Source organism: Meles meles, chromosome 2 (genome assembly GCF_922984935.1).
Source record: "Meles meles chromosome 2, mMelMel3.1 paternal haplotype, whole genome shotgun sequence".
Taxonomy (NCBI): Eukaryota; Metazoa; Chordata; class Mammalia; order Carnivora; family Mustelidae; genus Meles; species Meles meles.
Window position 1 is genome coordinate 60,472,458 of NC_060067.1, and position 72,089 is coordinate 60,544,546.

Sequence of the window (72,089 nt, forward strand, 5' to 3'; positions counted from 1 at the left end):
TCAAGCTATATTAAAAAAGAAATTCCAACAGCTCCCCACGGTCTTACTCTTCTCTGGTAATGTAGTCCATGGAGCTGAGGCATGAAATAGTTAAGCAGGAAATATCCTGACCTGCTCCACTTAGGGTGAGTGTTTATTAATATTACACAGGAAATAACAAGTCACCCTGCTTCTAGCCAATGGAGCAAATCCATTTGTACATTGGAACTCCCCCTCTTCCACCTAACCTTTTTGTAAAAGTTGTCAAATATAGAAATAGCCTTTTATTGCTAGAGCAAAGAAGCTTAGAGAAAAGCACAAGCTGAAGCTGAAAATGATGACCTTGACTCAGGAAAGGAAGTGGCATTCACAAGGGAGGAGAGTTGTGGGGCCCTAAGAGGATTATTATAGCCTGCAAGAAGACAAGTACCCAGAGCAGACCAGAACAGGGGATCTTTCCTTACTCTTTGCAGCTCAGGACTTCTACTCAAGGAAAAATTAGAAGCTGTTTTTGTGTGACTATAAGCTTAGGTTATCACTCAAGAAAATACAGTTATTTTTCTTTTCAGAGTATGAGATCAGTGTTTTTGAATGAACCCTGTTGTTGTAAGGTGCTGAGTTAATCACCCACACTTGCCCATACACAGGTATTACTCTGTAGAGATGCCTGAACTCTGTGAGCTGAACTGTCTATTGCAGTTAGGGTTCTGGTGCCCAGAGTGACCCAAATAGGGTGGAAAGTGGGTTTCAGAATGCTTCTTTAGCCAGTTCATTCATTTCTGGTTAGTAATAGCAGAGAACTCATTCCCCGGTACACTCCCTGCTTCCTCCATTGTAAAGTGAGAAACTTGGATAGATGACTTTTTAAGGTACCCCTGTTTCTAGGAGCCTCTGGTTGTATCACAGTGCATAAATCCCCAACCCCCACCTGTAGTGAATCTGAGTAACAAGACTGTCCTGAGGGAAGGGAACGCTAACAGTTTCCTAGTGGCCTCACACAGCCCAGCCTCGGAGAGAAGGAGTAAGGAACAAAAGATAGCAGGAGCAAAATCTCTGATGATATATTAGGTGAGGGTTACTGACCATGGCCCACACTTTCAGCAGGGTTAGAACCTGGACCATGGCCCACACTTTCAGCAGGGTTAGAACCTGCTAGATGTATTTTACCAGCCACTACACATAAATGTGAGAAGGAGCCTCCTTTTGGGAACTTTTCCAAAGTCTAATAAAGCCGCACTTTGCTCCCTCTGACCTTGGCCCAGGAACAGGTAAGTCCCACAATTTCTACCACCTTATAAACACTGAGATGGGCTATAAGAAAGGACTATAGAGGCTCTATTTTGAGGCTTAGATCAGCAAGTAGGCAGAAAAATGTCAAAACCACTAATTTAATTTTTTGGTGGCTTTAATGGGAGTACATAGGAAAAAAAATTCTGCCTCACTCTGCAAATAGTACTTCAGTTCCTTCATCTACAGTACCCCAAAGGTAAGAAATGGCCGGATGAATATGCAGTGCTACGTGGAAATGAGGAAAAGAAAGTATAGGTGAACTTGGGTTAGGAACATCTTGGCCTTTCTTTTTCTCTCTCTTTCCCCCCCTTGTCTCCCCTTGCCTTCCCTTGCCTCCCCTCCCCTCTCCTCTTCTTTCCTTCCTTCCCATTCCCTCCTTCCCTTCCTTTCCCTCCCCTCTTCCCTCTCCCTCATCTCCCCTCACCTCTCCTTCCCTCCCCAACCCTTCCCTTCCCTCTCCACCTCTCTCCTTCCCCTCCCTTCCACTCCCCTTCTCTTCTCTTCCTTTCCTTTCTTTGTCAAACATAACTTGAGTATTTACTATATGCCATGGCACTACATCAGGAATTAGAAATAGAGATATTAAAAATATATCTTGATATTGATTTATTAAAATAATTGTGCTAAGCAGTGTACAGTGTTTAGTTTAGCAAACAATGTACAACATGGTAGATAAATGGGGAAAGTAACACAGAAATAGACAAAGCCACAATTCACTTTGTTAGGACAATGGTCAATAATTGACCAATGTGTTGACAACTGAATGGGTGAAGGCGACTTGGAGATTTCCAGGTGGAGGTATAGGGAAAGGCATTCTGGGTGTGCAATGGTATGAAAACAAAAACAGGGTAGTGGGGAGCAGTGTAGCATTTGGTGTCATTGGATCACAGGGCCTGGAGGAGGGATGTGGAGAGTGCTGGAAGATGAGGCTGGTCAGGTCAGTTGCTGTCAGATCCTGTAAGGTCTTGCCAATGAAGTTCTTCAAAATTATTTCTGGCTTAGGAGGCCATGGAGATAACTTCAGTAGGGTGGGTGGGACAGGGGCCCTAGTTGGCTCTGCATTTTATAGAGATCATTCCAGTGACAGTGGTGGGTAGAAGCTAAGAGGCCAGTTGGAGAGCTGCTGAAATGGGCTGAGGTGGGAGTGGAGCCGGCTTTCCATGCCCACAGGCAGAGAGGTGGGGGCTGACTAAGTGTTGGGAAAAGCCGCATGGAATTACCCTGGTGTTGGGACATCTCTAACAGTGAGAGACTTTTCAAGCTACTCCTCATAGAGGAGAAGCAAAGTGATAGCTTCTTATACATCTTAGACAAATCTCAACATAGTAGATGCCCTGAAGGTTCTGGAAAGTTTTAAATTCCTTAGATGCCCTGAAGGTTCTGGAAAGTTTTAAATTCCTTTGTATAGCAACCTGATGAATAACAAGGATCTCTTTGCTGGTGTGAATGAAGTTGTTGTAGCAACAATAGCAGACAGCATGAAACCAAACTGATGTTTTCTCCACGGTGTAGGGGGCTGGTGGTGAGAAGAGGAAGGAGAGAAAGTCTCCATGTCTGAGCTGACCTCTGTAGCCAGCTGTGCTCAGGCCTCGGTGTCCCCATGGGTGTTGGGATCAGTGCAGTAGGCGGTAGTCCAGGCTAACCTACTGAAGTGGCTGTGGGCTCTGGGTGTTAACTCCTTCTCTCCAGGACTGCTGTCTAGCAAGAGAGGCTTGTAACAGGTGATCTCATAGACTTTCTCTGGATTTCCTACTATCTGGCACCTTGGGTCTAGTTGGGTCTATTAAAGGTTTGTTGAATAAACACATAAATGAATGGAAGGATTGCGTTGAAAGTGTAAAATGCCTGCATCACAGAGCCCTGGGGCTGTCTCCCTGGTGGCAGTGTCTTAGAGTCTGATTTCAGGGTGAGGTTCCTCTCTTGGGGTGATAGAGAGGGAAGGGGTGGGTGCATTCTGTCCTGAACTGTGGAAAACGACCACACTGAAATCTGAGCCTCTCTGCCGGGTACAGATTTGTTCCCAGGGGTTGGCCTGCACAGTTGGCCATGGACACCTGGGATGCTGTGCAGGTTGTATATTTTCCTGCAACATTTGGTAGAACGTTTCAGGCTGGGCTGTGGGGAGGAGAGGAGGATTATCCAAACCAGATGTTTGAAGGCCATCTCTCTGACACAAGTGAGTAATTAGTTTTAAGTGATTATCCATGTGACCAGTCTGGGGGCACTCACCCCTTGGGGCTGGGGAAGCGGCTTTGGCTGGCCACCCTCTGATTGGAAAAGAAGCGAGAGTTGAGGAGGGCTGTCTGCAGGTGTGTACCTGTATGGGGAGATTATTTCAGGAAAAAGCTGCACGAATCAGGTATAAATGGCAGGGCAGGGAGGGCACATCCGTCCAGAGTGTAGAGCCAGTATGGCTGGCTGAGCAGTCACAAGATACTTCTGTGTGTGCGGAACAGCACAGGGTTATGGGAAAGCCACTCGCATGGGCCCAGGAGTATCCTGTAGGAACTGACCACTGAGAGTCATCCCGATGCTGAATGTGCCAGCTAAGGGTGGGGCTTCATGGCTGTGATGACCAGCTGCCCTGCCATCCTCCCTGCCCTGTGTGGCTTCCACAACCTTGGTTCTATGTAAGCCTCAAGCTGTGTGCAAGACTCCAGGCGGAGGAGGGGACACCCTGTATGGACTGACATGAGCCTCCTGTGGGAAGAGGGGTTCAGCATAACCACTGTATTGAATCCCAGAAAAAAGAGACACGTTTCTTGTGGGTATGTGTGCATGACCCTCATGAGATTTGTACCTGCAACAAAAATGAATACGAGGAAGTGACAGAATTGCTGCCACTGTAAGTTCCCATTGGGGTGCCATGTGGACACGGAAGCGGGAGGGATAGTGCCACCCCCCACCCCCACCATGGTGGGGAGGCAGGAGCAGTTTCACAGACAACACAAGATCAAGATCCAAAGAGCTTGAGTTCTGCTTTTAACAACAGACCAATAAAATCTGCTCTTTCACATTGATTTTACACTCCAAAAGGTTTCAGAGAGGAGGGCTCAAACCTGCAGTGGCTCCTTTGGCTTTCACGGAGGGACCCAGGGGGCATTTGGCCATTCGTCTCCACTCCCTGTGTCCTCTCTGGCCCACACTTCTACAGATTCCTGTTCTCCTCGTGATCCTGGGAGGAAGCATAAGATGTTTTTCTTGAGACAGACAGCTCACTGAAGGGGAGAGCTGTCCTCCTTGGGCCTATGGGGGTTTGGTTGCTGTCCCTCCATCTGCACCCGAAATGCAGGGTGCAGGGAGTGGGTGGGCAGAGGAGGAGCTGGACCTTTCTTCCTCCACCCCACAGGAGCAAGACTGCTGTTTGCCAACACTGTCCCCTTTGTCTCTTCACCAAGACCAAAGGCATTCTGTAAGGAACACTGTGCTTAATTCTTAACACAACTTAGCCTTTTCATCCTTCCAACAACCTCATGCTGAAGACACAGTTACTATTCAAATCTAACAAGTAAGGAAACTGACGCACAGAAGGTTTTTTTTTTTTTTAAAGATATTAGTTATTTATTTATTTGACAGAGAGAGAGATCACAAGTAGGCAGAGAGAGAGGAGGAAGCAGGCTCCCTGCGGAGCAGAGAACCCGATGCTGGGCTCGATCCTAGGACCCTGAGATCATGACCTGAGCCGAAGGCAGCGGCTTAATCCACTGAGCCACCCAGGCGCCCCTAGGCACAGAAGGTTTAATGGTACACTTTTATAGCTCTTATTTGACACCAGGCCATTTTAGGCACGTTAGGTGGGTCATATATTTAATCCTAGTGAGAACTCTGGGAAGTTAAGAATTACCCAATGCTTGGAAACAAGACAAAAGTTGGATTTCATATCTCTTGAGATCATATTGAACATTGTCTAGCAAGCCCACTGTATCAGGCAGAATATCGGCTCCCTGAAGGTGTCCACATTCTAATCCCTGCCTGGATCCTGTGAATTTATGATGTCATGTGGTAAAAAGGACTTTGCAGATGTAATTAAGGTTATAGAGTTTCAGATAGGGATATTCTACTGGATTGTCTGGGAAGGCATGACCTAATCACTGGAGCCTTTAATAAAAGCAGAGACTGCTCTCCAGCTGTTGTCAGTTTGAGAGATACAGCAGAAAAGGAATTGGAGACATCTGAGGGACTTGACCTGTGTTGCTAGAGAGGGCCACATGGAAAGCAGCAGAAGGACCATAGCCCCTGGCTGACAGCTAGCAAGGAAGTGGGCCTCCGTCCTACTTTCTACCTAATGGAGCTTGGAAGTGGAATCTCCCCACAGCTCCCCAGTAGGAGCCCAGCTGCCTGGCGCCTTGAGTTTGGCCTTGGAAACCTGGAACAGAGAAACCAGTTGAGCTCAGCCAGACTTACAGACTTATAGAACCATGAGATAATAAGTGTGTTATTTTATTTTTTAATCTTTTAATTTTTATTTTCACATTTTTTTATTTTTTAAGATTTTATTTATTTATCTGAGAGAGACAGAGAGCAAACAAGCAGGGGGAGGGGCAAAGGGAGAAGCAGACTCCCCACTGAGCAGAGAGCCTGATGCGGGCCTTGATCCCAGGACTCTGGGATCACAACCCCAACCGAAGGCAGATGCTTAACCCACTGAGTCACCAGGAGCCCTTGTATTGTTTGAGGTCACTAAGTTTGTGGTAATTAGTTTCAGCACCCATAGGAAGCTAACAATGCCACCCAAGATTTTTTGAGGGTGCTGCTATCCACTATAACATTAAGCTATGATGGAAATGCTCTATTCTACCCTTTCCCACACAGCAGTCCCTAGCTATATCTGGCTATTGGGCACTTAAAATGTGGCTACTGAGATACTGAATTTTAAATTTTATTTATTTTTAATTAAGTTTGAATTTAAGTAGCCATATGAGCTTAGTGGCTACCATATTTGATGGTGTGGCTCTAGGTCATCTCACTTACGTTTCTTGTTACTTAGGGTCCACACTCTTCAAATCAGCTGTCAATGTGTAGGTTTTGTTTGGTAGAGATGTATAATAGACAAGATAACTCCAAAGATTATGGATTTATTGCCTATAGGATATTAGCCAGCTTTACAGCTAATCTAATGGTCTTATTCTGATATAATTTCTTCAGTGTCTATAAAATCTCAATCCCTCAAATGTTCTTTGAATCATTTTTACAACCTGTTGGTGCCCAACTTTATAATGAGTTAGAAAAAGCTTTGAAGCTGTGCACCCTATGTTTGTGTTACTTTTTTTTATCTTCTTGAAAATGATGCTGTTATTAGATACTGTATTATCCTCATTTTACAGTGGTGAAATTGAGACACAAAGGTGTAGGTAATTTGCTCAAGGTGTCCTAGCTAATGAGAATTACAGCCAGAATAATGCCAGAGGACACACTCTTAATTAGTACAAGAAACCATCTTGGTTTATTTGAACATTGATCCGAAAACACTACATCAGAGCCTCTTGAAACTTGCTTAGGGGAGCCCTGAGAACAATGAATATTGATAAGGCAGAGAGGTGCCCAGCTGTGTGGGGTAGCAGGAAGCCCCAGGGGCTGGCAGACATGCATATGAAAACCATGCCAAGGAAGGACTGAGGCTACTTCCTGGTGGCCATTTTTCTTGATTCCTAGGGTTGTTATTTTTGCTTGTGTTTTTTGAGGAAACTGTATAGAGAAGATGCCAGAACTCTCTCAGAAAGTGACTTAGCTAGTTTCCCATTTCAGATATGTCTAGTAAGGTAGTCCACTTGCAGAGTCACACCCATCAACTGTTGTGAAAAAATTCCCTCCCCCACTGTGATAACGTCATAGTAAATATGAGTTTTACTTCTCTGGGAGGTGGTGGATCTCTGTAAGGGCTACAAGATCTGTTGCTGTAGGCCTGTGGCAGGAGGTTCCACCTATAGCAAAGGGGAAATTCTCCTCTCCCCACACTTGACCTGGTGTTGGGTTTCCCCAAAACTACCAAAACTGCTTTCAATCCAGGATTTCTGGGTGGCATTTGAGATGTCTGTCTCTTCCACTTGGAGTTCCCAATTAATTATTCCTTTGAATAATGAAACTGACTTCACCTCAAGAAAAGAATGGATTTGTGAAGAATATGGACTTATGCCCATTTTTGTAAAGATTTAAAAAATGGAAAATCTTTTATCATAAACAAATGGTAACAATGATTCTAGCTACTACTTTGGAGCTTATACTATGCGAGAAGCATGTAATTGTCATTTTATATACATTATCTCATTTATTCCAACCCAATACCCAAGAAATTAACTCATTTTTGCCCCATTCAATAGATGATGGAACAGACTGGTAGAGGCTAGCATGATGACAGAGGCAGGATGAGCCTCTGTATCTGGATGACCCAAAACCTGTGTTATTCTGAGTATTAGAAAACACAAGATAAAGCTTAATATCTTCCATTCTTGTGTCTCTAATATCTAACACCTAGTCTGAATTTATTGGTGCTTCATAAATATTTGCTGGACAAGTGAGTGCTTGGTGATTAAAAAAGAAAAAGCTATACAACAATTCTTTCTTTTGTTATTCCACAAATATCTATTGGGTACCTGCTGTGTGCTAGATGTTGGCTATGTGCTATGGTGTAAGGAACAAGGGATACAAAATGAAAAAAAGATACCTTCATGGGAATGCAAAATGGTACCACCATTTCAGAGGACCATTTAGTTCAAAACTAAACATACTCTTACTGTATAATGCAGTAATCATGCTCTTTATTATTTACCCAAAAGTGTTGAAAACTTATGTCCACACAAAAACCTGCACACAGTATTTAGAGCAGCTTGATTTCTGGTCGTCCAAACCTGGAAGAACCAAGATATCCTTCAGTAGGTGAATGGATAAATAAACTTGAGTACATCCAGACAGTGGTGTATTATTTAACATGAAAAAGATATAAGCTACCCAGCCATCAAAAGACATGGAGGAAACCTAAATGGATATTACTAAGTGAAAGAAGCCAGTCTGTATGACTCCAGTTACCTGACTTTTTGGAAAAGACAAAACTATGGAATTAATAAGAGAAAATTAACAGTTGTCAGGGGTTGGGGGAGGGAAGTATGGACAGATGGAGCACGAAGCTTTTTAGGGCAGAGGAATTTCTCTGCATGATAGTGGTTTAATGGTGGATACATGTCATTGTACAAACCTATAGAATGTATATCAAACACCAAGAGTGAACCCTAAGGTAAACTGTGAACTTTGGGTGATTACAATTGTTAGTGTAGATTTATCAGTGGTAACACAGGTACTGTTCTGGTGGGGATGTTAGTAATGGAAAATGCATGTGTAGGGTCAGAAGGGCATACGGGAAATCTCTGTACCTTTCTTTCAATTTAGTTGTAAATCAAAAACTGCTCTAAAAAAATGAAATATTAAGAAAAAAAACAGGCACCTGAAGAGTTCATGGTCTGACGGTCGGGCTAGGGTTTGAGAGCTTATCATTTCTACTTGTCAATGATGAGAGATCTTCTCAATGATACTAACTGTGATACCATTGCCTGTGGAATGCTGAACAGGACAATTTTCAGTGGATTAATGCAATGAAGTGCTCTTTGTCCACTAAATTTTATTTAATGGTTTATAATACCTTGAGTATGTTCTTGGCTTGTGACTTTTGGGGATTGCAGACTTTTTTTTTTTTTTTTAATACTGTCTGCCTCTAGTGGAGTTTTAAAGGTTTTTTGTTCAAGAGGAAAGTTTTCAGAACTACCTAAAGAGATGTGGCATTTTATCTGCAGGTCAGAAGCCATATCATGGAATCCAAGGAATTCTAGGAAGTTGGTGTGTCCTTTATCACAAGAGCAGGCTGAAGCACAACCAAAGACAGTGGGCAACACATTGGTTTGGCTATCAGAGGAACTTGGGATAGAAACTTGGCTCTGCCACTGATTAAATAGTGAGCTTTGAGAAGTTACTTGCTTTTTTCGAGTGTCAACTTTCTTATCTGTGAAATGCACTCCTTTCAGGGTTACTGCAATGACAATATAGGGAAAAAAACATGGCACAGCTTTGGCTCTGTGGAAGCATTCCATCAGTGGTAACAATGGTGATTGTTACTTCTATTACCACTTCACTCTTCATCCCCAATCTCAGAGTTGACACTGTGATGTTAATGTGCCCATGAGTAGTTAGGGATCTTGTCAAAATGCACTGTCTGATTCAGTAGGTCTGGAGCAGGGACCATCGGACTGCATTTCTAGCCAGTTCCCAGGGGGATGCCAGAAATATCCAGGCTCCAGTGAATCTTCAGGAATTAAAGTGATAAAGTGTCACCTTACCTGTGGTGCAAGTTTCTCCATTTTCTTTTCCTTTGCTGGAGGAGATAAAATTATGATTCTTGGGATGGAAACCAGAATTAAAATATCGTGATTTCATTGTTTTCTCTAAGTTAAAAATAACACCAGACATTGATGGGCCAATATTCTGTCAGTTTTGCCAGGCTAAATCTTTGGCATTTCGCTGCTAGAAAGAAACCTTTTGAGGTTGTGTGTTGTGTGGAGTATCAAAACATCAGTTTCTCCTTATGCCTCTTGTGGGCCAACTCCCAACAACCTCTTACTGTCTTGAGGCTGGTGGTTTCTGACAGATGCCTATCAGACCAACTCATTTTGGTCTGGTGGGCTACCTGGATGATATCCAGTATCTTCCTTTCTTTCTTTTTTAAAAAATATTTTATTTATTGATGTGATAGAGAGAGATAGAGAGCACAAGACGGGGGAATGGCAGAGGGAGAGTGTGAAGCAGGCTTCCTGCTCAGTGGGGACCCTGGGATCATGACCTGAGTCCAAAGCAGAAGCTTAACTGAGTGACACAGTTGCCCTGATACCCATTTTCAATCTAAATATGCCATTTTATTTTTGGAAAAAGTGCTTTTCAGAGGATAATGAAAATTATAATGGGAAATCATGACTGACAAGGGAAAAAACATTTTGAGTAATTTTTGTCATAATTGAAGTAACTTTGAAAACTTGGACATTGTAGAATTGCCACACATCCTCTCCACCAAAAGCAGGTGAAGAAAAGAGTATTTTCTACAAAGCAAAAGTCTGAGCTACTCTCCCCTTCCTAGCTCATAGTGATGACGGTGAGCTTCATGGCAGTCAAGCTTACTGCCCCCCAGAAACATGTTTTATTCACCTCCTGGTGAGCAATTAGAAGTTTTATGGCTTAAGCTGGGAGCAGGGTAGAGTCGGGCCTGGGGAGTTGGCCATGGTTATTTAATCATAACTTTGGTTTTGGTTTTTACATTGATGAAAAATATGCACTACCTCCTCTGTTCCAGAACAAATTGATCAATAACTTAGGTTCCAAATAGACACTGCAGATTTTTTGTTCTCTCCTGTTTCATATTGGGGAAAGCTACCAAATGGTTTTTCCTTTTAGAATATTGGGTTACTTTATCATTACAACTTGACTGAGGGGCTGGTTCTCTTATAGTGGTCAAGGACCTTTCATGATGCTGGAGTGTGTGTGTTTATTTGTTAGGTGTGCACCTGTGACAGCCCCATGGTACTCTACTGGGTTCCTAGGGTTGACACCACATTTCAGTGATGTCACTTTTTATGTGGAGACTCATCTTTTAGAACAAAGTATCATGCATAGAGTTGCTTGTCTCCACAGCAAGATGAGTGGTGTGATCCAGGTCTTTGGAACCAAATGGAACTGAGTTTGAATCCAAGGTGTACTGCTGCTGTGTTGCACATGAGCGGGCTCGGGTGAAGCAAGGGAGGCTCCTAGGATGTAGATTTAAGGTGTTACTCACACTCCAGTGGCAGCCCTGCATTTGCATATGCTTGAGAGTAAGAGCTTCCTTAAGTGTTGTACTTAGGTGCCTCTCTTTCCTTACCCTTGTGTGGCCCTGGTGTATGACCATGGATGAGTACTCACTTTTTTGAGATGCTCCCTCATCTATAAAATGATGGTAATAAGAAACTATCTCATGGGATTGCCATCCTAAATAAAAGCATGTTGATTAACTTCTTGACATGGTGCCTGGAACTAAGAAAGACCAATAAATGGTAGTTATGTTTAGTTTTGATTCACCCATTAATTGAGTATCTTGACTACACCCCCTTTTAGGATAGCTGGCCTTAATCCCCTTGTCCTTTGGAGGCAAACAAAAATCCAGGACTATTTAGAAAAGTCTTCACTTAGGACATTGTTTCTTTTGAGTTTTTCTTTAGGAAATAACCTGTTTTAAATCTCTTTTTACATAATTCAGTTCTCACAGATGAAGTATAAAGTGTTGCACCAGCAAAACGAGGAACTGAAATTTGAATGTATCTAGTTACATGCAGGGCAGAGCTGGGGGCTCCCCTGAGAGCAAGCACTTCATTCTGGGGAGACGGAATGTCTCACCCACAGAGTGAAGTACCCAGTGATTTGGGCTGAATGCCTAAAGTGGCTGCGTGCCGCCTGGTCCAGGGTGGGGCCATGAGGCTCCCATCTTGGTGCTCCGTCACTGGGATCACTCACTTAGCACACACTCAGAGCAGCTTAGATTTCGACTTGCAAGAGCCTGTCCTTGCCCTGCTCTGTCTTCTCCCTGCTTGGTTTTTCTGTTGGGAGGCTGACTAAAGGATTCATTGTCAGGATGGAGGGGAATCTGTTAGAATACTGGTGTGGTAAGATGAGAAGCTCTGAGGGACTTGATTCTCCCAATGGATATTCTTGCCATGTTGCTTTGAAGAAAAAACCAAGAACCTTGAGCGTTTTAAAAATTCCCATGTTTTTACACAGTTAACCGGATAAAGTCCAGGTACGAAAGAATTCTACTAGATTCCCCCTCCCTTCTTTTGAATAATGCTTCCAACTTGGTTAAGGGATAATGACAATAATTGAGTTATATTCTTGACTTCTGGTTCCATTTGAATGAAATTAAAAAAAATTAATTCTAGTATAATTAATATGCAGTGTTATATTAGTTTCAAGTGTACAATATAGTGATTCAACAATTCTCTATATTACTCATTGCTCATTATGATAGCTATATTCTTAATCCCCTTCACCTATTTCACCCATCCTCCCCACCTCTCCTCTGGTAACCATCAATTTGTTCTCTGTTTTTAAGAGTCTGATTTTCAGTTTCTTTGTTTTGTTTTGTTTCTTAAATTCCACATACAAGTGAAATCATATGGTATTTGTTTTCTCTGACTGGCTTATTTTGCTTAGCATAATACACTCTAGCTCCATCCATGTTGTTGCAAATGGCAAGATTCTTCTCTTTTATGGCTGGGTAATGACCCATTGCGTATATATGCTACATCTTCTTTATCTTTTTGCATATTGATGAACACTTAGATTGATTCCATAATTTGGTTATTGTAAATAATCAACAAACATAGGGGTGCACATATCCTTTCAAATTAGTGTTTTCATATTTTCTGGGTAAAAACCCAACAGTGCGTTACTGGATCATAGGATAGTTCTGTTTTAAATTTTTCGAGGAAACTCTATATTGTCTTTTTGCAGTGGCCGCACCACTTTGCACTCCCTACCAACAGTGCACAAAGGTTCCTTTTTCTCCACATCCTCACTAGCACTTGTTGTTCCCTGCATTTTTGATTTTAGCTGACAGGTGTGAGGTGATATCTCATTGTGGTTTTTGATTTGCATTTCCCTGATGATTAGTTATGTTGAGCATCTTTTCATGTGTCTATTGGTCATCTGGATGTCTTTTTTTTTTAAAGTTTGTATTTATTTATTTGAGAGAGTGTGAGGAAGTGAGTGTAGAGGTGGGAGAGGGGCAGAGGGAAAGGGAGAAGCAGTCTCTCTGCTGAGCACAGAGACTGACACAGCGTTGATTCCAGTGCCCTGAGATCATGACCTGAGCTGGAGTCAGATGCTTAACCAAATGAGCCACCCAGGTGCCCCTGGATGTCTTTTTCCGTGAATGTCTGTTCATGTCTTCTGCCCGTTGTTTAATTGGATTATTTGATTTTCTAGTGTTGAGTTGTATAAATTCTTTATATATTTTGGATACTAATCTTTTATTGGGTATATCATTTGCAAATACCTTCTCCAGTTCACTAGGTTATATTTTAGCTTTGTTGGTTGTTTCCTTTGCTATGAAGAAGCTTTTAATTTTGATTTAATTCCAATGGTTTATTTTTGCTTTTGTTTCCCTTGCCTCAGGAGACATATCTAGAAAAAAGGCACAATGGCCAATGTCAGAGAAATACCTGCTTGTGGTCTCTTCTAGGATTTTTACGGTTTTAGATATCACATTTAGGTTCTTAATCCATTTTGAGCTTATTTTTGTGTATGGTGTAAGAAAGCAGTCCAGTTTCATTCTTTTGCATGTTGCTGTCCAGTTTTCCCAACACCATTTGTTTGAGACAGTCTTTTTTCCCATTCTTTTTTTAATCCCCAGGGGAGGAAGCTTCTTTGACTTGGAGAAACTTAGAAACTGGCTTAATAGATGAGGCCTATGTGAGTTGAATAGGATCCAAAGAAATGGACAATGAATGTACAAAGACTTGGGTGGTTGTGGGGCATAAGCTAACACTCCTATAGAAAAAAGTCCATCTGACCTAGAGGATTTAGGTGGCTGGCTTAACTTGGATCTTTAAATGGTTTGGGCTAGGATTGCAGGAGGGTAGGTGACTTCACAGACAGGGAAAGCTGTAGTAGAAAAGAGCCCTTGGCAAGGATGACTGTGAGGAATGCAGTGGTCATTTATTACTGTTAAGATAAAAAATAAATGCTATGTAATTTCAAAATACATAAATTAGATTGATCTATTTTGAATGTTACTAAATTAAAAGAATATGCTAGATTTATCTATATTAAATGCTTATTTTATTCTAGACTAAATATAAACTTATTCTCCCACTGTTGAAAGAGCTTTCGGCCAATCATACAGGTGGAATTTCCAGCTAGGTATGAGAATAATATAGTGCAAAGAGCAATGGACCTTCAGCTGGCATTGAAGAAAAGCTGGAGGACACCTGGAGTATGCAATTTACACACGTCATTTAATTGATTACTTATCTGTCAAATATTTGATTGCACCTGGCACAGGGGACACAAAAAGGAAAAAGATGGAGGCCTTTCTCTGAGACTTATTCTTAGTCAAGTAGGGTAGAGAGACTCAACAGACCAATGTAATTTTAAGTGTGTGATGGGAAAACTCACATTTCCCCCTATGTTTCTCCTTTCTGCTGATACTGCCACGATATCATCAATACTTTTGATGCCAGATGTGGGTTTTTTTTCCCACCAAACTGGGTGTCCTACAATTTCACTTCATTCAGACACTGTCTGCCTGGAGAGCATCAGATCCCATAGGATAAAAATGTTAGACCCCGTAAGACCTCTCCCACTTCAGACACCAGTCCCAAGTCTAGCTCGTCACCTGTGCTTCTGACTCAACAGGCATAAATCAGAGATTCTCACTACCCCCTCCTTGGGTTCAGTTAATTTGTTAGAGAGGCTCATGGAACTCAGGAAAAACAGTTTACCTACTGTTTCTGCTTATTATTAAAGGTTATGATAAAGGATACAGGTGACCATTCAAATGGAAGAGGTAAGTAAGGACAAGGCAAGTGGGAAGGGCACAAAGCTCCCATGACTTCTCCAAGCATGCTGCTCACCCTGCACCTTCACATGTTCTCCAACCTGGAAGCTCTTCCAGTCCCATGCTTTTGGGATTATTATGGAGGCTTCATCACATAGGTATGATCGATTATTAACTTCCATTTCCAGCCCTTCTCCTCTTGCTGGCTTCTAATCATGGCTTGGTCTTGTTGATGACCAGCCCCCATCCAGGAGTCCACCAAGAGTCACCTCATTCAAACAAAAGATACTTTTATCACTCAAGAAATTCCAAGGGATTTAGGAATTATGAAGGTTTTAGGAATTCTGTGTCAGGAATGGGGAACAGAGACCAATACATACATTTTCTGTGATCTCACAAAGTGGACTGTCAGCAATATTAGGAGTTATTATGGGAATATAACCTCCTCTAATGCTCCCATCAGTTCCGTGCAGGAAAATGTTACTATCCTCATTTTACAGATGAGGAAGTCTAGGCTCAGAGAGAGCTGGGAACCATTCAAGGCCACATTGGCAGTCAGTCGCAACTGAGAACTAACACTGAACCCAGCAGGGGCTCATTTAAACCCCTGGGAAAGGCATAAATTCAGGCATAGCTGGGTAATTAGCAAGCCAAGATAGCTCAAGCACTTAATTTCATGTCAGTGGGTCTGAGTTCACTCTGTGTAGCCAGAAAAGGTGAGATGTGATAGTACATAAGGCTCCTTCCATTTCTGACATGGGGATGACTTGCATGTACTCTTCAGGTTTTACCTCCATTTAGCATGGGAGGGAAACATATGGATCAACCCTCATACTATATAGACACTTTCTCTCTGCTCAACCCCCTGGTAGGTGTGTCTCATAAATTGCCTTGTAGAACGGGCAAAGCCAGTTGCCTTTGGTGAGGGGTCCAGTTTAGGCTCATTCACTTTCTTGCCTTGCTCTACTGGTATGTAAATTGGAAATAATTCTGGAATGATTCTGGAAGTTTAAAATCTTTATGAATTAAAGCTTTATAACCTTATGTTTCTCTTTTCTACATTCTGTCCTTTTTTGGGCTAAGGGTTTGCCGTTTCTTGGGAGCTTTTGTTTTAGAATGTGGTATCTTTGAGCCTTGAGAAATGGGGCTTTTTTTTTTTTATGAAACAGCAGAATATTCCACAGGGGGCCTCAGGCCAGTGGATTAGACTTTTCCCTTAGGACTCAGGTTGTAATTGGGGGTAGAAAGTAACAAGGTATAACAAGGTGTCAGAAAATATTTCACAAAGAAGTACAACAAACTCAACCCACTGAATTACAGAAAGTTTAAACAGACTTTTTTTTTTTTTAAGATTTTATTTATTTATTTGACAGAGAGCGATCACAAGTAGGGAGAGAGGCAGGCAGAGAGAGAAGTAAGCATGCTCCCTGCTGAGCAGAGAGCCTGATGCGGGCCTCGATCCCAGGACTCGGATCATGACCTGAGCCAAAGGCAGAGGCTTTAACCCACTGAGCCACCCAGGCGCCCCTGAATTACAGAAAGTTTAAATCAGATCCTTGAAATGACATGGATTCTGTGTTCTAGCTGAAAACTAAACTTGTGCAAATCTTTGCATGAAGGCGGTCCCAACTGGCAGGAATGCGAAACAACTGAATCCGCCGTCCTAACCAAGAAATACAAGAGGCTGCTTATTGGGGCCATTTGAAAAGAGACTATATAATCATTTTCTGATCTCTCTGATACATATTTCTATAAATAACACTAGGGAGAAGTGAAAACTGTTTTATGGTTCATAAGGAATCAACTCCACGAAACATGAGATTCAGATGGGGCTGGTGTACACATGCCTGAATCCCTGTAGAATCTTTAAAAATAAGCATACACTTCCCTGGATTATCGGAGGCCTCTGATCTGCTCTGTGTTCAATGCCCATTCCTTTCTTCATCCACTCACAGAAGACAAAGACGGCCAAAGAAAATCGAGCCAATTCCGCATTCACTACCCTTATTCCTTCTCTCTGATTAAACATATTTTGCTAAGTACGCCCTCTCCTTTTTCGGTTTGGCCAGGATGGACCCGAAATGAAAAGGCCAACTCATTTGAAAGGGAAAGTAGGGCCGTAAATGGTAGTGTGGTGTTGTGGAAAGGATGGGAGTGGCTTTGCATTTGTGCCTGCCCTAAAATCTTGTTTCCTTTGTCTTCTCGTCATGGCGTCTGCATACTACAGATTATGTCTGTGCCCCCATTTCCACATCTGCTCATTGGGAAGGATAAAAACTAATTGGTAGGGCTGAAATGAGAATTAGAGTGTTGTGCACCAAATAATCATGAGTTATTATTATTTTTTTTTTTGGTTGCCCCATTCTGAAATTTCTGAGGTGGCAGGAGCGGGCAATAGGCAGAAATGCTGGAAATGGGCTTATAGTAGGACTAAACTTCTTGTGACTGGAGATGACCTGGGGTTGTGAGTGGAAGAGACGTATATACCCTCTGGGCTGGAGTATTCAATTGCTAGAATATGTTCTAGCATATTCTATGCTAGAATATGTTCTCTTACTCTGAGATAGGAGCTTCTCCATTAGCCTGGCCTCCAGGGTGGCTCTGTTGAGCAAAACCATCTGCTGATTCTTGAGAAATATACAGTATGATCAAAAAGTTTATCTCTGCTGCTCTAAATCACTAATAGTTTGATGTTGGCGGTTATAGCAGCAGAACCTAGCTTATTTTGACTGATACGGTGCCTTTTCAGATGATGGATTTTCTCTTTTGTGAAATTCACATATTTTCGCATTAAGACCATAGTCATCATTTTTCAAGTTTCTTCTTCAAAATTCTACAATTACTATTTGGACCACCAGCATCTGATTTGGCAGTGACATGCCCAGGAAAGATCTTCTTAATGGCAACATCTCTTATTATTTGATTTCAACCATATTGATGGTTGTAATTGATGGCAGTACCATCTCCAGAGAGGCAGTCAATGTTCTCTGAAAAGACACCATATTCTGACTACTTTTTACTGACTCCTAGCTTTGTGTCTCTGGTCTGAATCTCTTCTCTGAACTGCAGATTTGGTTTCCAACTGCTGTTTGATGACCCTGCTTGGATATTAGCCAAATCACACCTAGGTTGCTAAAACACTATTGATCATTTCCCAATTTGTATCCCACATACTTTGCACTTGCTCTCTGCTAGAATTCCGATGAAATATCAATTCCTAACATAAGCCTACAGGACCATGTTGACCTTCTTCATTCCTTCCTCCTCCATGTGTCCACCTTGTGTCCTTGGACCCCATCACACTGACTTTGCTCCTAGTCCTTAGATACAGCTCTTTCTCTCCAGCCTCTGGCTCCCTGTACTTGCTGATGTCTCTGCTTGGATTCTCTGCAACAATCTTCTTCTTATTCCTGAGTTTCCTTTAAGTAGGTCTCCTTGACTGCCTCAACTAAACCCTTGTTGATACTAAGCTAGGAAATGATCTTACGTATTTGATTAAGTGTTTACTCTCTGCCTCCTCATCCACTCTTAGGGTATAAGCTGAATGAGGGCAAAGACTCTCCGTTGGTTTTTTTTTTTTTTTTTTTTTTAGATTTTATTTTTATTTATTTGACACAGAGAGAGAGATCACAAGTAGGCAGAGAGGCAGGCAGAGAGAGAGGAGGAAGCAGGCTCCCTGCGGAGCAGAGAGCCGGATGTGGGGCTCGATCCCAGGACCCTGAGATCATGACCTGAGCCGAAGGCAGCGGCTTAATCCACTGAGCCACCCAGGCGCCCCCTCTCCGTTGGTTTTACTCTGTAACCCCAAGGCGTATAATAGTGCCTTCACAGAACATAGAAAACACTAGGTAAATATTGATGATGTAGGCTTGAATAGGCATGGGAGTGGAGCTATGCTGAAATCATGCATGTTTATGTCCCTTTCCCCTATGAGCTCTTTAAGGCAAGAGCTATCTATTGTCTGAAGTGTAGTAAGAGTTCAGTGAATTTAATCAATGACTATTCAGCCAATTAAAGAAATGCCTATTAGTCACATGCCAATTCGTATTGGGCATGAAATGAATTTCATCTCTACCTCCTCCCAACCAGACTCTAAGGTCACAGTCACAGTTTGTGGTGTGCCTTCTATGTACCAGTTACTGTGATAAGCACTTTCCCTCAGTACATTCTCACAGTTACTCTGTGATACCCCATGCATATTTTCCCAAACATTTACTGCTCCTTCTCTTCTAAGAACATGGTATCATTATTAATAGATGGGGCCCTGTGACTAGTTTTGGCCAACAACCTTTGAACTAGAGTGACATCTGTCACTTCTGGGGTAGGGCACTTGATTGTCATCTAGAGGCCCTCCTGAGCTCATTTTCCCCATGGCACAGCCACCAGAAATGTCTGAGAGGGAGGCTGCCCTGTCAGCCTGGGTTCTTGAATGATATGAAGAGCAAAGCCCCCTTGCTTACCCCTAATGGACATGTTATGTGATAAAGAAATCCTCTTTGTTAGTTCAGGTTGTGGAGAACTGGGGACTGTTTGTTACTACAGCATAACCCAACACATTCCGCCTGAGAGATGAGGTACAATGATCTCATTAAAAATTTTTTTAATTTATTTTTTATTATTTGTTTATTTTTTCAATGATCTCATTTTGTGGATGAGATACTTCATGGTCAGAGAGATGAGTTTCCCAGGGTCATTCAGCTAGAAAGTGGGCACCTGGACTATATTATTTTTAATGGATATATAATTTAGGCAGTACAAACTTTACTAATAAATTTTTCAAGATGTATCATGTAAATTTAGTTTCTCTACATCAGTCTGAATTTGACTCAAAGCCCCCATCTCATGTGCTGGTGAAAAAGTAATTTTCACTTGGTCATTTTTTTGTCTCTGCTTTTTCTTCCATGGGCTTTTTCTCTTTCTTTCTTTCTTTCTTTCTTTCTTTCTTTCTTTCTTTCTTTCTTTCTTTCTTTCTTAAGATTCCATTTATTTAACAGTGAAAGGGATAGTGAGAGAGGGAACACAAACAGGGGGAGTGGGAGAAGGAGAAGCAGACTTCCCACTGAGCAGGGAGCCTGATGTGGGGCTCAATCTCAGGACCTTGGGATCACAACCTGAGCCGAAGGCAGATGCTTAACAACTGGGCCACCCAGGTGCCCCTTCTTCCATAGACTTTTAAGAGTAGCCCAGGTGTCATCCCTAGAGCACACAGCTTTGGGAGACCTAGTTGACCTCATAATTTTCCCTAATGCATTGCATGGTCCCTACACACCTGGATGTTTTATTGATTCAGGGTATACGTAGATCACCTGGAGGTTTTACTGATTCAGGGCATGCTTAGATGTAGGAATCAACTCAGTCCTGGGTATACCTGTGTCTAGAGATTTACGTCCCTCAAAGGTCCTGCTACATTCCCTAGGGTTGGGAAGGAGGTTCTTTACATTTTCACTACCCTGGGCATTGTAGATCTCTGTGCTTTTCCCTCCTCCTCTCCCTCTCTGACTCCCTTCCATCTTTTCTTTTTTCCTTCCCACCTTCCTTTCTTCTTTCCTTGCTTCCTCAATATTTGTTGGGTGCTTTACTATAAGCAGGCACTAGCCTTTGTGTTGGGGACAGAGAGGTGAGGTGTATAGAAACTCCCACCCTCAGAATGCTCAATGGCAGAGAGTCATAGAGAGATAGACAACAAATAAAAGCAATGAATTATATGGCAGCTTAGCAGAGTTTGGAGCTACAGAGAAAGCAAAGTAGGGAAGAAGGATGTGTGGTATTGGGAAGAGGTCAGGGGGAGACTTCTATTTTGCCCAGAGGAAAAACAAGTGATAAAACAAACTGGTGGCTATCTGGAAGCAGGGAGTCCCCTGCAGAGGGAAATGGATCTGCCACTGCTGAGGGTAAAACAGCCTGGCCGGTGTGTGTGTGTGGAGAACAGGGCCCTAGAGTGAAGATGGGACAAATGGCATTGGGGCAGATCAAGCCTCACCTTTTGTTTGGAGTGAGATGGAAGCCACACAAGACAAATCTGGTTGATGAATGGTATGAGCTGATTTTCATTCTAAAAGGCAGGTGGGTGGATTTTTTGATTTTTGGGTGTTGTGTTGGTGGCAGTGCAAGCTGGTACAGCCACTCTGGAAACAGTATGGAGGTTCCTCAAGAAGTTAAAATTAGAGCTACCCTATGACTCAGCAATTGCACTACAGGGTATTTACCCCAAAGATACAGACATAGTGAGAAGAAGAAGCAGCACGTATTCCAACATTCATAGCAGCAATGTCCACAACTGCCAAACTGTGGAAGGAGCCAAGATGTCCTTCAACAGATGAATGGATAAAGATGTGGTTCATATATACAATGGAATATTCCTCAGCCATCAGAAAGGTTGAATACCTACCATTTGCATCGACACGGATGGACTGGAGGGGATTATGCTGAGTAAGTCAAGCAGAGAAAGACAATTATCATATGGCTTCCACTCATATGTGAGACATAAGGAATAGAGCAGAGGACCACAGGGGAAGGGAAGGAAAACTGAAAGGGAAGAAATCAGAGAGAAACCATGAGAGACTCTGGACTCCAGGAAACAAACTGAGGGTTATAGAAAGGAAGGGGGTGGGGGACGGGATAACTGGGGGATGGATATTAAGGAGGGCACGTGTTGTGAGGAGCACTGGGTGTTATACGGAGCTAATGAATTGTTGAACACTACATCAAAAACTATGATGTACTATATGTTGGCTAATTGAACATAATTAAAAAACCTAAAAAGCAGGTGGGGAGTGCAAAAGAGAGGTCTGCAGCAGAAGACCACTTAGGCTGCTCTTTCAATAATAGTTTCTTTCCAGTTTTGGGAAACCTCCCTTTTCTGTTCCCGTGTTTAGGCAGCCTCCCCACCCCTTAAAATGTGCTTCTGCCTCCTCTTCCTTACTCTGGCAAGGCTAGCGGCACTTGTTTGGATGAAGACAATTCCCTGAAAGACAGAAGGACCTCAGCACTTGCAAGCACTTCTGAAGTGGTCTGACCACCCAAATTGGGGAACACAGAGGCTCAACTGATCTCGGAAAGGAGGGAAAAGTGCAAAGACCAAAACAGAAATAGTGCCATTCTTTTGAAATGATTCCCCACAAAAGCAACAAAACACTATCATCTCAATAAATGTCTTGTCCCATAGCCCTTAAGTATTAACAGGTGCTCAGAGTAGGTCAGGGTACTTGAGACAGAAGAAGGAGAGGTCAAGAAGAAAAAAGCATGGAAGTGTGCATATGTGTGTAGGTGGGAAGGGGAATCTTCTAGCAATTAAGACTGAATTTCTGGGTGCAAGCAGAGGCAAAGCTAAAGCCTTTCAGAGAGTGTTGCCAGATAAACTATAGAACATCCAGTCAAAGTTGCTTTTAGATCAACAATGAATGGGTATGTCACAGATATTACATGGGACATACTTATACTAAAAATAATGTTCGTTGTTTTTTGAGATTTAACTGGCTGTGTTGCATTTGTATTTGCAAAATCTTGCAGCTCTGATCCAAGATGATTTTATTTTATTTTATTTATTTGACAGATAGAAATCATAAGTAGGCAGAGAGGCAGACAGAGAGAGAGGAGGAAGCAGGCTCCCCGCGGAGCAGAGAGCCCAATGTGGGGCTTGATCCCAGGACCCTGGGATGATGACCTGAGATGAAGGCAGAGGCTTTAACCCACTGAGCCACCCAGGTGCCCCCAAGATGATTTTTGAATGTAGCTATGATTGAGAAATGTAGCTTGATTCTCCAAAAGTGTATGTCCTCTGGACAAAGAAGTGGGGAAGGAGGAGTGTGGTATCCTTGGTGAAGGAACGCTGTGTGAACAATGACAGGGTTGGCGATAGTCTGGCTCAGTTTTGTGCAGAGAGAGGAAAGAATTTCACTCATTGAATTCACCTCTCCAAGTGCCTAGTGTGTAAAATGTGAGTGAGAACCATTGCTTTACTTCTTACCTTCTCTTGATCCTGGGGAAAGATACATTTGTTAATGATCAGGGGTAAAGTCAACCATGACTTCCTTTATTTGTCTTTATATAGCATTTTCAATTTAATTTGATAGTTGGGATGTAGTTATTTCATGAAAAACGTCTTCCCATATTTCCCCCCTGGACCTTCTGATGGTATATAATAAATTAAACATTCATGGGCGCCTGGGTAGCTCAGTTGGTTAAGCAACTGCCTTCGGCTCAAGTCATGATCCTAGAGTCCCAGGATGCAGTCCCTCATCGGGCTCCCAGCTCCATGGGGAGTGTGCTTCTCCCTCTAACCTTCTCCCCTCTCATGCTCTCTTTCATTCTCTCTCTCTCTCAGATAAATAAAATCTTTAAAAATAGGTAAACAAATAAATTAAACATTTGCATAAACCTTGTTGACACAAAAGGTACACTTTGGACTCAAAAGATCCCAAACCAAGAAAAAGAGACTTAAGATGAATGGGGTGTCTCCCTTTCTGTTATCCCAGCTAGAGTATCCCAGGGGTATTCATTGTGGAAGGGTGCAAACAGCCATATCACAGCCTGGTCATGACCGTCCACCTACCAGGGAGCCCATGCCTAACACACATATTTCAGATGTTTCCTGCACAGGACATTGTCCTTTTAATACTTGACCTACACACGCATGTATGTGCCTCATGTGTTATGTGTCCTGGCTTCACAGACTTTTCTTTGCTCCAGCGGAAACTATTTTAATAGACTTTCTTTGGACTCATGAAAATACTCAGAGTTTGAAGGAAAGTCCCTGAAGGGTCTGCCTCCTTAAATTTTTCATATACCAGGAAATTGGGTTTTTTACATCTTCCCCTTCGATCCACTTTGAGTAGGTAAATATTTTTTGAAACTTTCCAGGTGTGAGCTCCTGGACTTGGAAGGCAGCAGGGGATAGTGGGAAGGAAGTGGTATTTATGTTTCACAGGTCGAAATTAGAATTCAGGTTTCTAAGATACTTCTTGGACACTACCTTGCTTCCAGTATTTGTTGAGATGTCAGTCTTAATTCTAGTCCTAATAAGGTTAATACTAATACTAGACTACTCCAAATGGATGCCAGTTCTAATAATGACAGCAATTGCATTAGGAGTACCCATTCGAATACTGCATATCAGTCAGTGTTCTCCAGAAAAGCAGAACCAATAGATTGTATATATCCAGAGAAAATAATTTATTTTAAGATATTGGCTCACTCAGTTATGGAGACTGGCCAATCCTGAATCTGCAGGGTGGACCAGCAGGCTTGAGTCCCAAGAGGGGCTGATGCTGCAGTTCAAAGGTCATCTGCTGGTGGAATTCCCTCTTGCTGAGGGGAAGGTCAGACTTTGTTCTAGTTAGGCCTCACCTGATTTGAAGGGACCCACAACATTAAGAGGGGAATTCTGCGTTACTCAAAGTTCACTGATATAACTGTTACTCTCATCCAAAAACGCCCTCATGAAAACATTCAGAATAGCATTTAACCAAACACCTGGGTGCCATAACCCAGCCAGGTTTACCATAACATATCAGTACTGATACTAACATTAAAATACACCATATCAGGTTTCACCAGAGAAACATAACCAGTAGGAAATGTCTATCTATCATCTATCTATCAATCAATCTATGTATCTATTTGTAAATGGATATACATAAATACAGACAGAGAGAGAGAGATTCATTGCAAAGAACTGGCTTGCATCATTATGGAGGCTGGCCAGCCAAGTCTGAAGTCCACAGGCAGGCCATCAGGAAGTAGGTGCTGGGGCTCTCAGGTGGGCACTGATATTGCAGTCCACAGTTGGAATTTCTTCTTCTTCTAGGAAGTCTCAATTCTAGTCTTAAGACTTTTGACTGGCTGAATCAGGCCCATCTGAATTATTAGGATAATCTCCTTTACGTAAAAGCAGTTGATTATGGATGTTAATCACATCTACAAAACACCTTCAGGCAACACCTAGCTTGGTATTTGATTGACTATATGGATAGTATAGCCTGGCCAAGTTCACACATAAAACTGACCATCACAAAAATACAGAGCAGTAGCACATGACTTAGCACATACATGTGTCCCATCATTTCTAGTTAGGGTGGTGAGAAATTCAATGTATCAATCCTTAGATTAAGAAGCTTGTGGGGCACCGGGGTGGCTCAGTCATTAAGCATCTGCCTTCGGCTCAGTCATGATCCCAGGGTCCTGGGATCTAGCCCCGCATCAAGCTCCCTGCTAGGCGGGAAGCCTACTTTTCCCTCTCCACTTCCCCTGCTTGTGTTCCCTCTCTCGCTGTGTCTCTGTCAAATAAATAAGTAAAATTAAAAAAAAAAAGAAGGTTGTGATGTAGTAGAAAAGGTTGACTAGGGGTGCCTGCATGGCTCAGTTGGTTAAACATCTTCCTTTGGCTCAGATCATGATCTTAGGGTCCTGGGATCAAGCCCTGTGTCAGGCTCCCTGTTCAGTGGGGAGTCTGCTTCTCCTTCTTCCTCTGACCCTCCCTCCACTCATTCTCTCTCTCTCTCTCACAAATAAATAAAATCTTTAAAAAATATGACTAGGGTCGCCAGGTGGCTCAGTCGGTTAGGTGTCTGCCTTCGGCTCAGATCATGATCCTGGCGTCCAAGGATTGAGCCCCGCATTGGGCTCCCTGTTCTGCCAGGAGCCTGTTTCTCTCTGCCCCTCCCCCTTATTTGTGTTCGAACTCTGTCCCTCTCTCTCTCTGTCTGAAATAAATAAATCTTTAAAAAGAAAAAGGTATGACTAGATTCAAGTATTTATACATGGTAATAAGCCAAACAACAATTTTTTATTTAGTGAACCATTAGAAATGTTCCAGCCACTGTGTTAAGAGCTTCACATAAGCTTTTTACATCTTATTTTCATACTCTGTGAGATAAATATTATTATTTGTATTTTGCAGCAGCAATTTCCATAGCATTATCCTATCCTAATACAAATATTATTATTTGTATTCTGAAATCTGAAATTTTATCTCTGAAAATCTCTGAAAGTTTAAGATATTTGCTGAACATCACCTAGCTACCAAGTCCCAGAGCGAGGGCAGCCACCTGGGTCAAGCCAGTTGTCTCAGCCAAGAAAGAAAGAGTTAAGTTTGGTGGGAGGGAAACAGAGCATGTGTTGGGTGGTGGGGTTGGAGACTGGGAGAGTCATGGGATTGAGTGGTGTCCAGCCACGGCTGCTGGGTGGGGAGGATCAGGTGGGGATACCCAACAGGGAATGACAGAGAGAGAGCAGGCAAGCCACAAGGAGAGAGGACACAGATGTGTGGGGCCCCGGGGGGTGCCCTCAATTGGTGGGGGGTGAGAGAGAAGACAAATGCACAGACATGGCAAACCAGTGGAAGCCATCAAACTCAGATGTCTTCACTGTGAGCAGACTTCTCAGGAAAAGCACTAAAGATGCTGAGTTTGGTTTCAGGGTTAACAATGTCCCTCCAACCCCTGGCCCCTGAAGCATGAGTAGAACCGGCAGCCCAGGAGGCAGAAACCATTGGTGATATGGTCAATTAATGTTAATGGTAGTGGTGAGAAGAGGAAGAAGAAAAGGTGAGGGAGAAGAAGGAGGGAGAGTTCTGAGGTCACTTTCTTCGCAGAGCCTCTAATTTTTGTGGCTCATTTGTAGGAAAGTGAGCTTACGTGCTGTGCTCCTGTAACTTTTTGGGACACGTTCTCATTGTTTTCCTAAGTCCCGAAGCCATAAGAAAAATCACGGAAAAATGGAGGATTTGAATATCTGAAAGCAGCTAGTCCAACTTGGCTGGGGCATTTTTTTGGGTGCAAAATTTATAAAATGCCTTGAAAGTATTTTCCACGGCACATTCAGTGACTTCACTCAGCCTCGCTTGGACGGTCTATTTTGGTTTTGAGTTCATAAAGCCCCTCTCTCCCTCTCGTCTCCCTGCTCAGGTTCACGTCCAGATAAAACAGCTAACTCAAATATGGTGTAAAAATACAAGCCCCTTTTTGCCTGGCTTTTCATGCTGCGCCCCAAAGTGTGCCTGGGCAGTGAAAGTGAGAAGGGGCGGGGCTGGGGGGAGGGTGTTTTTCCAGGGCGAGTTAGGGGGGCGGGCACCTTCAGGGGAAGGAGCCAGGGAGCCACAGCGCCCTTGCTACGGTGAAATTCGCTTGCTAGGGATAATGCCCGCATGCAGCGGTCGGTGGAGAGCTGGAAAAGCTGCCAAAGTCAGCAGCTGCAGTAAGTTGAGTAAATCAAGTTAAGAGGGAACGGGACAAGATTTTGGAAAAGGAGAGAATACATGGGTCAAACCATTAACCAGACCTGCAGGGTTAAGATGATGAGATATAAATTGACTGGTATTTCCTGGGTTTAGGAAAGGAAGTCTGGATGGGATTTATATCTGGTCCTCTGGCTCTGCTGCTCTCTGGTACCTCCCTGCCTCGCCGTCCGCCTGCCCAGTGGGCCTCAGGTGTGGGGCATTTAGAGCAGGATGGGGAACACGCCAGAAAGCTCTGGGTTTTGCAGCTATAAATACATTTATCCAGCCCGTCATCCTCAATTAGTGCTGAAGTGCTCACAATACAGCGCTCTTCCCACAGGCTGTAGGGAAGACCACACAGGCCTCCCAAACCTCTCTTTTCTGACTTTTTAAAACCTTTTCTCTTCACATCCTGACAGATACCTGTGGGACACAGCCCTGCCTCTTTTGGAACCATGACAGTCAGGAATAACGGCCCCGTGGGACTCGGTGAAGAGGGACTCGTGCATCCAGCCAAGTCTGGGGGTTGATCTGGCCCGGGGGCATCTTCCCTCACGGGCTCTCCTGGCTCTGATGTTGGTGGAGGAGCTGTGCCGCACTCTGTGACTTCCGGAAGGGTGACTTGGAAAGTACTCCTGTACCAACCTGTTGTTTTACTGAACCTTCCAAGCATCCTGTGATGGAGATAGTGGTGGTTATTTGTTCCATCTGACAGATAAGAAAAACGAGGCTGGGAGTGCTTCTGTGGTTCACCCACGACCACACGAGCTACGTGTAGCAGAAGAAAGACTGTGAGGCTGATACAATGATCCCCGTTTTACAGATAAACTGAGGCTTAGAGAGATTAGCAAAGTCATACAAGGACACACAGTGCGTGGTGGAGCTAAATCTTAAATACAGGTCTGTCTCATTCGTAGCATACATCATCTCCACCTGCTCTGAAGTCATGTCCTCCCCACTGCTATACCTATAAAGCCCCCCCCAGGAAATGCCTGGGTGGCTCAGTTGGTTAAGTGACCGACTCTTGGTATTGCTTAGGTCATGATCTCAGGGTTGTGATATTGAGACCTGTGTTAAGCTCTGTGCTGGCTGTGGAGCCTGCTTAGGATTCTCTCTCTGCCCCTTCTTCTGTCCCTCCCTGACTGCTTGAACATTCACACACACACTCTCTCTCTCACTCTAAAAAAAAAAAAAAAAGAAAAAAGAAAAAGAAAAAAGAAAAAAGCCTGGTGGGACCTTGGGAATTGGGGAAGATGGCTGTTGCCCCCACTCTCTACACGGTACACATAGAGTTGCTCTAAGATCTACCTCTCACCATCATTCTATCCATGTATTATTCATCCATTCACCCTTCCATCTGTCCATCCATCCACTGAAATAATCGCCCAGTGCTCCTTGTGTCAGGACCTGAGCAGAGTGCTGGGGACACACTTGTGAATAAGCTCCAAACTTGGGACTCATCCTCGATCCCCATTTTTCCTTATTCTCAGGATCTCCATGCCTGATTCATTGGTGATCCTGTCAGCTTCACTTCCAGCCTGCAAGCCATTCCTTCTCTCCTTTCCATAGCATTATCCTATCCTAAGACCCTGTCTTCTCAGAGATTGCCTCCTGTTTGTTTCCTGTGTCCACTAGTCCATTCCACACACAACAGCCAGAGTGGGTTTTTAGAAAGCTACATCAGATCACTTCACTCCCCTGCTTCAGATCTCCCAGTGGCATTTGATGGCATTTAGAAAAAAGACAAACTCCTTATTACAGTGGGTAAGACATTGCATAATTTGGCCCCTACTAGCCTCTGACCTTATCTCCTACCATTGCCTCTCATCCTTTCCCTCCTCCAGCTCCAATCACACTAGCTTTGCTTCTGTTCTTTCCACACCCCAAGGTTACCCCTGCTTCAGAGCTTTGGCCCACTAGCCCCTTGCCTGGAAAGGAATGTCCTGGGGCTGGCCCCTTCCCATCAGCCCTGTCTCAGCAGTGTTGACTCCTTCTCAAAGTGTTTCTTGGCACTCCACCTAAAGAACCACCTTATCTTTCTCTGATATCACTTATCACTCCCTAGTAATATTTATAATTTGTTTATTTTCTTTCTCCACATTAGCATGCAATTCCATGAGCTTCTCTTCTCTACTCTTGTGTTCTCCACACTTAAAACAGTGCTTGCATGAGGTAGGCACTCAGCAAATATTTGTTGAACAAATAATATGGATAGATAAAATCCCTGCCTTTATGGAGCTTTCAGTCTGGTGTGTGTTGTGGGGGGGGGGAGATGAAAAAGTTTAAGTGTATATTACTATTTCAGATGCCTGATGGATCCCATGATTTCAGACCCTCTCCCTAATTCTGACCACTGTGTCTGGCAGCTGTTCTTTTTCTCTGTGGTCCATGCTGGCGCCATGTGGTCCATGCTAGCTCCACACTTCAGGGAAAAGAGAGAACAAGTGTTTTGATAGGTCCATTATTGAGAGATTTATGGGGATGATAAAATTTCAGAATGAAGACTTCTGTTATCTCTGTTCTGCAGCACATTGAAGATCTGAACCTTGTGTTCTTGTGAGTTTGCACCTCGGAGCTCCAGTCCTGCCCTCTGGAGTCTAACATGTTGTGTTTTGTGTCTTTTCCCATTTGGAACTAAAATTTTGAAATATCCAGTTAAGTACAGAGAAGAATATAAAATTGCCTGAAATCCCAAACAACAGATATAAAAGCTATTAATACTTTAGTGTTTTCCCTTCCCATATTTTAGGTACACAGTATATAAATCCATCCACCTCTATCTGTTCATCTTGAACTTTTCACAAATTTGGGACCATAGAGTCAGCTTAAAGTGGCATGTCTGCAGCATAGGAAGAATCCATGAGGGAGAGACAGATGAGCACTATGGCTGCACAGACTCCCCTGGGCCCTGTAAGCTGCCGTGAGAAGGGGATTTTGTGCTGAGGACAATGGAAAGGCACTGGAGAATTTTTTCCAGAGTTAGTTATTTACTTTAGAGAGAGTGTGAGTGTGAGCAGGAGGGGCAGAGGGAGAGGGAGAGAGAATCCCAAGTAGACTCCATATTGAGTGTGGAGCCTGACATGGGGTGTGATCCCATGACCCTGAGATCACCACCCGACCTGAAACCAAGAATCAGACATTTAACCGACTGAGCTATCCAGGTGCCTATTGGCATGGGAGAATTTTGAGAATCGGAGTACCCTGATGCAGATCATGCTTTGGACAGCCAACTGCTATGTGCTCCCCCAACAGAGGCAGGCAGTAAATTGGGAGGCTGTGTTAGTGACCCAGCTATGAGATGGGGGATGCAGAACAGGGGGACATACAGGAATGGCAGAATTTTGAGGACTTGCCACTGTCTTGGATATTGGGATGTGGAAAGAAGGGAAGGGTTCTTGTATGGAGAGGCTTTCACATACTGTTGCTCTCAGTATCCTATTTTAAGAATGGCATCTGATTAAAGACACATTCAAGGGCATCAGAAGGGGTTTACAAACCTAACAGACAAGGCTAGAAACTAAGCTGCAATAGCATGATATATTGCCATGATTAATTGCTTTCATAAGAAGAGATGATGACTGTTTGATCACTTCATCTCAAGGAGGGGGAGGTGCCCAGGTGTCAGTGAGTTTCCTCCTGTCCAAACAAGAATGATTAACTTCAATTATGGCTGCCTTTGGAAAACTGTGCAGGTCTTTTAGCGCGTTTTAAAGTATTTCATTTAGACATTTTGGAAAAACATACATCTCTATTCATAGCAATGGTTACTGTTCTGATTTATAAGTTCTGCTCCACTGTAAATCATTCAAAACTCAAAAATTAAATTTTATGCCATAACACTTTGATGGCTCTATGCCTGAGCAAAGGGCAGGAGGAATGCAATTTTTCTTACTACCAATTACGAGTGGACCTCTTTTCATTATGTCTTTTTTTTAAGTAGAGCAGATGGCTCAAGCCCCATATATAGAGAGAGCAGTACACTAATGTTCTGTTAAGAAAAACATTCAAAATTTGACTTTTAAAAAATGGTATGCTTTTCATCATTAGTTCAATCTTATTTGGTTTTAGAATTATGTATCCTAAGCATGCTAAAAATTTAATATAAATTCCCATGTCTAAAACATAGATGGATGTCTGTGGGCCTTGGCCATTTAATTGCCTTAGGTGCCAACATGAATTAGTCAGCTATACTTACATGAGCAGGAAGGACTCTTCACACAAATGTGCTTGCTCTTTCTGACATTGCTTGATTCTGTTTCATATATTTCCCCCCCATCTCCTAGGAGGGTGGGATTAGTTTGGTTTCTTCATTTGGGGGGTGGTAGGAACCCATGTCTATTGAGCGACCACTGTGTTCCAGGGCCTGGGGGCTCTAATGTGCTTTCCTGAATCTTCCCTACAATCCTTCATACTCCTAGGTTCACAGATAAAACAGAGCCAACAAGGGTCAGAGACAAAGAACTGCACAAATCCCAAATTTATGGAGTTAGGATTCGAACTCAGAGCCCTTTGGGGACAGTCTGTACTATTTACTCTTCGCCAAGGGAAAAGAGAAACAGATCCTTGTAGCCTGTGTTCTCACACTCAGCTAAAGACAATACATGTCCCTGTTTATTGCCCTGACACGCAATATGTGATGATTCCTCCCTTTGAAGAGTTTTAGTGTTATTTATTATCCAAATAGTTATAAGAAAGAAAAGGAAAACTGGAATAAAAAAGTGATTTCATAAGTATTCACTGAGCAAATTCTGGACACCATGCTCATTGCTGGGGGAGGGCTCCCAGGGGTGGGTCAAATGGATTTGGAAGAGTCCCTGCTTCCGGAGCCTGTCAGAGGAAGCGCTGAATGCAGAGAAAATGCAGCAATTCTGTGACAGGGCCTGGGGGGCAAAGAGAAGGTGGCGGACCATGCTGCAGGGACATGGGAGGGAGGCCTTGGGGGTGGGGGGCTGTGGCCTTTCGACTGGGATTTGAAGATAAGCAATATTCAGAGAAGCAGAGGACAGAACATAGGATTCCTTGCTCAGGACCAGCTTGAGATTGGCTTGCCCCTTAGTGTTTGGGGTGGGGTGGGGGCACATGTGTTTATCTGTTTCCTTATCTGTTCCCTTCCTTGAAGGGCCTTTGTACAAGGAAGAAGATTCTGGCAGGTCCTTGTCTCGGAGCAGAAGGCAGCTCAGGAGCCTGGGTACCAGGCTGGGGTTGTGTCGTCGGAGTACATGGGTGTCTGGAGAAGCAGATTCCCCTGGTGAACACTGAGGTCAGCCACAAGGAGAGCTTGAGTCCCAGCAGCTTGGGCTGAGCCAGACACTCAGCGGATGGTACCAGTTTACCCAGTCCTGGGCACACGTAGCTTGTTTTGTTGCAGCTTAGAACCGCTGTTAGATCTGTTGTGAGAAAAGATTTATATAAATCTCCATTCCACATTGATCCAAATGGAAGTATTTTGCATGAAGATAATTATCATCATGATAAGCACCACTCTGCTTTATGGTATCCGGAGGACCCAGCTGTGCACGTGTCATGCCTCCACCAGTCACAAAGTTGAGCATGAGTTGATGGGGGCTTCTCCCAGGCACGCACATGTCCCTTTGTTTATAACCCTCTTTGCTTGAGAAAGGATTTACAAAGATTAGACAATATTTCTAGAGAGAATAAACATAAAGCAAAGGGGGAAATTTAAGCCACAAGAAAAATGTAAGGAAGGAGGTGGTACCATGAATGGGCTGGAAAAAGAAAAGACATGCCTTCACAGCTCAAGCTTTAGTGGGAGAGAAGGTTGCTATTTGGTACTAGGTCTCTGACTGCTGATGACACCATTTCATCTAGTTGGCTATTTGACATGACACTCATCACACTCAGAATGTTATTTTACACGTACCCATCTTATCATCCCTGCTGACTGGGAGCCCTTTATGGGCAGGGCCCATGGTACATTCACTTTTGTACCCAGTGCCTTACACATGAGAGGGATTGAAAGAAACAGATGGCTGGCTAAATAAAGAAGTGATTTCGACAACATAAATAGTATCGGTCCCATTTTACAGAAGAATTAAGAGGAGAGGTGGGTTTGGATCAGGAACAATGCCTTTTGACTCCTACCCCAGTTCAGGGCTTGAACTTCTGGATCCCAGTGCACCTTTTTTTGTCTTCATGCAGCCTTTGAAAATTCTGTAAATGTTGAGGAATGAGGTGTTCCTCAGACAAGGCTGAGCAGCCCTTGGTGCGTGGCTGCATTTGGCTGAAATGTGCATCATGGGACAAACGGCCCTTTGATATTCTCATTTCCTTTTTGGTGTTTCTTTTCTTAGAACTGAGAAGTTGGTTTCCCTCAGCCTTTGTTCTTTTTCCATAAACATAGCATTGCCTAATCGTTTTCCACTCATGACCATCACACCAAATAGCAAATATTGAAAAGGGAATATCAATGTGTCTGTGAATCATGCGGCATTTATGCAGAGTCTTCTAAGAATGCACATCACAGAGTTCTGCAAACGATTAAGGCTCTGCTGTGGCTATTATCTCTTCAGCTCAACTTGGGAACCTGCTTTGACTCGGATGGCTAGAAATGCCCTTCCACATTAAGTACCTTGACACAACAGCCTGTGGCAGCTGAAGTATTGCAAATACTCTCCATCTCCAGGTTTGATTCTTCCAGGAAAATATCTGTATTCTGGGCTAATGAATCAAAAGTGATTTTCCATGAGCAAAAACCATGGTGGAACTTTTAACCTTTGCTTTATACATTCCAAGCAAGGAACATATCCATCTTTTTGTATTCTTAATGCAAAGGAAGCATTTATTTTATGAGAACTATTAAATGGGATTCCTATGCAATGTGCCTTCTAGAACACAGACCATGTATGTTACATAAAACAGACATGCTTCCTTCCCAGGGGAACCTCTGGTCTTCTTGCCTTTCTTCTCACCTCTCTGAGCTTTGATCTTGATGGAGAGATGCTTTTGCTTCTAGCTGGAAGATTCATAAATCTGAGGGGAGGAAGAAGTTGACTTCTTGGCTCTTCCCTCTCTTAGAGACTTATGTTCAATTTATCAAAGGCCTCGTCTCTAAGAACATGCCTGTAACACCTCAACATCCTAGTAAGATTTCTGTGAGCTTTTCCCCTCTGCCCTTTTGGTTTTTAAAGGCTGATGCAGCTTCTGGTATGTGGGGGATTTGTGAGGTTAATGGGATTCTTCTAGGAGGTTCAAGTTTCTGCAAGTATCTAATAGTGAGGTAAGAGGAGGATTTACTCTTGCTACAGGGGACACTTGAAGCTGAGACAGGGCAGGATAGGTGTCTGTGTCTTCTATGTTAGGAGATCTCTTTCAGACTGTTGTCCAACAGGGTAGCCTATGACAAGGAACCCACAGACTTCTGGCTCTGGAATTTAACACTGAGTTTCAAACACCTCTCATAAAGTCCACTGAAGTTTAGAGCCCTGGAATTTACAATAAACAAGCTTGTTTTTCCTGAACTCCCATGTCTCCAAGGGTATCAGTAAAATTCTCCTAAGTCAGACATTGTGCCAAAACATTCCAGTTTTCTCCTCCTCAGTTTCGCTGAACTTCCTCTTCTCCTAAGCTATCAGGCCCATCCAACCCTTAGGCTGGCTTTAGTATAACCCTAATTCTGAATCAGGATTATTTGGGTTTTGTGGAAGCACAGGAGTAGCAGGATAGTTTTGAAGCCAGACAATTTTGGTCCAAGTTCAGACTTGCCATTTTCTAGTTTTGTAATTTTGAATAAGTTACTTAATCCTCCAGTTTTCTTATCTAAAAAGAGGTTAACAACCCTAACTTTGCTGAATGGATAAATGAGTTAGCACACGAAAGCATCAACACAACAACCTGATGAATGCCACTTTTTCTTCCTATGACATTTAAGAAAGAGATTGTATCCAAGGAAGGTCATCACCAGGTCTGTGTTTAGAACTATGACTAAGGCTGCCATGTTTAGTCTGTATTGGAGGAGTGTTTTGGTTATCTGTTGTGTGTAACAAATGATCAGCTGGTGGCATAAAATGGCATACATTATTGCCTCACAGTTTCTGTGTGCCAGTATCCAGACATAGATGGGTCCTCAGTGTCTCTCATGAGGCTACAATCAAAATGTCAGCTGGGGCTGAGAGTTCATCTGAAAGCCCAATTGAGTGAAGATCTGCTTCCAAGATCATGGAGCTATTGGTAGGATTTGATTCTTTGCAGGTTGTTGGACTTTAGACTCAGTTGCATGCTGGCTTTCATCTGGAAGCCACACTCAGTTCTTCATCATATGTCTCTCCATGGGGCAGCTCAAGTATGGCAGCCTACTTCAACAAAACCAGAAGGGCGCAAGTCCACTAGGAAGACAGAAGCCAGAGTCATATGTAATCTATTCAGGGAAATGACAGCCTTTCACATTTTCTGTGTTCTGTTGGTCAGGATCAAGTCACTCAAGAAGATGAGGTTACACAAGTCACATCAAGAAGATGAGGTTACACAAACGGAAAAGATGTCACCAGGAGGTGAGGATCATTGGAAACCATCCTGGGGTCTATGCCCACAGAAAGCATCAGTTAGAGGTAGATAAATGAATTGTGGAAGAGTTTGAGTAGTTAGGTAAGGGATGGTGGTCAGAAGAGGATGGTGATAGTCCAAGTAGATGGAGATACACATATTTGTCATCTATTAAGGAGCAGGAGGAGATGGGATTGGTAAGTAGGGATAAATATAACTTCCAGGTTGCTGACTTAATCAGCTAAGGATAAATGGTGGTGACAACCTCTGAGAAGGGGAACCAAGGAGATTTTAGGGGGGCAAAAACAATGAGTTTATTTTCAATTGTGTGTTTTAGAGATTTCTGCTGTCATCTTTACCGTGGGACTAGTCAGCCCAGGGTTAACTGTCGCGGCTGGCGCGACAAATCCACCAGGAAACGTGAAGGTAAGAGGATGGTGAAAAGAAGTTAAAGAGACAAAGAGATGGGGGCAGGAGGGACACTGAGGAGGATGTCCAACAGTGCCAAGTTTATTCAGGGCAGCGAGGCATTATATAGACAACAGAAATAATTACAAAGAAGTGTCCATCATTAATTATACAAAGAAGTGTCCATTATTAGCTAATTATGCAAGAATTTGTTACATATGCATGAAACCCTCCAGACTTCCCCATTAACTACTTCTCAAGGTCTAAATGCAGATCTTCCAAGGCCAGTGGTCTTTGTCTTCAGATAATAATTACAAAGAAGTAACAACAAACCTGAGAGTGTTCTTTGAGCTATGCTGGAACAGCAAGGACCAGTTAAGAATTTAGGACCCCACCCAAATTGCTCTCCTCTCACTAGTAAACGTGTGGGAAGTAACGTAGGCGAGCGCACAACACATAGCCCAGACCCTTTCTCAGTGCAACTCAACTTTTCCATCCTAATAAGCCTTTTGTTAGGCTATTCGAACTTTAAAGGGGACACAAGTCAGGGCCTGGTTTGGTCCTCGTCTCAAGCCTTATCGTGGCCTCCCACAGTTCACTTCTTTTCCAGTATAATTTTATGCAGAATCCTATGGCATAAAGCAACTAAAAATGTAGTTTCTCTGGTTGAATCTGGGATGGGGATGCATGGGAGTAAAGCCTGCTGAGGCTCCCCCTTACCTCTGTAGCAACTCCTTATGTACCATACTGGTTTCGCATTTGAATATACTGATTTAGAGTTTTAACCACTCCATAAATCCTTCTGTAATTAATATGGTAGACATAGATGTAATTTAACTAGTATCAAAGTAAGGGAGGGTACTGAAAATTCATAAGGTCTTGTGTAATCAGCAAATATTGATAATTTTTGTGATCTAACACAGCCTTTTCTCTTTTCTCTATAGCGCCCTATGGCAAATATGTTTAAATTTATGTGATTTTGTCTCTACTCTTCATTAGTCCTGTGACCCTAAGAAGACCATAGCTACCTGAAAAAGAGACTTAAAACTATAGCCTTCACTTTCTGGATCCTGATACTTGTTCCCCTATCCAGGTTTATCATTAGTTCCTGGATTAACTTTTTATATAAAAACTTCTTAACTCTTCATGTAGCTCTGATAGGCTAAATTATTTCCCTATTATTACTTTGGTGTGTCAATCAGTTATTGCTGAGTAAAAAAAAACAACACAAAACCTTCTGTCATATAAAATAAGCATTGATTTAACTTGCATATCTACAGGTCAGCTGGGGTTTGGTGACATAAACTGGGTTTGGCTCACTGGGGCTAAGCTACAGGTTAAGATAAGGTCTGCTCCATGAATCTCATCCTCCTTGACTCAGTGGGCCAACAGAAGTATATTTTCCTCATTGTGATGGTAGGGGTACAAGGCCCACCATATTACTTAAGCACATTTCAAGTGCCTGCTTGTATTCCACCTGCTAACATCCCACTAACCAAAGAAAAGCCTAAGCCTAAAGTTATGGACAGGAAAGTATATTCCCATGGACACTTCAGGGAGGGCGTGAATATCTTTGAACAATAATTTAACAATCAGTCTTTACAACTAGTAAATTTTATAAAGGACATGAAAATCCTTGACAATGTCAGATATGTGTGTAGTAAATATTTGATAATTAATAAATATTCTCCTTCCTCCCTCCCCTTCCTTTACCTGTTTCTTTCATCCACTTCCGCACCTGAGGCCTTGTAGTTTTTGCACATAACTGACCAGTATCAGCAAAAGGTAATGCTCTATCAGCAGCTCATACAAGTATGACACTATCATTAGATTGTGAAGCACTCCCCAAATGGAGAGAAAGAATTTTAGAGAATCATCCCAAGGAACTAGAACATGGTTTTGAGAGGCTTGATATGCACTCTGTTTATACTGTGTTCTAGCTTGGTATTATTAGTCATAATTTAAGTGGATAAGCAGAACCAGGAGGTAGTATACATTAAGAGACTCATTATAAAGGGTTCACTTACATGATTGTGGGGCTGGCTAGGTAGGTGTGAAGTCTGCAATGCAGGTGTGCTGGAGATCTCAGGTAGGAGCTGACACTGAAGTCCACAAGCTGAGTTTCTAACTCAGGGAAGCTTCAGCTTGACATTTAAGACCTTTCCACTGACTGAATCAGGCCCACCCAGACTATCTGGGTTAATCTCTCTTAACTCCAAGGCAACTGATTATGGACTTTAATCACATCACAAAATACCTTCTGAGCAACATCTGCATTTGTGTTTGATGGAATAATTAGCCTAGACATGTTTACACATCAAAGACTAGCACTCTGAGTAAACTTAACAACCTCTGGTTCCTTGTCTGTGAAAGTGGAGATGATAGTATCTACCTCACAGAGTTACCAATGATTAATTAATTCATCTCCTAGAGTTACCACCCCCTTTCTTGCTCCCTTCTTCCATCCCTTTCTGCTTTACTTCAAGCTTTGTTGCTAAGATAATCCTGTCCATCTCTCCTGAATTCTTGTTTTTTAGTGGCATATCTGTTAAGAATCTGATGCTGGACTAGACATGCTGGAAAGGACTGGAACTCACCTTTATTATAAAAGGTCCGTTTTGCCTTTTACTGGCCAACACATAAGTCCTAACCAGTCAGTCTGAACAGGTCCAGAGGTTCCTGTAAGTCTAAGTAAATGTCGCTACGGTCTGGTCAGTTCTCTGACCTGGATTGCCACTGGCATAGACATATCTCATTATCAGTGATTCAAGTTGTTTCAGAAAGAGGGTGCTTCTGACTATCAGAATTCCACACAAATTGGGGGCCCAGTAGAGGCCTGGGCCAGGGGTGAAACACTGAGAGAGCATAGGAGGCTATGGATGCCAGAATTTCTCCAGGGTTTTAAAAATCACTAGAGTCGAAGGAGGTCAGTGTGTGGGTATCAGCTATGGCAAGCTTCTCCCCCCTAGGCTGCACATTTCTCTTCTGCACATGAGAACATCGGCTGAGGTAACCCTGTGCTTTGTTGTCCTATCTGGTGTACCACTGATGGTGAAAGGAATAATTATCCCAGGACAATACCTCTAAACCAGTTTTGTCCAGGTCATTTGGGTCATGTGGTTATCCTGAGGTTGCATAAGTTCTGTAAGTCCATGAATCTCTAGGGAAGATGAACATTTATGCAAAACCATTCATATGCCAGACCCCAACTTACCATCCAAGTTACCTACCATCACATATTTAAACTGCTTTGGGTTTGCTTCTTCCACTGGTCAAACCCTGGGGTCCAGGCTGCCTCATCCTCCCTACAGTCTTTGGAACAGGATGGTTTCCCCACCAACTTGTGTTGCAGCCTCTAGATCCTCACTCAGCCCCATGATGCTTGTAGTCATGTCCTCTCCACAGAGATGGGGACAGGGAAGCTTGCGGGCACTCCCACTATGGGAACAGGCATGTCTGCAGTGTTTGCAGGGCTCCCAGGCAAAACTGTGGGTCTGGGGGTGCTATGCCTGCTCCCCATCTCAGGCCCCAGCCCTGGGCTTTCCCAGGCACATGTTACCTCTGATTGATATTAAAGGTCATGCAAGGTCCTTTATAGACCGGGGGAAGTGAAGCTTATTTCTTGCCAGGGGAGTTATTATGGCTGGTATCACAGGGTTTACAGGCCCCAGGAACTATGTCATGGGGCTTTTGAGTTTAAATGGAAGCAGTTCATAGGCTCCAGAAGACCTGTAATGTTTATAAGAATTGCACAGCCCCATGCAACTCTCCTGTGCCCGCAATTCCAAGCCGCTGTTTCTCAGTCATTGTAAAATCCGGGCTGTGAAAGTGAGCATCTTGCTCCAGTTTCAGGAAGATACCACAGAACTAAATAAAATTCAATATGGAATTTAAAACACAACTCTCTAGACTACTTTGAAAACGTGAAAAATGCCCTCTGTTCTTAAGGTTATCCCAGCTTGTAAACCAAGACAAAGTTTTCTGCTGATACATAAAATGTGAGAGAAATTAAAGAATGCTATTTTTAGGGGGGAAAATGATACATCTAATGTTCAGTAAGAACCAGCCTGGAAGTTGCAGCTGATTCTTAACGTTAAATTTATGATGGCTTCAACCTATGTGTGTATGTGTGTGTATATGAATGTGTGTGTATGTGTGAATGTATGTGTGTGTATATATGCAGGTGTATATATGCGTGAAGGTGTGAACGTGTACATGTGGGCATATGTGTGTATGTTTTGGGTGTGATTGTAATAATTATGCATGTGTGTACCTGTGAGTGTTATGTATGTGTGTATATGCTTGTGTGTGTGTGTGTCTACTTTCACTAGGGACAGCAGGGAAACCCTCTCTGAGAAGCTGACACTTTGAATGAAGGGGCAGCCATACAAAGACACATTATCAAAATTTTTGAGCTGGAGAGTGTAATATATTCAAGGAATATAATGAAGGTTATGTGGCTAGACCCTGCTGTTCCAGGTGTGGTCAAGGGAGATGAGATCAGAGCAGTAGGCAGGCTCTCATCACATAGGACCCTATGGGCCACTGCAAGGACTTTATTTTTGGACTAAGGTTTAAGAGACACCATTGGAGAATTTTGAGCAGCAAAATGATATATTCTGACTTACACTTAAATATGGAATGAGTAAGTCATGGGAACAAAAGGTACAGCCTAGGGAATATAGTTAATGATACTGTAAAAGTGTTGTATGGTGACAGATGGCAGCTACACTTGTGATAATATAGAGAAAAAGAACCACTATATTGTACAACTGAAACTAATATAGCATTGTGTGTCAACTATACTCAATAACAAAAAAAGTTGAATATCCTCTTGGCTTTTGTGCAAAAGCTAGAGAGGAAGCAGGAAGGCCAGCTAGGAGGCCCCTGTGGGAGTTCAGCAGGGACTTGGAGAAAGATGAAGTGTTGATGGTGGTGGGGAGGGTTGGATCTACTTCCTACTTGGGAGCTCAATGACTATGCTGGTGAATTTGGTGTGAGGGGTGAGGGGAAGAGAAGCATGTGAGATCATACCTAGACTTTGGTTAGTGGAGCAAGATAGTTGATGTTGTCTTGGCAAATATGAAGAACACTGAAGGAACTGGTTTATAGCTGGAGGAGGCTGAAACCAGGCATTCTTTAACCATGTTAACTTTGAGAAGCATACTCTCTTCCCTCCCTTTCACGCTCCAACCCTGGGCTTCCTCTCACCTTCCCTCTCCTTCCCTCCTCTCCCCTCTCCTTTTTCCTCTTTCCTCCTTTCCCCTCTCTTTTTTTCCTCTCCCCCCTCCCCTCCCTTTCCTTCCCTTCCCTTCTCTCCTGTATATCTCTTTCCTGCTTCCTTTTTTCTTTTTCTCTTTCCTTCCCTTTTCTGAAAACCTATGCACCATATTAGGTGCTGGTGATACAGAGGACAATGTGATGAGGTTGTTGTTTTCAAGTAAATCACACACATGGGAGTGGTTGATGCATAAACAGTTAGGAGCTCTTAAGAGAATGCTTTAATAAAGATTTGCCAAATTGCCACTGAAACAGAAGGGATGTAGCTACCTCAGGGTTCTTTAGGGAATTGCATATAAGAGTTAGCATTTCTTTTTTTTTTTTGACCCCAATTATATTTCCTTTATTTTAAGCAAAAATCAGCCTCATTAACATCATTTCCTAAAATGTCACTATTTTCTAAAGTCAGTGTCTATAAGAATCTTTTTTTTTATAATTTTTAAAATTTCTTTTCAACGTAACAGTATTCATTGTTTTTGCACCACACCCAGTGCTCCATGCAATACGTGCCCTCCCTATTACCCACCACCTTGTTCCCCAACCTCCTACCCCCTGCCCCTTCAAAACCCTCAGGTTGTTTTTCAGAGTCCATAGTCTCTCATGGTTCATCTACCCTTCCAATTTCCCTCAACTCCCTTCTCCTTTCCATCTCCCCATGTCCTCTATGTTATTTGTTATGCTCCACAAATAAGTGAAACCATATGATAATTGACTCTCTCTGCTTGACTTATTTCACTCAGCATAATCTCTTCCAGTCCCGTCCATGTTGCTACAAAGTTGGATATTCATCCTTTCTGATGGAGGCATAATACTACATCGTGTATATGGACCACATCTTCCTTATGCATTCATCCGTTGAAGGGCATCTTGGTTCTTTCCACAGTTTGGCGACTGTGACCATTGCTGCTATAAACATTGGGGTACAGATGGCCCTTCTTTTCACTACATCTGTATCTTTGGGGTAAATACCCAGCAGTACAATTGCAAGGTCATAGGGAAGCTCTATTTTTAATTTCTTGAGGAATCTCCACACTGTTCTCTAAAGTGGCTGCACCAACTTGCATTCCCACCAACAGTGTAAGAGGGTTCCCCTTTCTCCACATCCTCTCCAACACATGTTGTTTCCTGTCTTGCTAATTTTGGCCATTCTAACTGGTGTAAGATGATATCTCAATGTGATTTTGATTTGAATCTCGCTGATGGCTAGTGATGATGAGCATTTTTTCATGTGTCTGATAGCAATTTGTATGTCTTCATTGGAGAAGTGTCTGTTCATATCTTCTGCCCATTTTTTGATATGATTATCTGTTTTGTGTGTGTTGAGTTTGAGGAGTTCTTTATAGGTCCTGGATATCAACCTTTTGTCTGTACTGTCATTTGCAAATATCTTCTCCCATTCCGTGGGTTGCCTTTTTGTTTTGTTGACTGTTTCCTTTGCTGTGCAGAAGCTTTTGATCTTGATGAAGTCCCAAAAGTTCATTTTTGCTTTTGTTTCCTTGGCCTTTGGAGACATATCTTGAAAGAAGTTGCTGTGGCTGATATTGAATAGGTTACTACCTATGTTCTCTTCTAGGATTCTGATGGATTCCTGTCTCACATTGAGGTCTTTTATCCATTTCGAGTTTATCTTTGTGTATGGTGTAAGAGAATGGTTGAGTTTCATTCTTCTACATATCACTGTCCAGTTTTCCCAGCACCATTTATTGAAGAGACCGTCTTTTTTCCACTGTATATTTTTTCCTGTTTTGTTGAAGAGTATTTGACCATAGAGTTGAGGGTCCATATCTGGGCTTTCCACTCTGTTCCACTGGTCAATGTGTCTGTTTTTATGCCAGTACCACGCTGTATTGGTGATCACAGCTTTGTAGTGAAGCTTGAAATCGAGTAACGTGATGCCGCCAGTTTTGTTTTTGTTTTTCAACATTTCCTTAGCAATTTGGGGTCTCTTCTAATTCCATACAAATACTTTTAATGCCATTCCAATCAAAATTCCACTGGTATTTTTCAAAGAGTTAGCATTTCTTGAATTGTTTGAGCTTTCCTGTCTTGTACCCAAATCCTTACTTCATTCTCTTGGCTCTTAACTTTTTTTTTTTTAAGATTTTATTTATTTATTTGACAGAGAGAGATCACAAGTAGGCAGAGAGGCAGGCAGAGAGAGTGAGAGGGAAGCAGGCTCCCTGCCGAGCAGAGAGCCCGATGCGGGACTCGATCCCAGGACCCTGAGATCATGACCTGAGCCGAAGGCAGCGGCGTAAACCACTGAGCCACCCAGGCGCCCCTTGGCTCTTAACTTTTAACCTGGCAGCTGGTCATTGATTCTCTTGTTTTACGCACACTCACTTTTTCTGGGTTGAATTGCTGGCTCTCTTCTTGGCTGAGGTTTTAGTCTTTACACTTGATGTATTCATAGATTCAGAGTGATAGCTGGCTGAATCTGCCTTCTGTTTCCAGTACAGCTGACTCTTGAACAACATGAATTTGAACTATGCAGGTCCACTTCTCTGTGTGTTTTTTTCAATAAATATGTTGGCATATATTTGGGAGATTTGCAGCAATTTAAAAAAACTTACAGATGAATCACAAGGCCTAGAGATATTGAAAAAATTAAGAAAAAGTTAGTTATGTCACGAATGCAGAAAATAGATATAGATAATTGTCTGTTTTATTATTTACTGACATAAAATTTACACATATCTATCATAAAAAGTTAACATTTATCAAAAGTTTCATGCACATTTATAGACCATACATGGAACCACTCTCATTAGAGAGAAATGTAAGCAAATGTAAAGACACAGTGTTAAACCATAAATGCATAAAATTAACTGTAGTACACACTGTTCTCCTGTAACAATTTTGTAGCTACCTCCTGTTGCTATTGCAGTGAGCTCACATGTTACAAGCATCAACTTCAAACACCTGTGATGCTAATCACCTCCACTGAGCACTTCCTCTCTCCAGCAAATTGTATATAGCAGTAAAAAGTGATCTTTTGTGGTTCTCACTATTAGTAAAATTAGGGGGGAGTCAAAAGTTTTACATGGATTTTCGACTGCATGGGGTTCAGCATCTTTAACCCTCATGTTGTTCAAGAGTCCACTGTACACGGTTCTGTAGGTAGCTCCTAACTTGTCCTGACCCATTGGGCAGGGTGTGCACAGGTTCTACCCTGGTCTGCAGAAGGCTTTGTGGAGGAGGTGAATGTTGAAGGAAGGGTAAGAACAAGCCAAACAAATAAGTCAAAGTTCTCGTCATTGCGTGGCTCCACTTTTGGGTGTTAACAAAAACACATCTCATTTCTTCTCCAGTACAGGTTTGCTTGACCCAGTTGCTGTGGAGGAGGTGGGGGAAGGTACTGATTAAAGTCTTAAGAAGGCAAAGCAATATAATCTGCCAGGTTTTAGGCTGAGCACAGTGGGGTGCTAACAAAGGTGCCTAAAATACTTCCTGTTTGAGGAGAGCTCAAAAATCAGTGCTGAGTGAAATAAGTCAAGCAGAGAGTCAATTATTGTATGGTTTCACTTATTTGTGGAGCATAACAAATAACACGGAGGACATGGGGAGATGGAGAGGAGAAGGGAGTTGGGAGAAATTGGAGGGGAAGATGAACCATGAAAGACTATGGACTCTGAAAAACAACATGAGGGTTTTGAAGGGTTGGGGGGTGGGAGGTTGGGGGACCCTGGTGATGGGTATTATGGAGGGCACGTATTGCATGGTGTACTGGGTGTGGTGCATAAACAATGAATTCTGTTACACTGAAATTAATTAATTAACAATTAATAAATAATTAATAATTATCATCAAATTAATTTATTAAAATTATTAATGATAATTAATTATTGGTTTGATTAATAAATTAATTTTAAAAAGGAAAAAGTGTAACAGAAAATAAAAAAAAACAATAAAAACTGAAAATAAACATCTCAAAAAAAAATTCAGTGGTGGAAAAGGCATGTAGATCAGTGATCCTGTGCCCTGGGATACCTGCTGTAATAGAGGCATTTATAGGACCTGAGACCACAGTGAAGGGAAGAACTGAGTCTCAGAGAGACATCTGAGGATGGTGTCACAGAGGAGCCCATAATTAGGTTGGAGACTGAAGGATAAGAAAAAGCCCACCAGGGGGGAAATGGGTTGAATTCCAAGCAGAGGAAAGGGGAGGTGCAAGGCACAGAGCCCAGGAAAGGCACAAATTCCGGGAATGATGAGAAGCTGAGTGCTGATAGATCATGGGGCCTGGAAGGGGACACAGATAGGAAGCTGGGACCAAACTGTGTAGGAACTTGAGCACCATGCTTGGGAAATGGGGCTGCAGGGCCCGTTGTAGAAAATGGTGAGCCTGATAAGCCTCTAAGCCAGATGTGGGTATTATGTGTTCTTGAGACCTCTCCCTGTTGGATTCCTAGAGTAGGATGCAGGCAGAAACTGCCCTCCGATGACCTGTGCTCTTGTGTCAAGATGCAGCACAGTTCATTTAATGAATGAAGGAATTTACCAGTGGACCATTCAACTCTGGGAAAATAAAATTTTGTTTTTCTTTTGTTTACAGCTTGAAGTTAGCTTACATTATTATGTATTTGCTTCAAGTATGTTGGTTTTCCTATTTTGGGAGGTTATTCCTTCCTTCCTTTCCTCCCTTTCTTCTCCCGTGCCCTCCCCTCCCCAACCTTCCTTCCTTCCTTCTTTTCTTTTCCCTCCCTTCTTTCTTTATTCTATAACCTTTAATTAAATACTTACTATGGCATGTTTTCAGTGTTACCTCAGGATAACGGCATGGTGGGAAAGCGATAGGCTTTGGCATCAGGTGTATCTGGGTTCATATCTTTGCTTCTTCATTTTTCAGCAGTCATTCAATCTTTTCAAATCTTCACTTTCCTGATCTGTAACATATGATTATTAAAATTATATTTTAGGCTTTGCTGGGAAAACTGAGAGAGATATTTAGTAAATCCTGATTAAACTGATCAAATAATGAAAAATGGTTTTAGACCAACATTTTGAATGCTTTGAATCAGATATCTATCTATCTATAGATATAGATCTTATATATACATTCATCTATCTATCTATCTATCTATCTATCTATCTTAGGATCCATTCTGTTCAGGGTATTCTGCATGAGGTAAGAGATCGATCTGAGATATTTAAATGATAGTTCCCTTAAATAAGTGAACAAATGAAAAGAACCCAGAGTGGAGCTGGGCACAGAGTTCTCATCAGATTCTTTTATTATGTAATTATCCCTACTCACATGAAAATTGTAAGATAGTTAATTAGCTCTTAAAGACTTTCTTTTTCTCCAAAAATGTGCATTCCAGAAACTGGTCTTATTTGATCTTGAAGTCAAATCAATGCATATATATATGCCAGGAGAGCTGTATGTGATGGTTTGAATGATCATTCAGCAATATTCACTTTTCTCCTCTCCTGTTGTGGGCAGAGTAGACTGATTAACCCCTTGGATTTTGAGCTTGGCCAAATGGCATATTTTGGCCAATGGAATTTTAGAGGACAAAATATAAGCAGAAACTTTAAATGTTCTTATGTAGTTTGGCTTGACTCTGGGCTCCAGGAGCCACCATGGGAAGAGAATGCCCCAAGTGCATGAGAGAGGTGTACTAGGCCTGAACGTCGCCTGATATTACCTGCAGCTAAATCCAGCTCACCCAAGGCACAAAGCAGAGTTGCTCCAGCTGTGGTTCCATCCATATTGATGGTAGCCACTTACTTTTGGGTTGGCTTGTTAGGCACCATTACTGAGAAAATTGTTGTCTAATGCACTATGCACACATCCTTTGTATCTAGTGGCCTGCACCCTGTATCTCTGCATCTAAGTGTTCTTACTCAACCTGGTATTATGCAACACCTGTTGCTTGACTTTTGAAAACAATCTTTTTATAGTTTCATATTGATCTGGGTAGACTGAGCTCTTCAGCTTTAGAGGTAGAATGTCATGACTGTAATGTTATTTATTCTGGTCTCAGCAATCTTATAGATGAAGAATCCAAGAGGGAAAGCACTTCGGCTAACATCTGACTGTTCTTAAAGGGACAAAGGGAGAATGCAGGCACCCTGACTTGCCCTTCTCTAAATCTTTTCCTTCTGCGAAATAACTTATAATCCCATGAATCAATGTTTCAAGATACTCTAAATCTGCTTTAGCAACAGAGGAAGAGTTGATATGCAGATAGGGAGGGAAGGTGAAGGCATCAACCTAGTGGTGCTGAGGGAATCTGAAATCGATAGGTTGGTCAGGCATTTGCCATGGCTAGACATAAAGGCTCTTCTGAAGTGTGCAATCATTGGCCTTGTTCAAAGAATTTCTCTGGGAAGAAAGGGGATGAAATTAAGCCATGGGAGCTTTGGCCAAGTCATGAAAAAACATTTTCCAAAAGAGCTGTTAATTTGATGGTGGAATGAGTCACAGCCCATGGGCAGGGCTGAAAATCCCATCAGCCGAATTACTCAAAACTTAACTGGACAATAAAAAAAAATGTATGGTTGAGGCAACTATCCATGCAGGGTTAGGCCAAAGAGACATTGTGTCCCTGTTTGAACTTTCCCTTTGGATTTTCAGGACAAATCTACATGGAAAATTACCTGGTACCTCAAATCAAGAGAATGTTGGGACCAGATTATTTTAATACAGAAGACTTTCCTCATTTCATTTATTTTCAGGGTCAGATTCACTGAGTGGTGACTGAACTTTCAATATTACTATTGCGGCAGGCCTGGCACTTACTGGTTAGGAGCTGGGGAGATTAAGTTTCTCAGTGAAACTAAATCTTGAATTTCTCATTTTATAGAATAATATGGTACTGTTTAATAATGCTGATATCCCAATGGAGCTTACTAACTGCAAGTGTGCAACAGTGTGGTTTTAAAAACAGAATCCTGGTTATCACAGCTTTGTAATATAGCTGTGATCACCAAGATAGCATGATACTGGCACAAAAACAGACACATAGACCAATGGAACACAGTAGAGATCCCAGATATGGACCCTCAATTCTATGGTCAAATAATATTCAACAAATCAGGAAAAAATATCCAATGGAAAAAAGTCTCTTTAATAAATGGTACTGGGAAAACTGGACAGCTCTGTACAGAAGAATGAAACTGGGCCATTCTCTGAAACCACACATAAAGATAAACTCTAAATAGATGAAAGACCTCAATGTAAAACAGGAATCCATCAAAATCCTAGAGGAGAACATAGGCAGTAACCTCTTCGACATCAGCTACAGCAGCTTCTTTTAAGACACGTTTCCAAAGGCAAGGGAAACAAAAATGAAAATGAACTCTTGGGACTGCATCAAGATAAAAAGCTTCTGCACAGAAAAGGAAGCAGTCAACAAAACAAAAAGACAACCCACCGAATGGGGGAAGATATTTGCAAATGACACTATAGATAAAGAGCTGATATCCAAGATCTATAAAGAACTTCTCAAACTCAACACCCCAAAAACAGATAATCAAGTCACATAATGGGCAGAAGACACAAGCAGATACTTCTCCAAAGAAGACATACAAATGGCTAAGGAACACATGAAAAATTGTTCATCATCATAGCCATCAGGGAAATTCAAATCAAAACAACATTTAGATACGACCTTACACCAGTCAGAATGGCAAAAATTGACAAGGCAAGAAACAACAAATGCTGGAGAAGTTGTGGAGAAAGGGGAACCCTCTTACTCTGTTAGTGGGAGTGCAAATTGCTGCAGCCACTTTGGAAAACAGTGTGGAAGTGCCTCAAAAAATTAAAAGTAGAGCTACCCTATGACCCTGTAATTGCACTACTGGATATTTACCCCAAAGATAAAGATGTAGCGAAAAGAAGGTCCATCTGTACCGCAATGTTCATAGCAGCCATGTCCACAACTGCCAAACTGGAAAGAACCAAGATGCCCTTCAACAGACGAATGGATAAAGAAGATGTGGTCTATATACACAATGAAATATTATTGAGTCATCAGAAAGGATAAATGCCGAACTTTTGCATCAACATGGGTGGGACTGGAGGAGATTATGCTGAGTGAAATAAATCAAACAGAGAAAGTCAATTATCGTATGGTTTCATTTACTTGTGGAACATAAGGAATAGCATGGAGGACATTAGGAGAAGAGAAAAATGAAGGCGGGGGGGGACATCGGAGGGGGAGATGAACCATGAGAGACTATGGACTCCGGGAAACAACAGAGGGTTTTAGAAGGGAGGGGAATGGGGTGGTGAGCTTGGTGATGAGTGTTAAGGAGTATACGGATTGCATGGAGCACTGGGTGTTATACACAAACAGTGAATCATAGAACACTACATCAAAAACTAATGATGTACTGTATGGTGACTAACATAACACAATAAAGTAAATAAATAAATAAATAAACTTGCCAATAAAACCATTAGAATTCTGGTTTTAAAATTGTTCATCCTTGGCGAACCATAAGAGACTATGGACTCTGAAAAACAACCTGAGGGTTTTGAAGGGGTGGGGGTGGGAGGTTGGGGGAACCAGGTGGTGGGTAATAGGGAGGGCACGTATTGCATGGAGCACTGGGTGTTGTGCAAAAACAATGAATACTGTTATGCTGAAAAAAAATAAATTTATAAAACTTGAAAAAAAATTGTTCATCCTTAAATATACTGTGCTCCTTTTCATCTGAAAAGGATAATTTCATCTGAAGGCTCTGTACCTGATCCCAAAGGATTAGTGTGGATCTTCCCAGGCCATTAAGCAATTCTCTGACTCCAGGTGGGTGTTTTACTATTCAGCTCAATTCCAACATCATTTACCTGGAGACAGCATTGGATTCTCCAGGGCAAGGGCTCCGTCCCACAAGACTGTCCTCACTGAGATGCCAGTCACAAGTCCAGGCAGTTCCCAGTGTTTCTGACTGACTGGCTACATATCAGCAGTAGTTATGTACCCCTCCTAGGCCTCAATTAATTTGCTTGAATGGCTCATAGAAGTCAGGAAAACTGTTTCCTCACTAGATGACTTGTTTATTACAAAAGATATGAATCAACAGCCAGATGAAGAGATATATAATGTGATCTCCTCAGTGAAAGAGCTTCTGTCCTGGTGGAATTTAGGGCCTGGCACAATGGCACACAGATGCATTCTGGTTCACCAATCTGGAAATACTCCAAACCCAGTCCTTTTGGGATTTCATGGGGAAGATTCATTACACAGACAGAACTGATTATATCTTTGACCATTTGTGATTGATTCAACCTCCAGCTGCTCTCCCCTCCCTGGAGGTCAGCAGGGTGGGAATACAAATTCCTACCCCCTAGTCACATTGTTGGTTCCCCTGGCAGCCAGTGACCATCCTTAGGTGGGGTCCAGAAGTCACTCATTAATGCAACAGAAGGCTCTATTGCTGTCATCACTTAGGAAATTGCAAGGGCTTTAGGAGCCCTGTGCCAGAAATGGGAATGAAGACAAAATATATATTTCTTCTAATAAGTCACAATATCCCACCCTCCTTAGTGTTTGCTTTTAAAAGAAAAAACATACGATGTGTCTCTACATGGTGGTAAAACTCAGGGAGGCCCTGTCTTGCACTCTGGTTCAGGGCCTATGGGAAACTCACAAATACCAATTTTTTTCAGAGGGCTTATTTCACCCTGCCACTGTGCATTCCCTGGTTTTACTGTTTTATTAACATCCATCTTCTTCATTAGTCGGTAAGCTCCGTCACTTAATGTCTGATTCAGTGAGTATATCAGACTGAGGGCGATGCTCAGTTTCTAGTGATTCTTCCTGAGGCCTTTGTGCATACACCCTCTTGCGTCTTCTGTGAAATGGCGTGTAGTTGTCTTCAGGTAAGTCCAAACTCCCCCTGGTGGCCCTGAAGACTTCTCACACTGTTGGCTCCTCCTACCCAAGCTGACTCTTCCCTTTCTCTCTAATTCCTACTTGGAGCTCCATGTTCCAGCCATCACGGGACTTGTATTTCTCTAATAGAAGGATCTATTTTCTCCTCCTTCTCCTATCTTGCTCATGTTTCTCTTTGGGTTTGCATTATGTTACAAAGCAAAATTCAAGCCAGTAAATTTGAAGATCTAATTGGGTTTATTAAGTGATTCATGAATGGCTCAGCAGACCACCCAGCAAGTAGAGAGATGATCTGAGGAGTTGTACAAAATGGAAGGTTTTTATAGGCAGGAGGGTGGGGCAAGGATGTTACTAGCAAAAGAAAAGCAAGGATAATTTCAGGCCAGGTCATCTTTTGGGGGGCAGAGATAAGAGAAGGGCAGGGTGGTTTATAATGTGCAAATGACCTCACGAGTGCTGATCAGGAAGTTTCAGGTTGAATTTTTTTTTAAGATTTAATTTATTTATTTGGCAGAGAGAAAGAGACAGTGAGAGAGGGAATACAAGCAGGGGGAGTGAGAGAAGGAGAAGCAGGCTTCCCACAGAGCAGTGAACCCAAGGCAGGGCTTGATTCCAGGACTCTGGGATCATGACCTGAGCCAAAGGCAGATGCTTAACGACTGAGCTACCCAGTTGCCCCCAGGTTGAATGTTGAAAGTTCTCATTCCTGGGAAGGGTTGAAACTGTCAGTTTTGCTCTGCTGCTATGGGGAGCAAATGACTCTATTTGGGGCCTGTTGTTTCTTTATTAACACTTTCCTGTGATGACAGTAACAAATTACCACAAACCTGGTGTCTTAAAACAACGGACTTATTCTCTCACAGTTCTGGAGACCAGAAATCTGAAATCTGGGTCTCCACAGGACCATATTCCCTTCGGAGGTTCTAGGGAATAATCCATTCCTTTCCTCTTCCAGCTTCTGGTGTTGGTATTCCTTGGTTTGTAGCCAGATCTCTGCTCTGTCTTCACATCTCTTCCTCTGTGTGTCTTCTCCTTTACATTACAAAGATTTTGGTCATCAGAAAAAGGTCCACTTAATTTGATGCATAAAATTAATCATCACAGTTACAGAGAATCACTGCTATTGCATTCTGTTGGTTAAAGTTCATTACCAGCCAAGATTCAAAGGTTGTGGACAGAGACTCCATTTCTTTCAGAGTACTTTCAGTGTACTTTACCACAGAGAGGCAAGCATGTCTCTGTGAAATGTGTGTGATTGGATTCTACCTTATATCCATTGATTTAGAATTGAGGAAGTGGGCCCCAGGAATCTAGATGCTTACAAAGCTTTCTCAAAGGTGGGAGGTTGGGGCAACCTGAGGGTTTTGAAGGGTCAGGGGTGGGAGGTTGGGGTAACAGGTGGTGGGTAATGGGGAGGGCACGTTTTGCATGGAGCACTGGGTGTTGTGCAAAAAGAATGAATACTGTTACGCTGAAAAAATAAATAAAATGAGAAAAAAAAAAAAAAAAAAAAAAAAAGATCATGATTCCAATCATAGTTTAAGGACCCGTGTCCTGGGCAATAGGAAATAATCTCCCTCTTGATTTTGGATTCTTTACCAATACAATTTTTTTTCCTTTAAGGTCTGGACCCATCTATCCAGCTTCATTGTCTATGCCTTTGTATTTATTGCCTACTTTTCTCTCTCTTTTTTAAATTCTCTGCTTTTCTAATTCTATCTCAGTTTCATCATCTTGAAATGAGTCTATTTCATTACACAAAAGTATGGCAATTTCTTTTATTTTTAATTTTTTTTGTTTGTTCTTTTTCTTTTTAATCTTGAAAGTGTGCTAAGTTGTTTTATTTTTAAGATGTGCTTTTTAATTTTAAAATAATTTTACATTTATAAGAGGGTTGCAAAGATGGTATAGAGAGTTCCCTTATGCTCCTTACCTGTTTTCCCCTATCTTGAATAGGTAGGCATGGTTCACTTGTTGAATAATTCACATTGATACCATTCTATTCACTAAACTATAGATTTTATTTGGAATTTACGAGTTTCTCATAGGGACTTCTCTTTTTTTATTATGTTCATTTAGTCACTGTATAGTACATCATTATTTTTTGATGTAGTGTTCAATGATTCATTAGTTACATGTAATACCCAGTGCACATCACAACATGTGCCCTCCATAATACCCATCACCCAATTACCCCATTCCCTTACCCCCTCCCTTCTGAAGCCCTCAGTTTATTTCCAGGGGTCCATAGTCTCTCACGGTTCTTCTCCCTCTCTCATTTCTCCCTTCAGATTTCCCTCCCTCCCCTTATGGTCCTCTGTACTATTATTGATCATGTTCCACACATGAGTGAAACCATATGATAATTGTCTTTCTCTGCTTGACTTACTTCACTTAACATAATCCCCTCCAGTTCCACCCATGTCCATGCAAATGGTGGGTATTCATCCTTTCTGATGGCTGAATAGTATTCCATTGCATATATGTACCACATCTTTATTTGTTCATCTGTTGAAGGGCATCTTGGCTCTTTCCACAGTTTGGCTATTGTGGATGTTGCTGTTGTGAACCTTGAGGTGCATGTGCCCCTTCTTTTCACTACATCTGTATTTTTGTGGGTAAATACCCAGTAGTGCAATTGCTGGGTCATAGGTTAGCTCTATATTCAACTTTTTGAGGAACCTCCATACTGTTTTCCGGAGTGGCTGTACCAGCCTGCATTCCCACCAACAGTGTAAGAGGGTTCCCTTTTCTCCACATTCTCACCAACATTTGTTGTTTCCTGTTTTGTTAATTTTTGCCATTCTAATTGGTGGAAGGTGATATCTCATCATGGTTCTGATTTGTATTTCCTTAATGGCTAGTGATGTTGAGCATTTTTTCATGTGTCTGTTAACCATTTGTATATCTTCTATGATGAAATGTCTGTTCATATCTTCTGCCCATTTTTTGACTGTATTATTTGTTTTTTTTTTGAGTGTTGAGTTTAAGATGTTCTTTATAGCCCTTAGATATCAGTCCTTTATCTGTAGTGTCATTTGCAAATATCTTCTCCCATTCCATGGGTTGTCTTTTTGTTTTGTTGACTGCTTCCTTTGCTATGCAGAAACTTTTTATCTTGTCCCAAGAGTTCATTTTCACTTTCGTTTCCCTTGCCTTTGGATACTTGTCTTAAAAGAAGCTTCTGACAAATAACATGGAGGACATGGGGAGATGGAGAGGAGAGGGAGTTGAGGGAAACTGGAAGGGGAGATGAACCATGAGAGACTATGGACTCTGAAAAACAACCAGAGGGTTTTGAAGGGGTGGGAGGGGTGGGAGGTTGAGGAACCAGGTGGTGGGTAATAGGGAGGGCACGTACTGCATGGAGCACTGGGTGTGATGCCAAAACAATGAACACTGTTATGCTGTAAATAAACAAATAAACAAATAAAAAAATAAATAAATTAAAAAAAAAAAGAAGCTTCTGTGACTGATGTCGAAGAGGTTATTGCCTATGTTTTCCTTTAGGAATCCTTGATGGATTCCTGTTTTACATTGAGGTCTTTCATCTATTTAGAGTTTATCCTTATGTGTGGTGTAAGGGAATGTCCAGTCTTCTATATGTAACTGTCCAGTTTTCCCAGCTCCACTTATTGAAGAGACTGTCTTTTTTCCATTGGATATTTTCCCCTGATTTCTCAAAGATTAGTTGACTGTAGAGTTGAGGGCCCATATCTGGGCTCTCTATTCTGTTGCACTGGTCTATGTGTCTGTTTTATTTTTTTCCAATACCATGCTGTCTTGGTGAGCAAAGCTTTGTTATATAGCTCGAAGTCAGGCAGAGTGATGCCCCCAGCTTTGTTTTTCTTTTTTATCATTCCCTTGGTGATTTGGTCATTCTAGTTTCATACAGATTTTAGGATTGTTGGTTCCAGCTTTTTGAAAAATGCCAATGGTATTTTAATAGGGATGGTACTGAAAGTGTAAAGGTATCCTATGGTTTTTATTGTTATTGTGAATGGAATCAATTCCTTAATTTCTCTTTTTACCAATAATGTATAGAAAAGCAACTGATTTCTGTACATTGATTTTGTATTCTGCCATATTGCTGAATTGCTGTGTGAGTCCAAGTAATTTGGGGATGCTCTTTTGGGTTTTCCACATAAAATATCATGTAATCTGTGAAGAGAGAGTTTTGCTTCTTCTTTGCCAATTTGGATGTCTTTTATTTCTTTTTGTTGTCTGATTTCTGAGGCTAGGACTTCTAGCACTATGTTGAACAATAGTGGTGAGTGTGGGCATCCCTTTTGTGATCCTGACCTTAAAGCAAAATCTCTCAGCTTTTCTTCATTTTTAAACCCCTGTGGGCTTTTCATAGATGGTTTTTATGATATTGAGGAATGTTCCTTCTATCTCTATACTCTGAAGAGTTTTAATCAGGAATGGATGTTGTATTTTGTCAAATGCTTTTTCTGAATCAATTGGGAGAATCATATGGTTCTTGTCCATTCTTTTATTAATGTGCTCTATGACACTGAGAGATTTGTGAATATTGAACCACCCTTGCATCCCAGGAATAAATCCCAGTTGGTTGTGTTGTATAATCCTTTTAATGTACTGTTCAATCCTATTAGCTAGGCTCTTGTTCAGTATTTTGGCATCCATGTTCATCAGGAATATTGGTTTATAATTCTCCTTTTTGATGGGGTCTTTGCCTGGTTTTGGGATCAAGGTAATAGTGGCTTCATAGACAGAGTTTGGAAGGATTCCTTCTATTTCTATTTTTTGAAACAGCTTCAGTGAAATAGATATTATCTCTTCTTTAAATTTTTGGTAGAATTCCCCTGGGAAGCCATCTGGCCCCGGACTTCTGTTTTTTGGGAGGTTTTTGATTACTGCTTCAATTTCATTACTGGTTATTGGTCTATTCATATTGTATATTTATTTCTGTTTCAGTCTTGTTAGTTTGTAAGGAATTTTCCAGGAAGTCTTCCATTTCTTCCAGATTGCTTAATTTGTTGGCAGACAGTTGCTGGTAATAATTTCTAATAACTGTTTCTATTTCCTTGGTGTTAGTCATGATCTTTCCCCTTTCATTCATGATTTTTTAATTTGGGTCCTTTCTGTTTTCTTTCGATTAAGATTGACCAGTGGTTTATCAATCTTATTAATTCTTTCAAAGAACAAACTTCTAGTTTCATTGATCTCTTCTACTGTTTTTCTGGTTTCTGTTTCATTGATCTCTGCTCTAATCTTTATTATTTCTTTTCTCTTGCTTGGTTTAGGTTTTATTTGCTGTTCTTTCTCCAGCTCCTTTAGGTGTAAGGTTAGCTTATGCATTTGGGATTTTTCTAATTTTCTTTTTTTTTATTTGTTTATTTACAGCATAACAGTGTTCATTGTTTTGACATCACACCCAGTGCTCCATGCAGTACGTGCCCTCCCTATTACCCACCACCTGGTTCCTCAACCTCCCACCCCCCGCCCCTTCAAAACCCTCTGGTTGTTTTTCAGAGTCCATAGTCTCTCATGGTTCATCTCCCCTTCCAGTTTCCCTCAACTCCCTCTCCTCTCCATCTCCCCATGTCCACCATGTTCTTTGTTATGCTCCACAAATAAGTGAGACCATATGATACTTAACTCTCTCTGCTTGACTTATTTCGCTCAGCATAATCTCTTCCAGTCCCGTCCATGGTGCTACAAAAGTTGGGTATTCATCCTTTCTGATGGAGGCATAATACTCCATTGTATATATGGACCACATCTTCCGTATCCATTCATCCGTTGAAGGGCATCTTGGTTCTTTCCACAGTTTGGTGACCGTAGCCATTGCTGCAATAAACATTGGGGTACAGATGGTTTCTAATTTTCTAAGAGAGGCTTGGATAGTATGTATTTCTGTCATAGGAGTGCCTTTGCAGTATCCCATGGGTTTTGGACTGTTTTCATTCTCATTAGTTTCCATGAATTGTTTAAGTTATTCTTTAATTTCCTGGTTGATCCAATCATTTTTTAGCAGGATTCTTTTTAACTTCCAAGTGTTTGAATTCCTTCCCAACTCTTTCTTGTGATTTTTTTTATTTATTTTCAGCATAACAATGTTCATTGTTTTTGCACCACACCCAGTGCTCCATGCAGTATGTGTCCTCCCTATTACCCACCACCTGGTTCCTCAACCTCACCCCCCACCCCTTCAAAACCCTCTGGTTGTTTTTCAGAGTCCATAGTCTCTCATGGTTCATCTCCCCTTCCAGTTTCCCTCAACTCCCTCTCCTCTCTATCTCCCCATGTCCACCGTGTTCTTTGTTATGCTCCACAAATAAGTGAGGCCATATGATACTTAACTCTCTCTGCTTGACTTATTTCACTCAGCATAATCTCTTCCAGTCCCGTCCATGGTGCTACAAAAGTTGGGTATTCATCCTTTCTGATGGAGGCATAATACTCCATTGTGTATATGGACCACATCTTCCGTATCCATTCATCCGTTGAAGGGCATCTTGGTTCTTTCCACAGTTTGGTGACTGTGGCCATTGCTGCAATAAACATTGTGGTACAGATGGCTCTTCTTTTCACTACATCTGTATCGTTGAGGTAAATACCCAGCAGTGCAATTGCGGGGTCATCAGAAATGATTACCAACAGTTATATGCCAATAAGCTAAGCAACCTAGATGAAATGGATGCATTCCTAGAAAACTATAAACTCCCAAAATTGAACCAGGAAGAAATTGACAACCTGAATAAACCGATATCTAGTAATGAGACTGAAGCAGTGATCAAAAGCCTCCCAAAAAACAAGAGCCCAGGACCTGACGGATTCCCTGGGGAATTCTACCAAACTTTCAAAGAAGAAATAACACCAATTCTGAAGCTGTTCCAAAAAATTGAAGCAGAAGGAAAACTTCCAGACTCTTTTTATGAAGCCAGCATTACCCTGATCCCCAAACCAGGCAAAGACCCTACCAAAAAGGAGAATTTCAGACCAATATCACTGATGAATATGGGTGCAAAGATTCTCAACAAGATCCTAGCAAACAGGATCCAGCAGCACATTAAAAAGATTATCCACCATGACCAGGTGGGATTCATCCCTGGGTTGCAAGGTTGGTTCAACATTCGCAAATCAATCAATGTTGTAGAACAAATCAATAAGAGAAGAGAGAAGAACCACATGGTCCTCTCAATTGATGCAGAAAAAGCATTTGACAAAATCCAGCATCCGTTCCTGATTAAAACTCTTCAAAGTATAGGGATAGAGGGAACATTCCTGAACTTCATAAAATCTATCTATAAAAGATCCACAGCAAATATCATCCTCAATGGGAAAAAGCTTGCAGCCTTCCCGTTGAGATCAGGAACACGACAAGGATGCCCACTCTCACCACTCTTGTTCAACATAGTATTAGAAGTTCTAGCAATGGCAATCAGACAACAAAGAGGAATAAAAGGTATCCAAATTGGCAAGGAAGAAGTCAAACTCTCTCTCTTCGCAGATGACATGATTCTTTATATGGAAAACCCCAAAGACTCCACCCCCAAACTACTAGAACTCATACAGCAATTCAGTAACGTGGCAGGATACAAAGTCAATGTACAGAAATCAGTGGCTTTCTTATACACTAACAACGAAAATACAGAAAGGGAAATTAGAGAACCGATTCCATTTACTATAGCACCAAGAACCATAAGATACCTGGGAATAAACCTAACCAAAGAGGTAAAGGACCTGTACTTGAGGAACTACAGAACACTCATGAAAGAAATTGAAGAAGACACAAAAAGATGGAAGACTGTTCCATGCTCTCGGATTGGAAGAATAAACATTGTTAAAATGTCTATACTGCCTAGAGCAATCTATACTTTTTTTTTGTTTGTTTGTTTTATTTGTTTATTTACAGCATAACAGTGTTCATTGTTTTGGCATCACACCCAGTGCTCCATGCAGTACGTGCCCTCCCTATTACCCACCACCTGGTTCCTCAAACTCCCACCCCCCTGCCCCTTCAAATCCCTCTGGTTGTTTTTCAGAGTCCATAGTCTCTCATGGTTCATCTCCCCTTCCAGTTTCCCTCAACTCCCTCTCCTCTCCATCTCCCCATGTCCTCCATGTTCTTTGTTATGCTCCACAAATAAGTGAGACCATATGATATTTGACTCTCTCTGCTTGACTTATTTCACTCAGCATAATCTCTTCCAGTCCCGTCCATGTGAGCAATCTATACTTTTAACGCCATTCTAATAAAAATTCCACTGGTATTTTTCAAAGAGCTGGAGCAAATAATCCTAAAATTTGTATGGAATCAGAAGAGACCCCGAATTGCTAAGGAAATGTTGAAAAACAGAAACAAAACTGGCGGCATCACGTTACCCCGATTTCAAGCTTTACTACAAAGCTGTGATCACCAATACAGCGTGGTACTGGCATAAAAACTGACACATTGACCAGTGGAACAGAGTGGAAAGCCCAGATATGGTCCCTCAACTCTATGGTCAAATAATCTTTGACAAAACAGGAAAAAATATACAATGGAAAACAAGACAGTCTCTTCAATAAATGGTGCTGGGAAAACTGGACAGTGATATGTAGAAGAATGAAACTCAACCATTCTCTTACACCGTACACAAAGATAAACTCAAAATGGATAAAAGACCTCAACGTGAGACAGGAATCTATCAAAATCCTAGAGGAGAACATAGGCAGTAACCTCTTCGATATCAGCCACAGCAACTTCTTTCAAGATATGTCTCCAAAGGCCAAGGAAACAAAAGCAAAAATGAACTTTTGGGACTTCATCAAGATCAAAAGCTTCTGCACAGCAAAGGAAACAGTCAACAAAACAAAGAGGCAACCCACGGAATGGGAGAAGATATTTGCAAATGACAGTACAGACAAAAGGTTGATATCCAGGATCTATAAAGAACTCCTCAAACTCAACACACACAAAACAGATAATCATATCAAAAAATGGGCAGAAGATATGAACAGACACTTCTCCAATGAAGACATACAAATGGCTATCAGACACATGAAAAAATGTTCATCATCACTAGCCATCAGGGAGATTCAAATTAAAACTACATTGAGATACCACTTGACACCAGTTAGAATGGTCAAAATTAGCAAGACAGGAAACAACGTGTGTTGGAGAGGATGTGGAGAAAGGGGAACCCTCTTACACTGTTGGTGGGAATGCAAGTTGGTGCAGCCACTTTGGAGAACAGTGTGGAGATTCCTCAAGAAATTTCTTGTGATTTAGTTCGAGTTTCAAGGCATTGTGGTCTGATAACATGCAGAGAATAATCTCTATCTTTTGGTATTGGCTGAAATCTGATTTGTGACTCAGTATGTGGTCTGTTTTGAAGAAAGTGTATTAGAGCAGAATGAGTATTCTGTTGTTTTAGGGTGGAATGTCCTGTATATATCTATGAACTCCATCTGATGCAATACGTCATTCAAAGCTCGTTTTTTTTTTTTTTTTGTTTATATTATCTGTCCAATACTGAGAGTGAAGTGTTAAAATCTCCTACTATTAATGTATTATTGCATTCTGATCTTTATTTTGGTTAACATCTTGCTTATGTATTTGGCTGCTCCCATTTTAGGAGCATATATATTTATAATTGCTAGATTTTCTTGTTGGATATACCCTTTAAGAATGATATGGTGTCCCTCTGGATCTCTTATTAAAGTCTTTGTTTTAAATTCTAGTTTGGGGGCTCCTGCGTGGCTCAGTGGGTTAAGCCTCTGCCTTCGGCTCAGGTCATGATCTCAGGGTCCTGGGATCGAGTCCCACATCAGGCTCTCTGCTTGACAGGGAGCCTGCTTCCTCCTCTCTCTCTCTGTCTGCCTCTCTGCCTACTTGTAATTTCTCTCTGTCAAATAAATAAATAAAATCCTTAAAAAATTTTAAATTCTAGTTTGTCTGATATAAGAATTGTGACACCAGCTTTCTTTTGATGTCCACTGACATGATAAATAGTTTTCCATCCCTTCACTTTTAGTCTGGAGGTGTCTTTAGGTTCCAAATGAGTCTCTTGTAGACAGCGTATGGATGGGTCCTGTCTTTGTATCCAATCTGCAACCCTGTGTCTTTTAATGGGAACATTTAGGCCATTCACATTGACAGTTACTACTGAAAGATATTTATTTATTGTCATCCTATTGCCTGAAAAGTTCCTGTTTCTATGGATTGTCTTTGTAGATTTCTGATCTATATTACTTTTTGGGTCTTTCTTCTATTATAGAATTCCACTAGCATTTCTTGTAGGGCTGGCTTGGTTGTCACAAATTCTTTCAGTTTCTGCAGGTCCTGGAAGCTCTTTACCTCTCCATCCATTCTGAATGAGAGCCTTTCTGGATAAGATATTCTTGGTTGCATGTTTTTATTATTTAGTACACTGAATATGTCTTTCCAGCCCTTCCTGGTTTTCCAGGTCTCTGTGTATAGGTCTAAAGTTATTCTGATATTCCTCTCTCTGTTTGTAAGAAATGTCTTCCCCCAGCTGCTCTCAGGATGGCTTCCTTGGTTCTAAGATTTGTGAGTTTTACTATTATATGTTGGGATGTTTGTCTGTTCTCCTTGATCTTGGAAGGGGTCCTCTCTGCCTCTTGGACATGAATGCTTGTTTCATTTCCCAGATCCGGGAAGTTCTCAGATATGATTTGCTCAAATATACCTTCTAGTCCTCTCTTTCTCTCTCTCTCCCTCTCTCTCCACCCCCCCTCAATCCCAATAATTCTGACATTGGAACTTTTCATGGTGTCATTAATCTCTCCAAGTCTGTTCTCATAGATTTTAAGCTGTTTGTCCTAGGCCTCCTCCTGTTCCTTCCTTCTATCAGTTTATCTTCTAGATCACTGATTGGTTCTTCTGCCTCATTTACCCTAGCTGTTAGAGTATCCAATTTAGACTGCATCTCGTTCATAGCATTTTTAAGTTCGGCCTGTTTAGCTCTCATTTCTGCCCTTAGAGATTCTATATTTTCTAATGGTTTTCTCAAGCTTAGCTATTGACTTCATAATTGCTACCCTGAACTGTTTCTCTTAACATCTTGCTTATATCCATATCCCTTAGGTCTCTGGGAGAGGTGATTGTCTCTGGTTCTTTTCTTTGTTGGGAATTCCTTCTTCTAGTTATTCTGTTGAGAGGTGGTTGAGGGGATGTAGAGTCCAAAATATCAACCACAATCCAGACAAGATACACCCTTGAGACTGCAGATTTTCTGCTTGTGGAGATCCAGATATGTATTCTTACCTCTCAGGTTGATTTTGTGGGTGTTCAGAATGGTTTGGTAGATATCCAGCTAAATTCAGGGCACTAGTTGAATTGGAGTCCTCTACTCCTCTGCCATCTTGCCCCCTCCCCATCATAGGGCCTTTTTTTGTTCATATTATAAGATCGAATTCAGGAAATTGCTTTTATTTAATTGTGATGTCTCCTTAGTCTTTAATCTATGACAATCTCTCATTTTCCTTGTTTTTTATTATCTTGACAACTTTGAAGATTGCTGGTCAAGTATTTTATAGGTTGTCCCTCAGGGCTTATCTGACTTTTTGTTCTTTCTTTCTTTCTTTCTTTTTTTTTTTTTGTATTTTATTGGGATTTTGCATTTGTGGGAAGAATTCTACTGAGATGAAGTGTGCTTCTTCTTCTTCTTTTTTTTTTAATTGTATTTTATTTTTTCAGTGTTCCAAGATTCATTGTTTATGTACCACACCTAGTGCTCCATGCAATACATGCCCTCCTTAATACCCACCACTAGGCTCACATAATTGTCCCACCCGCTCCTCTCCAAAACCACCAGTTTCAAAACCACATTGAGATGAAGTATGCTTCTAATCATGTCATGTCAGGGAGGACATGAGGACAACATGAGTTACCATTGGGGATATTAACATCCATCACTTGTTTGAAGTAATGTCCACCAATTTTCCCACTATAAAGTTGTCTTCATAGCTCTCTACACTATTCAATGGAAGTGAGTCACTATGCTCTACCTCCTGCTCTCAAGGGGAGGGAAGTTAAGCTATTCCTCCTGGACAGGTAAGTATCAACATATATGACTGGGGATTCTTCTGTAGGGCAGATTCCAAATAATATATGTTTGGTCTTTTAAGTCAAGGGATTTTCAAAGTAAGGACATTAAATAAAATGGAGACTCATGACAACATTGGTCAGGAAAAAAATGAATTCCACTTTCTCCAATTGTATCCCATTACAAATCTTCTTTTCTTCAACTAGGCCTACAGTGTGGGTACTATCTTTAGGATCTATTGAAATATCATTTGCTGTCTTGATAAAGATTATTTCCTGAATTTGGAGGGTCACTGAGTCAGCTGCCTACACCAGAATTTTAAAAGTCAAGTGAAAAAGACCATGCCATGAAAAGTACAATTGCCTGCATTTCCATGGAAACTGGAATACAAAGGGGCTGTTTGCCTAGAGAGGTCTGTTTATTTTATTTTATTTTTTTAAAAACTATCAAGAATAACCCTTTGAGATGTGACATTCTGTTTTCACAAGCGCACTCAAGGTGTCAGACAGAGCCCAATTTTATATTCCTTGAAAATAGAGTGTGCTGCAGTGTTTGTCGGACTTTTCAACATGTCAGTTTCAACCAATTTTATGTACAAATGGGTTACAGTCCCATGAAAATATTCAGAAAAAGAGGAAACTGTTTCCAAAAGGAGTATTAAGTATTATTACATTGAAAGCCATTCAGAGTGGAAAACCTTCCCACTCAACCTCCATCTTCTGGAGGAGCAAGGAACCAGAGTATTTCTAGAAAATTGGAGAGTCTCCTCTTTACCAACCAGCTGCCTAGGGGCAACTCAGTTAAACTGGTCATTAATGTCTTCGCCTCTAAAATCATACTTGCTTTGGTGACATAATCTTGGAGTTGCTTTCAAAGGCACCCTTAATCCCTTGTCTTAATGGCTATCCGATATGGCTCCAGGATTGCCATGCTTATCCCAAGACCAGGTCTTCATATCCACAGAGAATTTGTTATATAAATTACTGAGAAATGCTGGATTACAAGGTAATCCAGGAGTCATTTCCATCTTTAAAAGAATATATTCACTTAGAGCACTGAGGACTGGCTTCTTAGATCTGTCACTTAAAAACATGCCCCTCTCACACCAATGTAGTTCTGATGCAACCATGTCTGAACAGCAGCGTTTCGAGGTTGTGTCAAGGCAAGAAGTGGGGATAATTTAAGGTGACAGGGCCAATTTTAAAACAGAGGCCCAGTGTTCTTTATTTTGGGGACTGGGCTCAAACTGAGCTACTTTTTGGCATCTAGAACTTTTTAGAGAGTTTCTCAAATTTTACTCTCCACTCCCAGGAAAATGAGGCTTTCCACCAACAGCACAGATGGAATCTTTGCCCAGAGCAAATTTCAGGGACTTGAATTTGAGGGACATTATAGGAATTAAGAGGAGTTTTGTTGATTCCCCAGAGCTTTTTCTTTGACAGCCTCTTTTAGCATTGAAAATATTTTATACTCATATATTCTGTATGCAAATAATTTATATGTCAAAATGAAATGCCCTTAATGTTTCATCTTTTGAAGTGGGAATCAGAAGTGACGAATCCTTGGAGAAATTATGAGCCAGGTGGCAGACCCATTCTTCCCTTTCATTGCACGTTTCCCTTGTTCCACCTTTCAGCCATGTAACCCTCTGGTAGAGTGTCTCGAATTGTGTCTCCTGTCCCCAAAAGCTACGTTCAAGTCCACACTCCCAGGAGAATGCAACCTGATTTGGAAAACGGTCCTTGCAGATGTAATTCAGTTAAGGATCTTGAGATCTGATCATCTTGGATTAATAGAGAAGATGCTAAATCCAGCAGCACATGTCCTTGTAAGAGAGAGAAGAGGAGAAGATGTAGACACAGAGAAGAAGGCCCAGTGAAGTCCCAGCGGAAGATGAATGCCAAGATTGGACTTATGTTTCCACAAGCCAAGAAGCATCTGGATTCACCAGGAGAGACAGGAAAAGATTCTCCTACAGAGCTTCTGGGAGGGACAGTTTGTGCCAAAACCTTGGTTTCAGACTTCTGTTGTCCAGAGCTGGAGATAATACATTTCAGGTGTTTCAGTTGCCTTGTTATGGGGATATGTCTGACTGCTCCTGGAACTTTATGTACCTGTGTTCTCTCTATCATTCTTGTCATCCTTGCTCCTTGGGAAACCCATTTTATTCATTCATTTTCTACTTAGTATAGTCTAGGCCCTGGAAATATAAACACCAAAAGGGTGAGTCAGTGCCTTTGAGGAATTTACAGTCTGGGAGTGATGGGATTTGAGGTGGGTCTCTCACAGCCCTAACTGGCAAGAACAGACACTTGCAGAACCCTGGTTAACCTGTGCTTTGCCCATGGCAGAGCTTCTCAGTCTTGGCACTATTTTGATATTTAGGATAGATAAATCTTTGTCATTGGGCTGTTCTGTGCGTTGTGGGATGCTGAGCAACATTCCTGGCCTCTGCCCCCTAGAAGCCAATAGCAAGTCAAACCCCTCTCCACTACAACAATAAAAACTGTATCCAGATATTGCCAAATATATATCTCCTGGGGAGGCAAAATCGTCTCTGGTTGAGAATCATCGATGTATGTGTATGGCATTTCTCTGCCTGGAACACCACTGCCCTTGAGCAGTTGGTAAGCTTTTCCTGTCTTTCTGGATTCTCAAACATGCGTGCTTCTCCTTTATCCTATGGCAGTCTGCACTAACCTTGCTTAAAGCAGTGATCTTACCTTGTTTCATTTTTCTGTCTGAACCTCTGCTTTCTTGTCCTTAAAGTTTTCCAAGAAGAGACATATGTCTTTGCATGTCTGTTTTCCCCCCACACCTAATGTTTGTTATGATAAGAAGGAAAGACTTACTGGGGTCACACTGTGAGGCCCACAAAGGAGGCAGATGTGCATGGCCCAGCAAATGCTTTATTACCAGAAAGGACTTTGTCCTCACACTTCAGTCCAGGCTCCCGAGGAGCTGGATGGAGCCTTCTGAGGACCACAAAGGCTTCTTTTGTGCCCTCAAGCCTGAGGCTGCAATTTGAGCAGTGTGGGCAACTTCTGAGACCCCGTTTCTGTAGGCAGGCTTCCCCATTCTTGTTCTGTGGTTCATCAGTCCCTTGAGCCAGTCCACAGAGAAAGGGTCTCCTGGTCATTGACATTTAGGAAACTTTGCCCTTGTTCCCCCTCTCAGAAATTCACAGTGCACATTAGTAAAGATGAGAGACTGAGATAGAATTTATTTCACATTATTCAGATGACCATCTTCTAGACATTTGGACTAAAGAACCTAAGGCATCTGAGAAATCTACAGTGTCTTCACATATATTCCGGGAAATGACAACTTAAATTCATACCCTACTAGCATCCATCTGAAGCAATACCTGCACATTGGCCCACATTGCTTTTTGTTTCTGTTTTTGTTTTTGGTATGTTTTTAGATTTAAATTAGTGTCTGTGTATTAGGAGATTTCTCCTAAAAATGGGTTTAGTGTTTTATTAATTTTTTTTTCTTTTCCTATTTAGTATCATTTGGCTGGGACGTTCTTCTCATTTTCAAGGGAAGAGTTTTCCCCAGTGAATCCAAGTCATCACCATGCCCTTTTTTATCCCTAATGAGAGCAGAGGGTGTAATACATTTCATCATATGCTCATACTCTCATTTTTGCTGTAAGCAGAGAAATACTGCTCTCTAGGAAATGGGGGCAAAGAGAGATAGGCTTGAAGGCTGTGTTTCAAGAAAAAAAAAAGGGAGCAGAGGTCTTGTCTCTTAGACATAGACAATATCACCTTGTGCACTGGGATTTGCATGCCATCCAGAGAGAGTAAGGGCACAGGGAAGAAAACCACAGGCAGTGCTGATCAAGGGAAGTAAAAGAGCCATCTTTCCAGTATCTAAAGGGTCTTGGCACCCAGGATCCCAACCAGAAGTGGGCCATCTTCCACTCCTTTAGGAGAGATACTCTAAAGAAAGTCTCTTCTAAGGGTGCCTGGGTAGCATCTGCCTTTGCCTCAGGTCATGATCCCAGGGTCCTAGGATGGAGCCCTGCCTGGGGCTCCTTGTTCAGCAGGAGTCTACTTCTCGCTCTCCCTCTGACTCTCCCTTTGCTCATGCACACTCTTTCTCTCAAATAAATAAATAAAATCTTAAAGAGAGAGAGAGAGAAAGAGAGGGAGAGAGAGAGAGAGAGAGAGAGAGATATTGGTTCCTCTAAATAAGGAGTTGCCACACAAGTGAGGAATCTTTGGGGTTGGTACAATGATCCTGCTGGGTATGAGGAGGATGCCTTCCTTGCTGGTGGGCAGAAGGGGATACACAAGCAAAGATATTGGAAGGTGCAGGGCATGTCATGTTTGGGGCAAGACTGGCTTAGTTGTTGCTGCCACTCTGGGGGTCTGGAGTGGGGATTTCACAATAGACAGAAGAGTAGACAGGCATTGAAAAGTTTCTCATGGATCCAGGCTGTCTGGACTGGAAGAATGTTAGCACACTGAGGGTCACCCCTTGTGATACCTAAAACTTGACCTGATTTGTTCACTCATGTGAAAAAATAATGACCATTAGATAAACCTAAAGAGGTGGGGTGAAGGGCACAAAGACTTAAGCCAAGAAGGAGTCTATAATTGGAACATGGCAGACACCAGGGCACCTATGGGGGGGGGGTCCTCCATCCCAAGTGCAGACACATTGTTGTTTCCCTCTCAACCAGTGTGGCTGAGGGACCATGGAGACATGAATTTAGTGCTCTTGGATCAGCCGGGCATTTAGACTTGAGTGTCAAGATCCAGGATCCCGGGTTCTGTCACACGGAGCCTGTCTTTGTGAAACTTCACTTTCCCCTGAAGGAGTTAACATGGCGCCTCAGAGTGACCAGCGCAATTAAAATGTCACTTAGACCCTTGGAGAATAATCTGGCTCCAGATTTTAAAGGGTCTCAAATAAGATCTGGTGGGCCCTTTAGGGAGTGAGATAACATTGTTATTGGTGTGAAAGGGGGGTGAGGGAGCACAGGGTCATGGTCTAACCCAGGGGAGATAAATCTCCCTGCGCCCGAGTGGAGTCCTGGCCATCTCCTTGTGCTGTGGGCTTTATATACAGGCTCTGAGTTGTGATTCCTTAACCCATTCTCACTTGAACCACTGGTACCCACGAAGGCAGATCTGTACAATCTCATATTCCAGGAAGTCAATGTAATGTCACAGGCCAATGAAATTGACTAGTCTGACAGGAACACACAAACAACCAGGACGTAAGGCTGCACCCCACATCCCCCTGCCATGTTTATTTAGGAGTGGAGGTCCATTAAGTGCTCTGTGATGGCCTTCTGATAACACACCCACCTTTGCAGGCCGGCTGGGGCTGGATGTCTGCCCTTAAATGTGACAGCTGACATTTTTGGATACACTTAAAGATGGACTTGTCCGCCACAGTACAGAGGACAGAAACCACACATCTTAAAGTTGCAGCCTCTCTCATTTGTGCTTAGGAACAAGTGGTTCTTTTCAGGGCTCTCCGTTTATCTTGAGGGTCTCTTTTCTCTGTGAGAATATTGCAAAGTCTGGCATGAGAAATCGGGGCTCCATTGCTGCAGGGAGCAACATTTCAGCTTATGGGATGTGCCAGGAAAATAATGCCGAAATGCATACACTTTATCAACAGTGTACATCTTGAGGGACAGAGGCCCCAGAATCCTTTGCCATCTTCCACTTTGATTGTCAGGAGTCACGTGTCTGAAAGTCTGAAAACTGATCTGCAGCTTTTGAGACCACCACCTACCTACCAAGGCATATTTCTGTTAGTTCCCTGTAGGTACCCTTGTGCTCTCCCTGTCTGAACTTCACCTCTGTCTTGTTCATTGCTCCTTGCCCCTTACCTTGCTAAGAATGACCTGTCTTTGATATTTTTATCTTCATTGATTGACTGATTGATCAATTCACCTAGTATTAACTGAATGCCTGGCACTGACTTCTCTGGTGCAAAGGATGTTGCAGTAAATTACTTAGAAAAGTCCTAGGTCTTGTGGAGTTGACATTCTGTGTAGGGCAAGGGGAGAGACAGATAATAAATATCTAAATCAATGAGTAAAGATGCATGTTTCTGGGAGTAATAAAAGCCATGAGAGAGTGAAATGAATGGAGTGAAGGGACAGAATGGAGGTGAAGAGGAGCATGATTTAAGTTGGGTGGTCCAGGAAAGCATCATGGAGGAGAGAGCTGAGATGGGGACAGTACGGAGGAACCCTATGGCTCAGAAGCTGTTGTTCCATTTGGTGGGGGGTGGTCCCTTCTCTCTCCCCGTCCTGAGGACAGGATTGGGTTTGGATTGGTTGACAAACATCAGGAGGCCTGGAGGGAGGTAAGGGTATGAACCAAGTTGGGGAGAAATGGGGGCTGTTGGTAAGAAATCCAATCAAAGAACTAGGGAAGGCCAAGGGCATGCAGGACTCTGAATGTCATGGTTAAGGGACTGGATTCAAATCAAGGTAGGTGGGGGAGCCAGAAGAGCACATGAGCAATGTGGGATGGGATGTACATTAAATCAGTGTATCCTTTCTGAACCACAAGAGACTATGGACTCCAGGAGTCAAACAGAGGGTTTGGGGGGTGGGGGGGGGATGTGTTAGCCTGGTGATGGGTATTAAGGAGGGCACATATTGCATGGAGCAGTGGGTGTCATATGCAAACAATGAATCATGGAACACTGCATCAAAAACTAATGAAGTACTGTATGGTGACTAACATAACATAAAAAAATAAAAATCACTCCTACTTAAATTAATAATCTCAAAAAAAAAATCAGTGTTTTATCTCTCGGCTCTTTTGTGTCCATTCAGATGTGATGTGAACTGTTTGCAACAGAAGGAACCCTGGGCCCAGCGTGTGATGGTGCACTAACGAGGGGGCCCACCTTCTTGTCCACGGCCCGTGTGCTCCACGAGGACAGAAATCATGCCCAGGTTGGCCCTACTTCTCCACTTTGCACACAGTGCTTCGTCAATAAATGTCTACTGCATTGACCATAATTATAAGCTGCTGGAGGTTAATAACATTTGCACAATTTATTTTGTAAAATTCCAAAGGGCCCTTCAGAAAAGTTCTTTGATGGAGAATCCGAATCTTGAAACAGTGGTATTAATGGATCATCACCCAGATGGCCTCCAGCTAGTTGGGAGGGTAATCAGGGTGAACTTGACCAAAAGAATTTATTCAAATCACTCCCCTTGGTCAATTAGTTTCCTGCAGATGATTTTAGAATGTTTCTTAAATGTGTCAGTGTTCAGGCAATGAAAAAGAGATTAAAAGCCCAGACTCCTTCTTGCTGCAGGTCCCAGAACACACACACACACCACAGGGGGGAAAAAAGAAAACAACAACAGGCACTTTACCGGCTGCTCCCCTAACTTCAAAATTAAACGTATTACATTCTTGGGAGTACGATTTCAGCTTCTTTACATTTATGACACAAACGGAGCCATTCGCCCTCATTTCAGTCCATAAAGGCAAGACTCATTAGAAGGAGGAAATTTCCTTTATCATTAATGGGCCACACTCACATGATAAATCCGGCTTTGCTTCTCCCACCCCCTTTCCCGAAACTTCGATTCTCGTTTTAAGCAGTTCCCACATAGACTATTTATCTTCCACATTTCCCCAACTCTCAATAGTACCATTATATCCTTTATTTGGAATCATAAAACTTTGAGAATAAAAAAGAAGCAAATTAATCCTCTCAGGGGAGAGAGGGAAGAGGGATCCTGCCAGCGTTTAACTTGTAGGATTGGACTGGCCTCGAAACACAGTTTTCTTTTTCAGCAGCTTAGCTGGTGAGGGGGAAATGAATGGTTATGACAGAGAGTCCTGAAATAAAATGCAGAATTATGCAAACGCGTTAAAAACTGACATCTTGAAATAAAAACTGTTGAAAGCCCGAGGAATAAACAATGGGGCCTGGAAGGGGAATGTTTCGAAGCGCCGAATGGGTCACTCTGCTTTTATTATTCACAGCGGAAAAATAACCTCGATCATGATGTGAAAACCACAATTTCCTTTATTTGTGGATCATGCCAGATTAAAAAGCATTCAGGGAAGAAGTGTGGCTGGGGGAACTGAACGCTGTCGGAAGAGGGGAGCACTCAGGGTCCAGAATCCTGTCGCGGACGCTGGCTCCCTCTGTCCTGTTGCCCGAGTCGCTTAACCTCCTGATGACTCCCTTCCCATCATCAGGCTGGAATTAAGGAGTTGGACTTTCCTCTGGGGCCTGAGATCTGGATTTCCTAACAACCAACTGGATAGCATGCTTGGCCATTGCAATTCGCTCTAAGGAGTCTCAAGGTTGTTGTGAAAACAAGCGGTAAAAGTCCGGCTGCCACCAGAACAGCCAATGAGAAAACCTACAGTGGAGAGTGTTTCCCAGTGAATCTCCAGGTTTGGGGTTCTGGAAACACAGATTCTATGGCTAGTAAAGCCTTTATCATTTTATTTCATTTTTATGACTTTTTCAATTGTGAGCTAGAGTTCCCGGATAATAGCTGAATATTGCGCTCTCTTAAAGTCAAATGAAAATTGTTGAGTTGAGAAATGGTATACAAGCAGGATATGACAGCTTAGAAGGATTTCAGAGATAATCTGGTCAAGCTCTTTCATTTTGCAGAGGACGAACTTGCTGATGCAGAAAGTTTAAATGACCTCCCCGAGTTGGTGGATGCACAGATCCCTTGGTTGCCACTGACTCTGAAACACGATTTTGATGGTGGCTTAATTAATCCAATAATTTGAACAGGAGTCCTTGAAGAAGGCTGGTGAGACCACAAGGTTTCCGCATTGCAGTGAATTTGATGGTGGGCCAGAGGGATCCAGAGGCAATGCTGGATAATGTCCTTTATCATGAAAGAAGTTTTCCAAATCTAAAGGAGGCACCTTTTAGAAAAATGATGTGAATGTAACTGTTAATTGCAATGTAAATTGCAATAATTTTTTAGTTTACCTTTTCCTTTCCTCCTTCTTTCT